General features: G+C 47.4%; 1 long non-coding RNA gene across 1 annotated transcript; it reads right to left on the bottom strand.

Annotated features, from left to right (window-relative positions):
• Positions 1 to 27,909: 27,909 nt before the first annotated feature.
• LOC139035997 (uncharacterized) lies at positions 27,910 to 69,511 on the bottom strand. The gene is made up of 3 exons (XR_011488672.1): positions 69,319 to 69,511; positions 58,343 to 58,425; positions 27,910 to 31,247 (listed from the first exon to the last, which is right to left on the bottom strand). It is a non-coding gene; the product is annotated as an uncharacterized lncRNA (long non-coding RNA).
• Positions 69,512 to 72,089: the final 2,578 nt, after the last annotated feature.

Here is a 72,089-nt window from a genome sequence, read left to right as displayed (position 1 = left end):
ATTTGTAAAATGGGTCTGGATTAAAAGAGAAAGTGAAATGAAAGTAAAATCATTCATCAGTCCAAACTAGGCATCAGGCAGGCAGTGAAGATGGAGCCGGATGGAGCCGGATGGAGCAGCCTCTGTGAGGACTGGTCACAGGCGCTGGCAGACACCCCGAATCCAAGCTCACCCCTAAAGTCAAGTTGCAAACAGCAGGCTCTGCACAGCTGCACCCCCTCTGAGGCCACATGGGGAAGAAGTTTAGCAAATGTTGCTCAAGGTCAGTTCTGGCCCCAGCCCCTCCAGGATCCCAGGTCCTCGATTTGAGAACACTTTTCCTCTGTGAGGGGACTGTTCTCAGGATACTAAATGTCAGCGAAGGGACCACAGGACGGGACTCAGGCCACAACCAAGAGAATCTAGAACTGCAGAGCAGGCAAAGGGATCAACCGCCACCCAGACACTGGCAGGCAGATCAAGAGCGAATGAAGGAGTAACTGATCTGATCTCGATCAGGCGTCTAATCAATCACAGTGTCTTCCACTCAAAACAGAGCTGCAATCCTATGACTTCAGAGCCATAAATAAACAAGTCCCATTTGGTAATTATTTGTAAATGTAACCAGTGACTGGGAGGACAGCGCTGTCTCAAGCTTGAGTCTAAAATCTTCAGGTTTTCTTTTTTTTTTTTTTTAATATAGACTAAGATTCACACATCTAAACAAGGGTTTTTCCCTTCTGAAATCTCCCCTCTCGCCAGCCTTGGCTCCAAACGGGCTCCCTCTCCTGCTCAAGCCGGCTTCAGACTCTTCCTCTGGAACTTAGTTGGAATCCATTTACAAGTCCCAAGGCATGCAGGTCACACCACGTTTTTTAAATTCACACACACAAAAATATTATTCAAGTCAGCACCCAACTTTGGGGTGGGGGGTGTGGGGGGTGCGAGGCTATTTGGCTGTTTACCAAAAACAACAGTGCCCCTCTGGCTCTGAGTTTGTGAGAAAGAAGGGGAGTTTTACCCACCACTCTGAAAATGCAGCGTGATTTATCAGCATGAGCAGACCCTTCCACACTGTGCTTAAAAATACACAGCCAACTCCTTTAAATTCACCCATGCCGTCACCACCCGTCTCCTTAAAGCCCCAGTTCAAACGCCTGCTCTGGAATTTTACAGGTCAAAAGCCTTACACCAGCAGTCAAAGCATATCCCTGGCTCCAGAGCCTTCTGATAAAAACGCTTTGAGTCCAATCCCCTTGGGTTTAAAGAGGAGATTTTTAGCTGGAAACCTCCTGACCTCAAATAATGATCTCGAGTGTCTTAGTCTCCCTGCGGTTCCAATATTCATTCACTCCATTTGGGCGACAGGAGGTGGCTTCTCCATTGGAAACCTCAGCTACTTGCCGGAGCTGGGCCCGGATTTCTGCTGCACTGTGTTCAGGAGTATGACGCACTCAGGTTCCCTGTAAAGCAAAAACAGTTCTCCAGTGCGGTGACAAAACAGCCTGTGACCGACGGTCAGCCTGCTTAGGAGGGAAATGTTTCCTTAACCCCATTTTCCTTGACTGTTATTCCAAAGGGGGACTTGCTTTGAAAATCAGCACTCAGGTCCGGCCCCACCCCACCAGCCACCATCTGACACATACACACATATGTTGTGCTCCCAACTGCAAAACAATTTCTCCCCAAAATACAACATAGTTTCTTCTATCGAAAATTAAAGACACAGAGATGTTTCAACATCTATGAAATCCAATGATCTGCTGATTTTGGCATGAAAGTGAAAACAAAAAAACTTTGAATATTTACTTTTTTCAAGGGACAAACATTCTTTTGACTTTTAGCATAAAGCAAGCCTTTTTTGGGTCTTCCCAGGAAGCACTAGTGGCAAAGAACCTACCTGCCAATGCAGGAGGTGAAAGACGTGCAGGTTCAATTGCTTGGTCAGGAAGATCCCCTGGAGAAGGAAATGGCAGCCCACTCCAGTATTCTTGCCTGGCAAATCCCATGGGCAAAGGAGCCTGGTGGGTCCCATTACGTGAAGTCGCAAAGATTCAGACACGACTGTAGCGACTTCGCACCCAGAGCGTTTTTTATCATGATGGGGAAAAAAATCTAGAAGGAGGTTTTTACGAACAAATATACATCAGTGGATCAAACTTTCAGCTACATCCCTCTGTATGCTGGATATAAAGCACAGATCACATGTTCAATAAACATCCGAGAGGAAGAGAGGGGGTCAAATGAAAGGGAAAGAGAAAGACAAGGATCCTGCTTTTTAGAACCTCAAGCTTATATTTAATCCCTTTGAAAGCGCGTTTAACTTTACTTGCTGCCATTAGAAGCTAGGCCGTGTTTGAACCTCAATTTTCTTCCAACCTTTATTTCAGTACAAATAAAGGTGCAAATATAGAACTGTGTGTAATAAAGGTCTTCATAACACCAAGAGAGAAAATTAAAACAATTATGAAAGTCATTTTTCATAGTGGTCAATGATGTACAGCTCCAATTAACTGCTGTCCTTGTAAGAGGGGGCATTTGTAACTTACCCTTTATTTTCATTTTGTCATATATGAAAACTTTTACAGTTTATGTAAGTAAGGAAACAGAAACAAAACTGAGAAGCTCTGTCCTGAGATAGCCTTTCCTTACGGGTGATCATAGAGAGGAAATTACTCTGTGGGTGCAGAGGAGGCTGTCTGCCCTCATTCCCTGGAATTCTGGGCCTGGGAGGTGACTCGCCCACGGTGATTTCAGGCGGCTTTCCTGGCCCACAAAAGGGCCAAGGGTTGTCGAACTTCAGCAAGCATAGGATGACTCCAGGGGTGGCTGTCAAAATACGGACACCAGAAATGAAGGCGTCAGGCCCCAGATCGCCTGTGCAAGAGGACCTCAGACTTGCAGGTGAGCAATGACACAGAGTCTGACCGTGGAGGAGGCGCCAGTGAGCTCAGACAATGTGTGAGATGATAAAGGGGGCCTTTGATGAGGCGAGGTCACCTGAGCTGGAACCAGAAGGGCTGGTGAGAGCCTGTGTGTCCCTGACCAAGAGCTTGCACAGAAGCCTGGGCAGGCCTGACCTTTCCCCGCAGACCCCCCCAGGGACTGACATCCACAAGCCAGTGCCCGGCCCGCCTCGGCCACCTGGGCCCCAAGGCACCTAAATGCCACCTTCTCTCAGGCTCTGCTTCACCCTCTGCAGGGATAAGACTCTAAGAATCTCCTCTGGCCTCCGAGAGCCACCCCAAAAGCATCTCTGATGAACCTGCTCACAAGATGCATCCAGAAACAGAAAGTATAAATCTGTTCTAGAAATGCTGGCTTGGTCAAAAAGTTTGCTTGGGTTTTTCCATGAGATGGTATAGAAAACCCAAACGAACTTTTGGTCAATGCAATACTTGTCCTATGAACCAACATGCAGCCTGAGCTTGAGTTTTTCAGCGCGGCTCTGACCAAAGCATATCTGAACAGGGATGGAGAAGGCGGCATTGATCCTATGCTTCAGGTTTGTTGTGGTTCAGTCACTGAGTGGGGTCCCGCTCTTTGTAAACCTGTGGACTACAGCACACCAGGCTCTGCCATCCTCCACCATCTCCCAGAGTTCGCTCAAACTCGTGTCCATTGAGTCAGTGATGCCATCCAACCATCTCATCCTAGAGGTCCACATCTTTCCTCACCTAGACAAAGGAAAAATACATTCCTTTCTACCTCTGTTTGTTGGGATCCTGCTCTGTGCTAATTCCAAGGACTGGACTTTGTCAGCAAAGAAAATAAACAAGAAAGACAAATGTCTCTGTTTTCTTGAGCTTATATTTTAGTAGATACGTCTGTCAAATCTGTAAAGGTTTGTTATTGTTGATGTCTGAGTCTTTGAGACTCCATGGACTGCAGCGCACCAAGCTTCCCTGTCCTCCACTATCTCCGGGAGCTTGCTCAGACTCATGTCCATTGAATCAATGATGCCATCCAACCATCTCATCCTCTGTCACCCCTTTCTCCTCCTGCTCTCAATATTTGCCAGCATCAGGGTCTCTTCTAATGATTCGGCTCTTCACATCAGGTGGCCAAAGGATTGGAGCTTCAGCTTCAGCATCAATCCTTCCAATTAATATTCAGGGTTGATTTCCTTTAGAATTGACTGGTTTGATCTCTTTGCTGTCCAGGAGACTTTCAAGAGTCTTCTCCAGCACCACAGTTGGAAAGCATCAGTTCTTTGGTGCTCAGCCTTCTTTACGGTCCTGTAAAATTTCATAGGTATCAGTTGGTTGTCCGACATGAGTTTGAGCAAACTCCAGGACATAGCGAAGGATGGCAGAGACTGTGCGGATCACAACAAACTGTGGAAAATTCTTAAAGAGATGGGAATACCAGACCACCTGACCTGCTTCCTGAGAAACCTGTATGCAGATCAAGAAGCGACTGTTAGAACTGGACATGGAACAACAGACTGGTTTCAAATCAGGAAAGCCTGCATACTGTCACCCTGCTTATTTAACTTATATGCAGATTACCTCATGTGAAGTGCCAGGTTGGATGAAGCACAAGCTGGAATCAGGATTGCCGGGAGAAACATCAATAACCTCAGATACTCAGATGACACCACCCTTATGGCAGAAAACAAAGAAGAACTAAACAGTCTTTTAATGAAAGTGAAAGAGGAGCCTGAAAAAGTTGGCTTAAAACTCAACATTCAGAAAACTAAGATCATAGCATTTGGTCCCATCATTTCATGAAAATAGATGGGGAAACAATGGAAACAGTGAAAGACTTTATTTTGGGGGACTTCAAAGTCACTGCAGATGGTGATTGCAGCCATGAAATTAAAAGATGCTTGCTCCTTGAAAGAAAAGCTATGACCAACCTAGACACCATATTAAAAAGCAAAGACATGATTTTTCCAACAAAGGTCCGTCTAGTCAAACCTATGGCTCATATCCATACATGAGAGTTGGACTATAAAGAAAGCTGAGTGCCGAAGAATTGATGCTTTTGAACTGTGGTGTTAGAGAAGACTCTTAAGAGTCCCTTGGACTGCAAGGAGATCCAACCAGTCCATCCTAAAGGAGATCAGTCCTGGGTGTTCATTGGAAGGACTGGTGTTGAAGCTGAAACTCCAATCCTTTGGCCACCTGATGTGAAGAACTGACTCATTGGAAAAGCCCCTGGTGCTGGGAAAGATTGAAGGCAGGAGGAGAAGGGGATGGCAGAGGATGAGATGGCTGGATGGCATCACCGACTCAATGGACATGAGTTTGAGTAAACTCTGGGAGTTGGTGATGGACAGCGAGGCCTGGTGTGCTGCGGTTCATGGAGTCGCAAAGAGTCAAACACAACTGAGCGACTGAACTGAGTTGGCTGTCTGGATGAATTTAAATAACAGCACCATCGTTTATAGGTTTCTCTGAACCGAGCATGCTCATGCCTCACTAAGTTGGGTGCTGCAGATGTGAATGGCTATTTGTGCCCAAAATATTAACTGTATTTGTATCCTCTGACTCAGAAATTCAACTTCTGTTCCCCAGTTCTAAAGAACACCCCTAAGTACAGAAGGAGTTTTCCACAAAAAGATGTGCACTATCTTTTTAGGATCTATCTTAGCTAGATAAATAGATAGGTGTTATCTATATTAAAAAAGCATTGAAAATAATTTGTATAAATAAGAAATGAGGAGGGAATAGTGCATTAGAGAAATTGCATATCCATAAACCCATGTAGAGAGTCTGATAAAGCATTTACAATACAAAATAAAGTAGCAGGATACAAAACTGCATACTTAGAATACAGTCATATGCGTATAAAAGAAAATTTTATTTAGGAAAAGAGTTGAAAAAACTAACACCAAATGTTAACAGTCGTTAAACTACATGAGGGACTGTGAGTGATTTCCTTTTCTTCTTTCTACTTTTCCATAGTTTTACATTTTTCTAAAATGAGCAAATGCTTTCAGATGGGAGAATTCAGTAAATCAGAAAGTGGGAGGAGGTGGTATGTGCAGAAAAGGAGAAAAAAGTTTTGGAAGGAGAAAGATGACTGCGTGTGTTCTGCAAATACTCGAGGGATCTCTGAAGTATTCGCTGGAAACTTCATGAAGATGCAGGGCAAACCAGTCTCTCCGGGGATGTCACCGCAGGATGCTGTCAATGTGCTGCTTCTCTTGTAGAAGCGTAAGTACAACGAGGTGGTGTGGCGGAAGGCCCTGTTAGAACCAACCGTAATACTCCCCTTATCATCAAAATGTTATACAGATTTGACATGCGGCCCCTCCTGGAGCCCTGATGACCACAGCCCCCTGGCTCAGCCAGGGAGTGTTAACCCAAGTTTGCGTGCCTTACACACAGTGAGGCCAAAGACACTGAAACGCCGGGGTCTGGAGCAGAGAAAGGCTTGCTGCAGGGCCATGCAAGGAGAAGCGTAACTCATGCCCTGAAAAGCCCAAGCTCCCAAGGGGTTTCAGCAAAGCATCTTTAAAAGCCAGGTGAGGAAAGGAGGGAGGTCACAAGGTACCTGATCAGACTGTGCAGAGTTCTCTGATTGGCTGATGGTGAGGCAGCAGGGTGACATCACAGAGGTGAACATTACCAGTCCTCAGGCTCCAGGACGTCTGGGGCTTTGCGCTCTTCTTAAGAGGTCAGCATCTTCTATTTGTGGCAGAGAAGGAGGTTTTATATATTTGCAGGACAACTCAGAAAATTTTCAACAAATGTCGTTATCTAGGTACTTCGGAGAGGAGCTGAAGCCAAGGGTGTGGGGAGGCCTGTCCTGGGAAGGCCCCATCTGGTCCAGCTTGGTTACAGGAGTTCCTTCCACACCAGGTCCAAGCTGCCAATGACGGAACTGAGTTTGGTTCAAGCAAAACAGGATTTGTTGAGAATTATGTTTTATTAGGTGTGAATTTTTAGGACTTCAAGCCCAGGAGGCAGCAACCGAACTAGTTCTGAGAGAACCCTCCTGAGGAGGTAATGGGAAGGGCCAGGTTGGATAGAAGCTTGCCACAGAGGGCAGGGAGTCTGCACATCAGAAGATCATTGTGAATTAAAGAAATCCAGATATCTCAAGTTAAGGAAGTTAGTGCATTTCTATGAATGGGAAGATACAAGAATCTGGGCTCCCTGAGATCACTCCTTTCATATGTGTCTCGGTTATCTGGAGCCAGTACCCTGCGCTTTTCACACCCTGAGATCCTCAGGGCTCGTAGTAGGGAGCGACTGCAGCCCAGTGTCCGCCTGACCGCAGCTTCTCCTTCCTGGGTGCACTTGGGGCTCAGAAGTACACATTTGGGGGTGGAATCATGGGTGGCTGTGACACCCTTGTTTCCTGATACACAAGGAACACTCCATTTCTCTCATTCCACAACCAGCAAACGGAGAAGGGGGGCTTATGTTCTAAAGGCACCTTCTCCCTGAGAAAGGGAAACTTTTTATGACAAAAGGTCAAAGTGCTAGAGGAAACCCACTGGCTAAAACTGCCCACCCTGGCCAGGCACCAAAGCAACCTTGCGTGTGAGTTGTTTTATGACAGGAGGTCCTGGAAAGGGACATGGAACTAACAAGCCACCACGAGCCGGAAGAATTGGGGAAAGGTCAAAAGGAGACGCCACATGTCCTACCACGGCCCAGGATCCTCCTCGCTGGCATCCTTCTTGGCCGAGCAATGCGGGCACCACCAGTAAGGACGGAGTCAGAGTGACTGTCAGGGACAACCCAGAAAGGGACCGCATCACCGTGAAACCCGAGATGGCGAGCCTCGTGGCAGAGCAGTCCGCCTGGGCTCCCTTACCCCACCGCTCCTGCCCGGGCGCCCCTCCCCAATAAAGTCTCTTGCTTTGCCAGCACCTGTGTCTCCTCGGACAATTCATTTCCGAGTGTTAGACAAGAGCCCAGTCTTGGGCCCTGGAAGGGGTGCTCTTCCCTGCAACAAAATGGGTGGAGTCTGACATCATCTCAATTCTTGGAAGAAGCAGACCTGTGCCGAGTCGCTCAGGCGTGTCTGACTCTTTCCGACCCCGTGGACTGTAGCCTGCCAGGATCCTCTGTCTGTGGGATTCTCCAGGCAATAATACTGGAATGGGTTGCCATTTCCTCCTCCAGGGGTTTCTCCCCAATGCAGAGATCAAACCTGAGTCTCCCACATTGCAGGCAGATTCTTTACTCTCAGGGCCGCCAGGGAAGCTCCAGGGAAAAGGCAGAGAGTTTCAGGAAATAGAGTCCTTCTTTTTGTCCTTGGAGGGGCGTGGTACCCACAGTGAGAAGGTCTTAGCCTTATAACGTATTATAAAGGATGTAAAGAGAAAGGGCTTCCCAGACGGCACTAGCGGTAAAGAACCCGTCTGTCAGTGCAGAAGACATTACGGATGCAGGTTTGATCCCTGAGTGGGGAAGATCCCCTCGACCAGGACATGGCATCCCACTCTACTATTTTTGCTTGGAGAATCCCATAGACAGAGGAGCCTGGCCGGCTACTGTCCATAGGGTCACAAAGAGTCTGACACGACTGAAGCAACTTAGCAAGCATGCACAAAGAGAAAAAAAGAGGAAATCTAGCCACCTTAGAATTAGCTGGTTCAGTCTGGTTTTTCCTGTGTTGCAGCCCATTGATAAAGCACGACCATGCTCTTTGGTTGATGTGCAGGTTTAAAGACAGTTTCTGCACCTGGTATTTGGGCTGCCGAGCTTGCGTGACAAAAAGAGAGAATCTTTCAAACATTTCCATTCTTCCAGGCCCCTAGAATATGACAGTGATGATTACTGAGGCTTTCAACACCTCCTTTTTTAAAATTTATTTTATTGAAGTATAGTTGACTTACAATATTATGTTAATTTCTGCTGTACAGAAAAGCGATTCAACTACACAGCAACATACATTCTTTTTCATATTCTTTTCCATTATGGTTTATCACAGGATATGCAACATAGTTCCCTGTGCTATACAACATGTGTGTGTGTGCTCACTTGTGTCTGACTCTTTGCAACCCCATGGACTGTAGCCCATCAGGCTCCTCTGTATATGAAATTTTCCAAGCAAGAATGTTGGAGTGGGGTGCCATTTCCTGCTCCAGGGGATCTTCCCGACCCAAGGATTGAACCTGTGTCTCTTGCGTCTCCTGCAGTAGCAGGTGGATTCTTGACCGGTGTACCACCTGGGAAGCGTGCTCTAAGATAGGTCCTTATTATGCAACGTCTCTTAACTTCTTAACCCTCAGGTTCAAAGGCTTTCTTGCACAGTTTCCTCTCTTATCAGCACCTAGCCATCTCCCGAATCTGAGTCTCTGGCTCCATCTCTACCTTTACGACACCTCTGCCTCCCTCCACTCCACTGACTGATCATGCCCAGCCCAGTGTTACCTATAACCTCCTGTGGCCCTCGACCATCACACACTAGGGGAACTGAATCCCTAAGTGCCTGTGTCATCAACAGGCTGTGAGCCTTGGGAGCACTGGGAACACCCCTCACTCATCCGAGAAAGATTGTTGAAGAAACAGATGGGTACATTTTTAAAAATCAAGGAGTGGTTCTCTTTCCATTACTTCAAATCTTGGTTGCTAGTGCTTGGTGGCCCTTCTTGAATGCTTAAATTCACAAACACATTGAACAAATCAATGAATGAGACTTATAATTGAGTAAAACAAACTTTGCAACATGATATTCGTGTGCCTTCTCCAGTCAACAAACTAGGCATCCAGCTGAACATCCCTCCAAGATTCCTGTCCCTGGATTAGCAGAGATTTGATCTTAAAAGAAACTGACAGTGGCACTATCATTTCTGGAAGTTGTTCTCTTGAGAGATTTCCTTTAATAAAACTTTAAACAAAGTTGTGTGAGCACAGGTAACATCTTCAGGGATCATGGTAAGATGAACTGAACATCACTGTTGATCTGGAAAGAAAGGAATCAACAATGCAAAATTCATTTTTATTCAGAAAATCCAAAATGAAATTTTGTGGTCATTTCCCCAAAATAGAGCACACTCTCTGGACAACTTGGTTTAGTCAATGTCACAATTACTGGCCTGGTCTGCTTTATATGAACTAAATCCTTAATCCATTCTTAAGAGAAAGACCACATCCCTGCTTAACATTCACCTTTGAAATGTCTTAAGCAGGTAAACTTTCCCATGACCCAAACTGTAAAATATTTCAGTGTACAACAAATCATATCACGGATCACAGTGTGATTCCAGGGGTCATTCTGAATAAACCTCTGGTGCAAATATTTAATTAAATTTTGCAAAAAAACTCTTCTTCCTTTTTCAGAGTCCTTAGTGGGTAAAATGTATCATGATTTTCCCGTTAATTTCCTCCAAGTCATTGACTATTGGCTACCATTCAAAGGGCAATAGTTTTCACATCAGGCTATATTTAAAGACATCTTTCCAAATGGGAAAAGGAGTACGTCAAGGCTGTATATTGTCACCCTGCTTATTTAACTTATATGCAGAGTACATCATGAGAAACGCTGGGCTGGAAGAAGCACAAGCTGGAATCAAGATTGCCGGGAGAAATATCAATTACCTCAGATATGCAGATGACACCACCCTTATGGCAGAGAGTGAAGAGGAACTAAAAAGCCTCTTGATGAAAGTGAAAGAGGAGAGTGAAAAAGTTGGCTTAAAGCTTAATATTCAGAAAACTAAGATCATGACATCTAGTCCCATCACCTCACGGGAAATAGATGGGGAGACAGTGGTAACAGTGTCAGACTTTATTTTTGGGGGGCTCCAAAGTCACTGCAGATGGTGATTGCAGCCATGAAATTAAAAGACGCTTGCTCCTTGAAAGAAAAGCTATGACCAACCTAGATAGCATATTAAAAAGCAAAGACATGACTTTGCCAACAAAGGTCCATCTAGTCAAGGCTATGGTTTTTCCAGTGGTCATGTATGGATGTGAGAGTTGGACTGTGAAGAAAGCTGAGCACCGAAAAATTGATGCTTTTGAACTGTAGTGTTGGAGAAGACTCTTGAGAGTCCCTTGGACTGCAAGGAGATCCAACCAGTCCATCCTGAAGGAAATCAGTCCTGGGTGTTCATTGGAAGGACTGATGCTGAAGCTGAAACTCCAATACTTTGGCCACCTGATGCGAAGAGTTGACTCGTTGGAAAAGACCCTGATGCTGTGAGGGATTGGGGGCAGGAGGAAAAGGGGACGGCAGAGGATGAGATGGCTGGATGGCATCACCGACTCGATGTGCATGAGTTTGAGTAAACTCTAGGAGTTGGTGATAAACAAGGAGGCCTGACGTGCTGCGATTCATGGGGTCGCAAAGAGTCAGACACAACTGAGTGACTGAACTGAACTGAACTGAAAGACATCTTTTTTAATATTTATTTTTTTACTTATTTATTTGGCTCCTCTGGGTCTAGTTGCAGCATGTGTGATATTCAAGGTGTGGCACGCGGGATCTAGCTCCCTGAACAGGGATTGAACCCCAGTCCCTGGCACAGGGAACACAGAGTCTTAACCACTGGACCACCAGGGAAGCCCCCGGGCTATGTTTAAACAAAGGATTAAAGAAAACCCAGCCCTTGCTTTTCAGTATTTTACTGAAACGCACACATTTTAAGTCCCGATCCTGCTCTCAGATCAGTGAGGCTGGAGTGTGATGCACGGCTCACTGGAGATGACTAAAGAAAGCAAGACTAAATCCGGCCATCCCGACAGCCCCTCTTTAATGAGCTCGAGCTAATACATCACTTAACACAGGTTCCTTAATTCTCCTGGCCTCTGAGCATGGGAATGTCTATTATTCCCTTTTAGCGCAGGAGAGCCGAAGCCTCCGGCTGTTAAATAACCTCCCTCTGACTCTAGAGCCTACGCTCTACTGCACACAGCAAGGCCGGGAACACGTCCCTCCCAGCCTTGCAGGGGCCGGAAGTTACATTCCTACCATCAGAAGAGGCTCTGGGATGAGAATAAATCACCCCCTTCAAGTGCAATTGAAAGAGATACAACTCCTTTCCCTCCAGGAGTGGGCTCTAAGCCTCATTTGTTGTTGCTGCTGTTGTTTAGTTGCTAAATTGCGTCTGCCTCTTCGTGACCCCATGGACTGTAGCCCTCCCCGCTGCCCTGTCCACGGGATTTCCCAGGCAAGAAGGCCAGAATGGGGTGCCGTTTCCTCCTCCAGGGGCTCCTCTCAACCCAGGGCTTGAACCCGCATCTCATGCAGGTTCTTTACCACTGAGCCCGGGACTTGGGATAAAGGCACTTTCCCCTTCTCTCCGCCGTTCCCTCCCCCCATCCCCCACACACACATGTCACCAGTCTCTCCTTTCTCGTAAGGGCGCCGACTTGCCAAACTTCTGGTACCCGATCACTTGCATACGTCTCGTGTTTATCTGTCCCAGTGGTGGTCCGTGTAGCTCTGCCGTGTTCCTGAACATCTGGACTCATCTCATCTCTGCTAATGACTCAGTGGTCTGCAGAAAGGCCTGCTGAGTGCAGACGTGCCAGCCACCAGGCGTAATGGGACGCAGAGGAGCTGAATCCATGGGATCTCCACCCAGGGCACCGAGGGCTGGAGCGGGCAGGTGCCAGGTGAGAGGGTGAGGGGCATTCTGGGCTCTGGAGAAAGACCCAGGCTGGTCCCCTTGGCAGGTGGGAGGCAGGAGCCCAGACCACAGAGACCTGCTGCCAAAGCCCCCTTCCGCCTGGGTTGCCGCTGACCCCCGTGGTGGGGGGTGGACGGAGACCTCCCCCAGGGGGACGCAGCTGAGACACTCAGTGTGGGCAGCGAGACAGCCCAGCAGGAAGGGGCTCCTGTGCCCCAGCCCCCCTTATCTCCCACCCAAAGGGTCTCCTCCTCCGTGCAGAGCCCAGACACATGCTCCCCTTGGCATTCTCCCACTTCCCAGAGCAAATGATCGCAGTCAGCTTTCTCACCAAGTCCCCCTTTACCCCTGGCTATGAAATCTTATTATCTTTCATAATGTTATTTATATTACTTACAAGATATACTCAATCACTTATATATAAATGTATTAATATTATTTAATATTATTATCCTATAACATTAAGACAGCATTATCCTTCCAGGTCATAGAAAGTAGGGTCACATTTAAAAAAAAAAAAGGCATGTATACTGCTAAAAATGGGACTCACTTCTAATGAGGTGCCTGCAACACAACAGCCCTGAAAGGCAGCAGGGGGAGACCCAGCACCGCCCTGGGACCCCGAGTCACTGCACAAAGTCAAGCATCCTCAGCGTGCGGCCCAGGGGCCACCTGCATCGCCATCTCTGGGGAAGCTGCTTCCAGTACAAGGTCCCCAGTGCACAGACGGCTTCCTGGACCAGAAGCTACAGGATACAGGGGCAGAGGCGGGCAGGGGGGCGGGCAGGGGGGCGGGCGGGTGGGCGGGCAGGGGCAGAAACTACATTTTGAGTGAGCTCCCAGGTGATTCTGAAATAGGCAGCAGTTTGTGACCCCTACATCCGTAACCATCATCCAGGACTGACCCCGCACACAAGACGGGTGGGCTCGGGGGCTACTCACAAGCCGGAAGCAGGGGTCGGGGGGTGGGGCTGGATCTCCTCACCGCTCTGGACCCAGTCTGCAGGCTCTCTCCCCCGCCTGTCTTGGCAGCTCTGACTTCCAACCCTCTCCACCCGTGGTCCCCTTCACCAGTCCCTCTGTCTTCAACCCCAGGGCCCCACCCGCCACAGCACCCTCCCTGGGGTCCGGGCGAGCCTCCTGACTCATGTTGCAGGGCCCTGTGGTGCTCATGCTGGGAAAGATTGCAGGCGGGAGGAGAAGGGGACGACAGAGGATGAGAGGGTTGGATGGCATCACCGACTCGATGGACATGAGTTTGTGCAAGCTCCGGGAGTTGGTGATGGACAGGGAGGCCTGGCGTGCTGCAGTCAATGGGGTTGCAGAGAGTTGGACACGACTGAGTGACTGAACTAAACTCTGCTCTCATGTCACCTGTCCCCTGACTGAACTGCTGTTGAGCCTATCTGCCTGCTCCCTACTTGCCCGGTAAGAACCTGGAAAAATCTAAAACAGCCCTCACCTTTACATCTCCACCTCTGATGTGGGTGTTTGACACGCAAGTCCTCCAGATTTGATAAAAGCAGCTTATCTTTCCAGAAACAAGCCTTGAGTGAAACACAGGAAACGTGAGAGGTGACAGAATCCAGGCCAGACCTGCTGCAAACATCAGCTCCACTGCTGCTCCCCACGGACATGTGGGTAAACAGCCAAGCCTCCCTGAGCCTCAGTTTCCTCATCTGTAATATGGGGATGAGGGCTGCCTTGTAGGTGGCTTCCAGGATTCAGTGGAGAAAAATTGTAAGGTACAGTAGCCTATGAAGGGTCCTTGGTGAAAGTCAGCTGGTAGTTAGAAGAGGGGGAGAGAAAAAATGATGACGGAAAACCAAAACCTACTTCTCTTGGGACTCAAGCATTTTGTTTTCAAATACAAGGCTTGCAAATGTATAGGACAGTGACTGAGCCCTGGAAATACCATCATTTGTAGGATTGGGAAGCATAGTCTGACTTTCTGATCATATATGAAAAAATGAACCAAAAATTACAAAGTGTACTGCTAACTGGCCCAGTTTCACTTTTTTCCTCCAATGAAGAATTTTGGTATTTAAAGCTACTTTTGGAAAGAACCAACTTTACTACAGATGTTTCTTGTCATTTAAAAATTAAGGACTGTGTCATTTAATGGGATATAACCTGTAAAAATACTGAACCACCATACTGGACACCTCAAACTAATATAATATGCTTCAATAAAAAATGGATAAGTAAAGAAATTTTTTAAAAATAAGTGTAAAAATTAAGGTCTTCAAGAAAAACTGCAAAGACAATATCTTGCCCAGTAAATTCAAAGCTGTCAGGACTGGAAGTGAATTCTGATAGAACTGGGCTTATTCATCCAACCACCACTGGAGAGCTGGGCAGTGTGGACACCAGGGTTCCAGAGTCATCCAGGGCCAGGATGTGGGGATGGGGCGGCAGGGAGGATAGAGCAGAGAGATCACGGTGTGATCAGAAGCAAGCTTGGCGCGGTCAGAGGTTCGGGGGTGCTCAGAGGAAGGGTAGCCGGCTCAGTCCAGGAGGATCCTGGGAGCTTCTCAGGGGACAGGAAGCTGCTCTGACCACCACTAACGTCCCCAGGATGTGCCCACCAGGCAAGGATGGAGAAGATGCCCACTGACACCAGAGGTTGGAGGCCAGGGCATGGTCAGCAGGATAGGGGACGGGGGAGTCAAGAAGGAACGATCTGGCCAGGGTCATTCTGTACGTTATCCGAGGACTCTAGGGCACCAGGGACATGCGTGGGGTCAGGAACGTGGGCAGGAGGCAGGGAGGCTGGTGCGGGTGGGGACAAAGGGGAAGGAGGTGCAGAGGAACTGCTGAGGCTTTTCTTTTTATTTATTTTAATTGGATGCTAATTACTTTACAATATTGTGGTGGTTTTGCCACACATTCACATCAGCCATGGGTGTACATGTGTCCCCCACCCTGAACCCCCCTCCCACCCCCCCACCCCATCCCATCCTTCAGGGTTGTCCCAGGGCCCTGGCCCTGAGCACCCTGGCTCATGCATCGAACCTGGACTGGCGATCTATTTCACATATGGTAATATACATGTTTCAATGCTATTCTCTCAAATCATCTTGCCCTTGCCTTCTCCCACAGAGTCCAAAAGTCTGTGGCTGAGGCTTTTTGACTGCAGAACAGGAAAAGGAAAGGAGTCGAGGCGGGCATCTGAGTGCACAGCAGCATTTACTAGGAGCTGGGGGCAGGGGTCTTAAGGCCCTTGCGCCATCCTTGTCGTGGCTTGTCTCCGGGGTGAGGTGTCGTGGACGGGATACCTGTGTCCCTGCTTCTCAGGTTCATATACTGAGGTGCTAGCCCCCAGTTCCGTGGTGAATGGGATTGGGCCCCCCGTACACAAGACCTCAGATTTCCCTTGTGGCTCAGCTGATAGGGAATCTGCCTGCAATGGGGGAGACCTGGGTTCCACCCCTGGGGTGGTAAGATCCCCTGGAGGAGGGAAAGGCTACCCACTCCAGTATTCTGGCCTGGAGAATTCCATGGACTGTATAGTCCATGGGGTTGCAACGAGTCGGGACACGACTGAGCGACTTTCACTTTCACTTTCAAACAAGACCCCAGTTTGCTCAGCCTTTCCCCAGTGGAGGGCACAGCACGGTTGTCTACGAACCAAGAAGGGGCCCTCGCAGACCCCAGCTCTGCCGGAGCCGGGATCTTGGACGTCCCACCTCCAGAACTGAGAGAAACAACATCCCGTTGCCCGAGTCACTCTGTGTGTGACGTGTTCCTGCAGCAGCCCCACCTCCCAGGGACACTGCAAAATCAACAACCCCCCAACTTCCCCTGCAGCACACCTTTCTCCCAACCCGTAAGCCACAGCCTGGTCCAGGCCCCCGCGTCCCCAGTTCCCTCCCCAGCAAGGGCGTGAGGAGCTCAGAGCCCGCGGGGCCCTCCGCTACCCCAACAACACATTTCTACTAAGCTCCTTCTCAGTCCACGGGGTCACAAAGAGTGGGCAGGGCTGAAGCGACTCAGCACGCAAGCACAAGCTCTTCCTTGGGGACTGACATGCCCCCTATTTCCTTAACTCAACAGGTCAAAACGTCAGAAGCTTTCTGTTCAACCACAAAGAAACCAACAGAGAAAGGGACTGTCCTGAACAGTCTGAGGAAGTTTATCAGCACTTGGTACTAGGCAGAGAGAGAAGGGACGGACCAGGGCCAAGAAAGCAGCCCAGGGGAGGCCAGGAGCTTGGGGTATCCTGGCGCCCCTCCAGACACTCTGGGGAGGACCCAGAGCGGCTGCCTACATCAGGAAGACCAAAGCTGCGTCTGGAGCACCCCACTTTTAACCCACCAGCAGAAGTGGGCGCTCAGCCCCCATAACTCAGGACTCCCTCCCCTGGATGTGAACCAGGCCATTCTCAGCTGCACGGAACACAGTCCATAGGAGACAGATGCCCTTGGCCCGCCTCCCACCGGCCCCAGCACCTGCCGTCCACCGCGAGCAGCGCTGAAACAGTACAACCAAGCACCTCCTGAAATGTCCCTCCACATCTCTTTATGGTAAAAAGAAAAAAGAAAAAATTTGATTTTTTTTCCATGAGCTACCCTTTTGGCCTGAACAGGAAGGTTAAAAATAATAATAATAAGGTTTAACAATTTGGAGGACTTTCTGGCTTGGAAAGTAGAGGCTACATCTGTAAGCCTGATTTCAACATCATAATCTCCTTATATCAGGGTACTGACTGCATATAAAGACGTACAGCCAGGTAACCAAGCTCTCAGCATCAGTTAAATTTTTTCCCTCCTTTCAGATTGCCAAAATAGACAAAATTCTAAAGTGTGGGCTCACAGACTTTCTCCATTTGAATTTTGAACGAGTCAAACAGAAGACATTTAAGATGCCACTCTTGCATCTTAGCAAACCATAGGGTAAGCTATGGCCACTGAGACACACAAGTAGAGTCTCTGTCTTCACTTCCCCATTCTATCCTCTGTGTGTGTGTGTGTGGTGTGTGTGTGTTAGTCACTGAGTTATGTCTGACTCTTTGCAACCCCATGGACTGCAGCCTGCCATGCTTCTCTGTCCATGGAATTCTCCAGGAGACAAGAATACTGGAATGGGTAGTCATTTCCACCTCCAGAGGATCTTCCCCACCCAGAGATTGAACCCAAGTCTGCCCCACTGCAAGCAGATTCTTTAGCGTCTGAGCCCCCAGGGGAGCCCATTCTACACTATACCCGTGTGTAAATCATACACAATGCATGTATTTATACACGTAAATACACCATACACTGAAATAAACACACAAGAGAAATGCCAGATGTAGATACAGACATATAGGTACAGACATGACATAGACCTACACACCATTTTAACAAAGTAACTGGCAAATTAATTGCTAGATAACTGGCTATGACCGATTCAGACAGGTAAATTGCTGTCTTATTTTAGCCTTTCCCACCTATTTTAATGCACACATTTGCAGAGCCACGCAAATAAGCCAATCCATCTTTTATTACCCATCGCCACAAATTCTTAATTCCTAATTCCCTCTTAAACGCCCCCGGTGACTTGGCAGTGACAGCAATTTGTTTAAGATAGATATTTACTGCCGGGTCCCGTGGCCAGGCCCACATGTCAGGAGGCAGAAAGCAAAGAATCATACTTCCTTAGATTGCTTGTGAAGGAGGGCGGACGTGATGAATGATGCATGTATGCGTGCAAGGCACCGGCCGGGCCTGAGCCGAGGCCGCTGATGAATGGCAAGTCCAGCGTCCGGGGCCGATGCTGGCTGACTGCTGTGGGGTCGCCCAGCGCCTGGTTGCCCTGGCAGGGTGGCCTGTACCCCCAGACAGTGACATGAAGACGACACCGCCTACTTCCTCTCAGTGAACCCGAATGGGCATGATTGATTCCAGCAGGCTGGCCAGAGGACATGGTCTCCCGGGGTTCACCTCCCTAACCCATGCAATCCTAGCACGTTTCTTAAAGATCTGCTTTAACGATCCTTGTGGGGCGGGGGCGGGCGGAGGAAGGGCTTCCCTGGTGGCTCAGCTGGTAAGGAATCCTCCTGCAATGCAGGAGACCTGGGTTCAGTCCCTGGGTGGCGAAGATCTCCTGGAGGAGGAAATGGCAACCCACTCCAGTCCTCTTGCAGTGGGGATGGGGGAGGAATTGGCCCAAGTGCACTTGGCTTAAAGGGCCCTTTGCCTCCAGAGTAGACAGAGGAGCAAGATGCTGGGTTTCCTGGAAACAAGGGCCAAATTCATTTTACACGTCTGCTTCCCCAAGTTCAATCAAATGCTCTGGCCTTCCAGGCACACCCCCCCGCATGCCTGCAGGGACCCCGCAACCGCCCAGCCAAGAGTCCTCAAGTCAGCAGATGACTTTTTTCAACATAACGATACCAAACTGAACCTTCTTGTAGAAACCCAAAGCCGTAATAGTCCACGGAGGCTGTCATGACTTTAAACTAGAGATTTATAAATCAGCCTTCATGGAGGGTGTACCTTTTGAGTACCTTTTTTAAAGCCAAACACAGTGCATTTTATGAGCGATGCCCCACGGGGCAAGAATTCCTGGACAAAGACGTGCATCTAAAATTGTTACTACCTATTACCGTCATTTCGCTGCTTCTTCCTAAAACCACACGACCTCCTTGGTCACACAAAATAAGATGGTAGGAAAGTAGTATAAATATCGCAGGACTAGGATATTTTTGACTTGTGAGTAATTTTTAATAGGACACCCTGTACAGATAGACATGAATCCATAATGAACGAGACCGGGGGGAAATGAGCAGGGTTTTCTGGCTTCCCTATAAGCTTACCCATGGGCGCCCCTCCCCAGGAAACCTCTGCCCACGAGCGGCCCAGGCCGTCAATGAAAGGTGATCAGCTCCTAAGGCTGTGTCTTCCCGCCTCTCTGGGCGCTCCGGCCCTCTGAGAGGGCGCATCACCTGCTCCCTGCCTGTCTCCTGTCTTCTATTCTTCATTACCCAACAGATGACCTATCTGATAGGCGTCCCCCTCCTGCAGATTCCCGCTGCCAGCCTTCAGTGAGAATAAAGCCGGCAACCCTTTTTATCTTCATTCTGCCTCCGTTCCCATCCTCTGTTTTTTTTTTTTTTTCTAAAGATCGTTTGCCAGCATCACTTGCTCAGTGGTACCCAGTGGAACAAGCAGTGTCTTCTGAACTGACAATTCTGACTTTTTGCTGCTTGTGATTTTTCTAAAGCATGACAACCACTTGCACGAAGACACGGTAAACCTTTTCAGATAAGGAAGTCGGTGAAAAGAAAGGCCTTTCAAGAAACAGAAGTAGTTACTGCAGGAGCTGAACAAAACAAGTCTCTTATGTATTAATTTAATTTGGCCGTGACTTTCAGGTGGCGAGAGAAATTAGGATCACTGCCTCCATGAGGGTGTGTGTGGTGTATAGGTGTTTTTAAAAGAGCATTTCATTTGGACAGACGTTAAGAAAATTCTTAACAACTTAAAAGCATAAGGTTTTATGAGTTTTGTATTTATACACATGCCATATTGTAATTTGTTTATATTCATTGGAGATTGGCCTAATTAGAAAGACAAACAGGAGTTTCTTTTCACTATAGCTCTCAATACTATAAACAGACCAAATCTGATCAAATCCGAATGTTGTTGCTTTCATAAAAGCACCAAGAAAAGAGATTATCTGTTGAGTCTGGAATTTAATACAGTGATTCATCTAAGTTAAATAAAACTTTTCACCTGACATCTTCTACTAATTAAGCGTAATATTATTCCCAGAGAAATGGCAGAATACATAGTGAGTGATTTCCGAGTTATATCAGTACAGTATTATGTCAGAGTAATACCAGAATTTTCCTGATATTGTTAGAGGAATAGTTCATTGCCTGCAAGAGTCCATCTCAACAGATTCTCTGAATTTTCCAAAATTTAAATCAGACCAGCTTATGAACACCAGCATCTGTTTTTCTTTGTGTGCCAGAAATAACTCCTGAGTTAATTGGACTTATTGAACATGTATTCTAGAGGACAGTGAAATCGTTGAAGACTTTTATTCCTAATTTCTTAAAAGCGCACATATTTTCTGCCCACTTTAATGCAGATTTACAGGTAAGTAGTTATTTTGCCAAATTATAAGGGTAGTAACCCTGTATTGAGCATTTGCGATACATCAGGTGTGGCTTTTGATGCCAGTCCTGTGCTTTGCTGTTGTTGTTTAGTCACTCAGTCGTGGCCAACTCTCTGCGACCCCGTGGGCTGTAGCCCACCAGGCTCCTCTGTCCACGGGACTTCCCAGGCAAGCATATAGGAGTGGGCTGCCATTTCCTTCTCCAGGGGATCTTCCCAGCCCAGGGATTGCACTCCCATCTTCTGCACTGCAGGCCATTCTTTCCCATGAACCAAGGACCTGATGAAGTAGGTCCAGTTATGCACAGCTGGCAGAGAAGGAGCCCGGGGCTCAGAGGACCTGTGAACTTGCTCAGAGTCCCACGGCCAGGAAGCGACAGCGCAGCCTGGCGCCCGGATGCAGCTACTCCAAGGCCAAGGCTCTGGACTCCTCTCACAGGCCGCCACTCACGAGAAGATGCAAGTGGTTACCAGGTAACAGAAGAAAGGCTGTTCCCCTCCACAAATGCCACCTCCCCCACGAAGCCCTCCAGATACCCCCCAACAGAACTGGTTTGTACCTGTGCTAGATTGCTGATCATGTGGTGCTGGGCCATACAATTTTGTGTGTGCCTCATCTCCCCTAACTCACTGGGGACAGGAAGTATGTCTCACCGTTCCTTACATCTAGTATCTAACAGTCAAATTGTGTTCAGCTGGTTTAATCAAGTCAATCTGCTTGTATCTGACAATGTTCCCTTAATCTCTCAGGCACATGCTTAGCTGCTAAGTCACGTCTGACCCTTCTGTGACCCCCTGGACTGTAGCCCACCAGCTTCCTCTGTCCATGGGATTCTCCAGGCAAGAATACTGGAGTGGGTATTTCCTTCTCTAGAGGATCTTCCTGACCCAGGGGATCAAATCTGGGTATCCTGCATTGCAGGTGAATGCTTCACCATCTGACCCACCAAGGAAGTCCTCCCTTAACCTCTAGTCTTCCTGTGACCTGTATTCATTAAAAACAAAAACAAACTTAAAAAAAAAAACAACCACTAAAAGATGTCCAAGGTATATTGTTAAAGCAAAAACACAGGTTACAAGATACTATGTATAATAGAATAAACTCATTTTATTTTGCTTACACACGTACACACACTCTCTTCTAAATACCCAGGAGAAAAGTCCAGAATTATATACACCAAAATAGTCCTAGAGATCAAACTAAGTTTGGATTTAATTCTTTATTTTTTCATAATCTGTATTTTCTCATTTTTTTCTACAATGAACATGCATTTCTACCATTTAAAAAAGTGTGGAGGATATATATAGTCAGATGTATTTCCTGAAATCTCTGGACATTCCAGCTGGAAGAACCCCAGCCAAGAGTTCAAATCCTCAGGTGGGAAATGAAGAGTCAGCGCTTCCTTCCACGTGGACTGAAAATCCAATCACTTCTTCTGTACACTCCCCTTCCTCCCAGCCTTTGGGACCCCTTGGTTCGTTGAACAAGTGGAGACCAGAACCCTCCTCTCCCTCCAAGAAGGACCGCCCTGAAGGATCCCAGTCCTGCCAGCCTCCTTGGAGCCAGGAGATGTTCCCCACAGCTACAGAAGCAGGGTCTGGGGGCCAAGGTGTATTACTGGGAGGGTGCTGGCTGGGGAGGGTTGTAGGGAGCTATGAGGGCATCACTGCCCCCAGCAGGGAAAGACAGGGAGCCAAGGAGGAGACAGCGATCGCAAAGCACACTCCTGGTGTTAGAAATTCAGGGAGACCAAGTCAGCAAAGACAGGCCAGTGACTGCCCAGAAGTGCCTGGGAGTGAACTTCTTAACTCATCGGTGGAGGCTCCGCAGTCACTTTGAGCCCTGGAGCAGAGCAACATGTGCAACCAGGCCTGTGGGGATGCCTCTCCTGGATTCAGTTCCAGCCTGTCTGCCCATCAGCTGGCAACACTTGGAGCCAAATCCCAGCCTGGCGTCCGGAGAGGACAGGAGCAGGCATGGACTCAGCATCCCCATGCTCGGCCCACGGAAATACAAGATCGTCCCAGACTGCCCTCCAGGGATGTGAAGGACACCGGACTCACAGAGAGAGTGCGGCCCTGGAATCGTAACCACTCCCCAGAGATACAGCCTAACCAACCTGCATCTCCAGTCAGTACCAGCATGCAGCGTTCACGTGAGCATTCACAGAACAGCAAGAACCTGCTCATCTCAGGGGCAGGGGCCTGTGGGAACTCTCTGTACCTGCCACTCAAGGTTCAGTTACATTCAGTCGCTGAGTCGTGTCTGACTCCTTGTGACCCCATGGACTACAGCATGCCAGGCTTCCCTGTCCTTCACCAACCCCCGGAGCTTACTCAAATTCATGTCCATTGACTCGGTGATGCCATCCAACCATCTCATCCTCTGTCGTCTCCTTCTCCTCCTGCCTTCAGTCTTTCCCAGTGTCAGGATCTTTTCCATTGAGTCAGTTCTTTGCATCAGGTGGCCAAAGGATTCAAGTTTCAGCTTCAGCATCAGTTCTTCCAAAGAATACTCAGAATTGATTTCCTTTAGGATGGGCTGGTGGGATCTCCTTGCAGTCCAAGGGACTCTCAGGAGTCTTCTCCAACACCACAGTTCAAAAGCATCAATTCTTCAGCACTCAGCTTTCTTTATGGTCCAGCTCTCACATCCATACGTGACCACTGGGAAAACCAGAGCCTTGACTAGACGGACCTTTGTGGGCAAAGTCCTGGCTGGGCTGGGTGACGGTCCAGTGGGCTCATGCAGGTAAGGCCCTTAGAACAACACCTGCATGGAAGCCCTTAATAACTTAACCATTAAAGGTGAGCTTTTATATCATGTTGCTTAATTCTACGGTTAACTGATTTAATTCTGATTTTTTGGCTCATACGGGAGAGCTGCGCGAGCACAGAAAATGGCTCTGATCATAGCACTGTGTGTGCGTCTCAGTCGTGTCCAACTCGTTGCAACCCCATGGTCTGCAGCCCACCAGGCTCCTCTGTCCATGAGACTTCCCAGGCAAGAATGCTGGAGTGGGCTGCTGTGCCCTCCTCTCTGATGATGTCAGTATTACTCTGACATAAGACTGTACTGATATCACTTGGAAATCACTGTGCAATGCGTTGCTGTGCCTTCCTGACTCAGGGATAGAACCTGCATCTCCTGCCTTGCAGGCGAGTTCTTTACCGCTGACCCACCAGGGAAGCCCAATAGGAGTAACTTAATTCTGGAAACAAGTGATCAAATGACAAGTTGGTGTTGCTAGCCAATCAATTGATCAGGACTTTGCTGAATCCAAGGTTTCCAGAGCAAGAAGGTGCCGGGTCACTCCTGAGGGCCCCACTGGGGATGTGAGGGCGACGTCATCTCCATGGCAACCGGGCTGGGTGAGCCTACCTCCGTGCCCTCCTCATGAAGCTTTTCTTCTTTTAACTTTCCTTTTTGTGTCTGGCTCAACCCTCAGATCAATTTAAAGGTTGTTGCACATGCCTCCACCCCGACTTTTATTTTCCAAGGTTGTAAACCAACTTCCATTGTTGACAAGAAGCCCCAGGTCACATCTGATCCATAAACCTCCCCCCCGGGCCGCAGGCATCGGTGCTGCTGTTTCAAATAAGCCACGGCCTCCCCAGCAACAGCCCAAGTTAGCGTGAGTGTGGCTCTTCATCCAGGAGTGACAAGCAGGCCTTCCGTTACTTTCCCAAGACCCTTCCCAGCAACTCAAGGAATGAAAGTAATTAGAGCCCTGGCCCCTGACCCCTGCTGATCTTGGTAGCACTGCCTTCTTAGGAGACAGGAGAACAAAGGGTGAAACCAGAGGCTCCCTAGGGTATCGAGTCTGAAATGAGAAACTCCCGGTAGCTTCAGCAGTGAGCAGGAGGAGGAATCAAAAGACCCTCCAAAATGCCCCTCCAGCCTCCTCATCTCCAGCCGGTCCTCCCTGCAGCTCTGGGGACCGTCCACCAGGTTCCCCGGCCACCCTCAGCCCCCAGAGCCCTCCCGGGCAGACCACAAGTCCTTTAAGTGTTGCCTTGTTCATTTCTGTGGCCCCCCCACCAGGGAGAAGAGGGTCAAGGCTGTACTTCATCAGTCCAGTAACATCTGACGGTCCCCAGGATCTGGCAGTTCTTATACTGGGTGTATTATTTTTTGTTTGTTTGTTTCCACAAGTGGCTCAGACTGTAAAGCATCTGCCTGCCAATGCAGGAGACACAGGTTTGATCCCTGGGTCAGGAAGATCCCCTGGAGGAGGGCATGGCAACCCACTTCAGTATTCTTGCCTGGAGAATCCCCGTGGACAGAAGAGCCTGGCAGGCTATGGTCCCTAGGGTTGCAAAGAATCGGGCACAACTGAATCGGCTTAGCACACAAGCATGCAGGTGACCGTGAACTAGACCCACACAGCTCAGTCGTGGGATGTTGTGCCTGCACACTTCCTGGAAGCCTTACCTTCCCTGCCTCTGGTGGGATGTTCAAATGGTGGCCCCCAATAAACCATGTGTCCAACATTCCTCTCACTTTGGAGTCTCCTCCCACATGGACTCTGGGCTTGGTCGTGTAAATTGTTCTAGCTGGGTGGGATCTAAGCAACATCAATAGAAGCAAAGGTTTGCTAAGTACCTCACAATGGGACCTTTCACGAACTTCCTGGGAGCCCTGAACTGCAATGCAGAGGTTCAGCTTATCTGCTGGGGAGACAGCAGAGAAAGACCACATGAAGAGTCACATGGAAAAAATACGCTCAACCCCCTATATGGAGAACAAGGGGGCTCCAGCCAGGCCCGGGGTCCCAGGTGGGCCTGCAGGTGGTCCTGCAGGTGGTCCTGCTTCCAGCTATGCTCTCACTGTGTCTGCAGGAAGGACCCAGCGTGAGAGCTGCCCAAGAACCAGCCAGTGGAACTCAGTCAACAAAGAGAACAGGAGGAATAACGAAAAGGAGGGCTTCCCTCGTAGCTCAGTCGGTACAGAATCTGCCTGCAATGCAGGAGACCTGGGTTCAATTCCTGGGTCGGGAAGATCCTCTGGAGGAGGGCATGGCAACCCACTCCAGTATTCTTGCCTGGAGAATCCCATGGACAGAGGAGCCTGGTGGGCTGTAGTCCATGGGGTCACAAGAGTCAGACACAGCTTAGCCATTAAACCAACAATGAAAGGGTTGTTGTAGGCCATTTAGTTCTGGGGTGGTGTGTTTATAGGTAACTAAAATAGCCGATTGTCACTCAATTTCATTCACAATTCAAGGAGCACTTGAACTCCTAATATGTGTATTCTACACTTCCTGTGATAATGGATTACGCAAACGAGGGCATAGACCTCTCCTTCAAGGAGCCTGCAGCCCAGCTGAACCCTCCCAGGCCTGCTTCCTTCCAAAAGACATTATTTTGAGCGCCTGTTATGTGTGACTGCAAAGGTCTCTTGCCTACATTCACCTTGGCTTCCACTTGACCAGCTGTTTTCCATTCACACTTAACCTCCAGGGCTGGAATCAGCTGCTCCTCTCAGAATGAATGTGTCCCAAGTGCTCCCCGAAGACCCAGATCTGGAAACTCTCAGGGAAGATGATGGCAGCTTGGGGAGCATCAACTCACTTAGGAGAAATGGCTCCATCTGCTGCAGGTGGTAGAGACAAATCTCCCCCAAATCTTCTAGGTCAGAAAGGGAAGTGTTCCTGCTTCATATTCAGAGATCCATCAGTTCTCTCAGGTTATTGAAATGTTATTATAGTACAACACATATTTGTATCCTGTACAAAGAATTCTAAAAATTCAACAATTACAAAACAAACAACCCAGTCAAAATAAGAACCAAAGATCTGACCAGACACCTCACCAAAGAAGATATACAGATTGCAAAAAAGTTTATTTTAAAATGCTCATTATATCATTCAGTTCAGTTCAGTTGTGTCAAACTCTTTGAGACCCCATGAACCGCAGCATGCCAGGCCTCCATGTCCATCACCAATTTCCAGAGTTTACTCAAACTCATGTCCATCGAGTTGGTGATGCCATCCAGCCATCTCATCCTCTGCCGTCCCCTTCTCCTCCTGCCCCCAATCCCTCCCAGCATCACGGTCTTTTCCAATGAGTCAACTCTTCGCATCAGGTGACCAAGGTATTGGAGTTTCAGCTTCAGCATCAGTCCTTCCAATGAACACCCAGGACTTCTCTCCTTCAGGATGTTCTGGTTGGATCTCTTCGCAGTCCAAGGGATTCTCAAGAGTCTTCTCCAACACCACAGTGCAAAAGCATGAATTTTTTGGTGCTCAGCTTTCTTCACATTCCAACTCTCACATCCATACATGACCACTGGAAAAACCATAGCCTTGACTAGATGGACCTTTGTTGGCAAAGTAATGTCTCTGCTTTTTAATATGCTATCTAGGTTGGTCATAACTTTCCTTCCAAGTAGTAAGCATCTTTTAATTTCATGGCTGCAGTCTCCATCTGCAGTGATTTTGGAGCCCCCAAAAATTAAGTCTGACACTGTCCATTGTTTACCCATCTATTTCCCATGAAGTAATGGGACCAGATGCCATGACCTTAGTTTTCTGAATGTTGAGCTTTAAGCCAACTTTTTCGCTCTCCTCTTTCACTTTCATCATTATATCACTAGGGAGCTGCAAATTAAAACAAGAATTAGATATCACCAAGCACCTGTAGAATGGCTAAAACCCAAAGCATTGACAACAGCAAGTGCTGGTGAGGATGTGAAGACCCAGGAACCCTCCCTCGTGGCTGCTGAGGCAGCACGGCGCAGCTTTATTACAGAGTGCACGCAGGCTTGCCACAGACGCCAGCAGTTGTGTTCTTTGGTACTGACTCCCAAAAGCTGAAACCTGAGGTCCCACCCAAGCATGAATGTTTATAGCAGCTTTATTCATAATTACCGAAAACTGGAAGCAACCCGTTGTCCGTAGGTGAGTGGATAAACTGTGGTCCACCCAGACAGTGAATCTTACCCAGTGATACGAAGGAATGAGCTATCAAGCCAGCAAAAGACATGGGTACCTTAAAATCGTAATACTAAGTGACAAAAGCTAGTCTGAGAAGGCTACTATATAATCACAATGATTTGGAAATTGGGAGGCGCTTTATAAATCCAACTATTCTTTTAAAGTTGAGACATGGATTAGTTATTATTGAACTCAACAATCATAATTGTTTTCCATGGGAAAGTTAACGCCACATATCTGACGACCCAAGTACCCCCTGTGATAGTTTCTATGTGATATTAGCATCCAAACAGCTAGATGGAATGTCAAGAAGAAGGCCCAAATAAAATAATTTTTTTCCTTTGCATTGAATAAAAAAAGAAAGCACATTTATTGAGCCCCCACTAAATGTGACATCAAAGATTTTTCTTATCTGCATTAGAAATTGATAACAAATGAGATAATACATTGATTTGAAAAGATTTGCCCTCCTTTTAATCAGTATTTTTCATAAAATAAAAATTTACTAGCCAATACATAAAAATAACATTTATAAAATCTACAGCATGTTTATTTGGGCCACAGTGTTGGATTACAAGTATTTGACATTCTGGAAAAGGCAAATCTATAGAGACAGTAGAAAGATCAGTGGTTTCCAAGGCCTAGGGGAGAGAGGAATGAATGAATAGGTAAAGTGCAGGGCATTTTTCAGATGGAGAAATTACTCTCTACGATCCTTTAATGGTGGATATAAGATGGTTTGCATTTGTGAAAACCCACAGAACCATGCAAACCAAAAAGTGAATCCTAATGTCAACAGTAGACTTTAGTAAATAAAAACAAATCAATTTTGCTTCATCAGTTTTAACACTTGTAACACCAATGCAAGGTGTTGAAAATGGGGGAAACCATGGCAGGGATAGTGAATATTAATTACATGGGAACAGCAACTTTCTGAGTGACTTTTCTGTAAACTGAGACTTCTTTGTACAAATAGCATATTAATTTTAAAAACATACAAAACATTTCTGAAATAAATTTCATAAGAAATAACTACATTCAGAGAAATTCCCATTCCTGTTTTGAAGACAATATTGTTAAATCTTGGTTAGTGCAAATTGTCCTGAGTTTTGAAGTCAAAAAGTGTGAGTCCTCAACTTTGTTCTTTTTCTCCTGAAAAAAAAAAGGGCGATTCCCCACCTGCCCCTGGCTGACTGGGTGGTAGCCCAGGGCCATCCCCACCTGCCCTGGGTGACTGGGCACTCCCCTCCTACTCACAGACACGGCACAGAGGGAGCTAGGGGACCGCTTTCCCCGACAGCTCCTCCATCCTTCCCTGAGTCACCAACGTCCCCGCGGCACTTCGTTGCTGTCTTGAAGAGCTCACAAGTGGCTCCTTCTGGAGCCCGTGGCGAGCAGCCTGGGCAGAGGCCACAGCGCTGGCATCGGCTGCTGGAAGCGGGTGGCAGGCTTGTGTCTGCGCCTCGCTAAGTGCCCACTGGCCTGGGATCTGAGAACTGTGCTCGGGGCTGCCTTTGATCTGGCCTGCCTGCTGCCAAGTCTCAATTAGACAGCCTGTAATACAGCTGGCTCTGGCACAAGCGCTGAGGTAAATAAATCAGGCGGTGGTCTCAAAGAGGAGTGAGTCCCTGACCTGAGGAACCACCACCCTTAGCCTGGGGTCCTCAGCGCCGAGCGCATCATGCCGCTGCACTCTGGAATGAAGTCTGCTCCAAACGAGTTTAGGGTCTGGCTTCCCTGCACTTAGACACTGTCTGACAAATGCAAATTGGCCAAACAAAACGGAGGTGCTGGCTTTCCCAGGCCGTCGTCAGAACGAACACCCGCCACTGCGCCTCCAGCATTCCAGGGACGAAGGGGGCGTCTTGGCTGCGGAAGCAGTGAGAAGAGCTCTTCCTCTTGGAAGCACTTGCTCATGCCAGCTCCTGCGCTCAGCACTGTCCATTCAGAGAATTTGCGGGATTGCGTTCATTAGGAATGTGATTCATTTTTAATTCTGCAGTCAGACAGAGGCTCGGGGCAGGGCGCTCTGCTTTCTTGCCTGTAACTCAGATGGTTGACACCAGTGCCAGCTTAACCTCGGGGCACCATCCTAAAATCTTTCATGCAGGTGGTTCATCGAAAAGAGGAGGTGATGTAAGATGCTCCAGGGTAAGGTAACTGGGCAAAAATTCTATTGCTTTTGCTTAAAAAAAAAAATAGGAAGACTGTTTGAACCTACTTAGCCTACTTGAAAGGCATGTTAGCCTAGCTACCTTTTCTCCGCTTCTGCGGCTGTGTGATATCTGTTTCACATGCATTTCTAAGATATACAAGGAAAAGGAGGGGCCAGGGGACCAGGAGCCCGAGGCTGGATGTGAAGGTAACTGGGCTTAAGAGGAACTTGGCAGTGTGGCATTTTAGCGTGATCCTGTCTCCAGGGCAACCCCTGAGGATGCACGGGGTAGGAAACAGGACCACAGAGAAGCGAGGGCTATGGTGTGGGGCGTGGAAACGTCCAGCAATGTCTCGGGGAAACATCCGGGTCTCACAGTGTAGTGGGAGGGTTGACTACATCTGTTTGTAAAGACAGCCAGCCGCCTGAGTGGGGAATAGTGAGCCACTGCCAGAAGGTCTGCTGTGAAGGTGAGGCGGGGGTGCATTACATTCTGGAGCATCTTACACCACCTCCTCTTTTCGATGAACCACTTGAACGAAAGATTTTAGGATGGTGCCCAGAGGTTAAGCTGGCACTGGTATCAACCATCTGAGCTAGCAGAAGACTTGCTTCAAGGCACATCTCCACCCTCCCATCTCAGGCTTTGCCATGGACCCCCTTCCCAACTGTAAATGCCCTTGGAAAACAAAGAGGAGGTGGCTGAGGGAATGAATGAGAAAGGCAGAAGGAAAGACCTTTTTTAGCACATAGGGCTTGGGCCACATCTCAGAGGATATCAATTCACTCTAAGGTGTAGGATCAATGGGAGAGACCCAGACAATACAAATTCCAGCTCCAGCGCTCCCAGATCTCACACAGTTGCTGTTCAGTCGCTCAGTCATGTCCGACTCTTTGAGACCCCATAGACTGCAGCACGCCAGGCTTCTCTGTCCTTCACCATCTCCTGGAGCTTGCTCAAACTCATGTCCATTGAGTCAGTGATGCCATCCAACCATTTCATCTTCTGCCACCCCCTTCTCCTTTTGCCTTCAATCTTTCCCAGCATCAGGTCCTTTTCCGATGAGTCAGCTCTTCTCATCAGGTGGCCAAAGTAATGGAGTTTCCCATCTAATTAGATAGCCCTTCTTTATATCTGTAATGGTTCAGTTCAACCTGTAGGAGGTTATCACTCTCACATACTGCTAAAGAAATTATAAATTGTTACTGTCTTTTTTAAAATAAGCACAAATGTTTGGAGTAGGATATTATGCACCCATTAAAATTTGATGGACAAAAGGAAATGCTCCCATGTGACATCAGATGAACCAAATGGACATCACATCTCATGCATGTAAACTTCTGTGCTAACAGCTGGCCCCATGCAGCCTGCAGTCCAGTCCATATCGCTGCCTGCTCTGGTAAAGCTGTATGTGACACAATCAGGCTCGCTCACCTGGATGCCATCTGCGGCCACTTTCACGCTGAAACGGTGGAGCTGTTGTTGTCACAGAGATCTGCAAAACCCGAAATGCATTCCATCTGGCCGGCTATCCAAAAAAAAAAAAAAAAAGAGTTAATAGACACCGACTCTACATAAATACAAAGAAAAAGACTGGGAAGGACCCCAGGCTGTTGACTGTGGTTTGAGTGTGAAGCACCCTGATAACACACACAGGTTTTAAGTTATGTGAAGTGGGCAGTCAGTGAGTACAGGTACTTGTAGACTACGTAGGAAATTTGAATGTTTGAAGCTGGAAGAGGGGTTGATGACATCAAGTTCTAAGTGGTGACCCTGCATCAGGTCTGAAAAGAGACCTTGGCTGGGGGTTGGTCATTGAAGATTTCCATGAATGTCTATATGGTCAGGATGAGAAAGTGAGGAAAAATATGGGCCATATTATAGGCCATAAATATGGGCCGTTGGATACACGGAGTTTGTGGAAAACTTAAAAAACGTAAGGGTTTTCCTGGCAGTTCGTTGGCCAAAATTCCAACACTCCCAATGCAGGGGGCCCGTCTGATCCTTGGTCACAGGACTAGATCCTACACGCCGCAACTAAGACCTGGCATAGTCAGATAAATAAATACAAGTGAATAAATAAACAAAATGACTAAATAAATAAATAATGGAATCCCAAGAAGAAATGCGTTAAACTGACGTCTGTATCAGGAGGCCGGAAGCCAGGCAGTGGCTAAAGGATTTGACAGCTCGGGGGTGGTTCATGCTGTGGGTGCCCCCACCGTGAAACCTGCAGAAATGATTATAAAGCGTGAAATCTCCTTTAAAGTTAAAAATGAGTCTTCCACGTAAATTCACTTATGCCCTGTCACATCTCAGATTCCCTGGCAATCTCTCCCTTTTCTTTCATTTTCTTTAAAACATCACCTTGTAAGCCTGTATTTCTTGATAAATAAACCAAACATCATTTACTTTGCTTGCCAAAACTGAGTCTTTCTCAGATGTTAAGGACGAAACCACCCCTAAACAACTGGCCTGTTCAGAAAAGGAAGCTATTAGATAAGGACATAGTGTGAATTTTTTTCCGGATGTGAAAATATACACTTTAATTTCACAAGTTAGTAATTAGTATCGGAGGATAAAGTCATAATCCAAAACAATAAGCTTTATTACCAAAATAGAGATGAAACACAATTAAAATGAACAATATTACTAGCCATAATTGCTAATCAATTAGCTGAGAAGCTATATTACTATAATCTTCCCAGTCCTCAATTTGCCCTTCCTATATTTTTTTCACTTTTTATAACAGAAGATGGAGGCTGGCTGAAAGAATGCATCTGCAGTGCTCTTTCTGAGCCACAGCTTGGGATCCAGCCAGCTAATCCTGTCCCCTGAGAGCCTCCACCCACTAGACGCCTGGCCCCCGCGTCCCTGGCTGAGGAGCTCAAGGTCCATTCCAGCCATCACTTTTCAGCTGCACTTGGTCAGTCAGGTGCTAAGTCACTTCAGTCGTGTCCAGCTCTTTGCAACCCTATAGACTAGCACGCTAGCCTCCTCTGTCCATGGGATTCTCCCAGCAGAATACTGGAGTGGGTTGCCGTGCCCTCCACCAGGGGAATCTTCCGAACCCAGCAATTGAACCTGCACCTCTTATATCTCCTGCATTTGTGGGTGGGTTCTTTATCACTAGCGCCCACCTGGGAAGCCCAAGAATGCTGGAGTGGGTAGCCATTCCCATCTCCAGGGGATTTTCCCGACCCTGGGATGGAACCCAGGTCTCCTGCATGGCAGGCAGATTCTTTACCATCTGAGCCCAGGGTTGATCGTGCTCACTACCAAACACATAGGGTAGCATCTACCCCCCCAGCTGCCGTCTGTTGCCCCTTCCTGCTCAGAACCACCCCAAGGTGAACGAACCACGGCCAAGAAGCCCGTGCTGAGCCCCACCAAACCAGGGCGCGTGAGGAATCAAGCTCGACCCTCAGGATTCAGCCTTCATCTCTGGACACGAACTGTAAGGACTATCCACCTGGAGCCCAGTTTCCCAAGAATCCAGTTCACACCAGGACAGTTTTGCCCATTACATGTCTCTCCATTTCTGGATAATGTCAGCCCTTCGCAGGAAGAAGGTGCTGAAGCTCAAACTTGGTGGCTTTCCTGAGCTTTTTACAGTCGTGTGGCTGGAGATAATTTCTGCCAGTGATGCCGTGTCCCGATGCAGCAAAGAGATGGCGCTCTGGACAATTAGAGGCAGCCTCAAGGCTCCTGCCCACAGGGGCCCGACTGTCCTGGAATTTGGCCACCCTTGGAGGAGAAAGATCCCGGCTCCGGAAGGAACCTTGGGGGCCAGGGGTTTGGCTGCTGATGGCCTCGGGGAGCCCAGCCAGCCAGTCAGGGGAGGTCAGGCTGTGGGCAAGGACAGAAGTGGACAGAACAGCCCACCAGTCCCCTGACCCCTGTCCGTCCTGCTCCAGCTCTGGCAGAAACGCTCTCAGGTGTGTGCTGATTGGCTCGCAGCTGCAGCTGTGAGGCGTGGGTCCTCTGTCCCGGCAGACGTGGGCGATCCTCGGGGTCAAGCCCAGGCCCCGAGGCTTGGAAAAACCGATCAGGGCACTGACGCTGCCCGCCCTGGGCTGGGAGTCAACAGCCTTCCGCTCTGGCTTTGCCGGCTCGCTCACCGCATTTGGGAGCAGGTTTTGGACAAGGTGTCCACGCAGGGAAGCTGCTCCCGTGGCCCGCATTGCATCTCCACCTCCCCTCCACCCTTCCACCGCTCAGAACCAGGGGCTCCCCTGCTCCTGAGGCTGCAGGGGCCACAACTGCCGTCCCCCAGCCTCCTGTTCCTTCCCATCCTGAATTTGGGCTAGGTGGAGGAGCGGAACCTCTTGCAACAACCTCCACCCTGACCTGGGCCCACATAGAAACCAAAGGTCAGGAAAGGCTGGAGAGGGCAGATGGCAAGGAAAGCTGAGGGGCTCAACACAACTCAGGTTGAGAAATCTTGACCACTGGCCATTCTTTTTGGTTGAAGGAAAAAGGCAAAAAGAAAAACTGGTAATCTGATCTCAATCTAACCAGAAAACTCTCTCCGTGTTGCAGTCTTCCCTGCTCTCAGCATGGAGGAAATCTGTACCGATTGACCCTGGACGCCGATCAGGAACGTGGGGACCAACACTGATGCTGTGAGCTCATCAGCTCAGTGCAGATGGCTTTGCAAAAGCAGCTGATCTGAAGCCCTGAAGCACAGGACTCTGGTTTTGCTGGGATGTTACATTAGTGTGACACTGACTGCTTACCAATCTCCTTAAAGAGAAGGAAGAACAGCTCTTCTCAGGACAAACAGAGATGTCCCTGGTGGCTCAGATGGGTAAAGAATCTGCCTGCAATGCAGGAAACTCGGATTTGATCTCTAGGTCGGGAAGATCTCCTGGAGGAGGAAATGGCAACCCACTCCAGTAGTCTTGTCTGGAGAATCCCATGGACAGAGGAGCCGGGTAGGCTCATGGGGTCGCAAAGAATAGGACATGACTAAAGCAATTTAGCACACACACACACACACATGAGAACTCTGAAGGCCAGGGAAGGCAGGCTGGACCTAGGTGGATGGAAGGAAGAATGGCCGTATCTTTTCAGCACTCCACTAAGTCTCTCAGGAGTCTCGATGCCTGAGATGAAGGTCTCTTCTGCTGGACTTTTGGGAAAGAAGCAAAAATGAGAAGAGTGGGAGCCGCAGAATGCAGGGCATGACCCTGAGCTTGGCAAGTCCTAAGCCGACCTTGACCTCGATAACCGCCAGGACAGTGACCTCACTGCCCAGGCTCCCATGGACCAGGGGCTCCAGCCACAGTCTCCTGGGAGCCCCAGGACACATCCTGCAGAACCAGGTGAAGGAAGGAGCAAGGAGAGGAGGAGAGGGAAGAGGGTTTCAAACTTTGCTCATAGATATTCCTGCGGCGGTGTTTAATACGGCTCCTTTGTTTGTTCCGACAATGGATCTTATCTTGGGTGAGGGCTGTGTTCAGGTCTATTATTACCCGATATAAAAGGCTCTCAGGCTTTCTTCCCCCTTGTTCGGCGGCACCGGAGTGCCAGAGCAAATTTAATCGAAGAACCAGCTCCGGGGAGAGCCTTCGGAGACTCTCCCCTTTCTCCTAATGCCGTTATCTCCCCTTCCTTGTGTTGGGGAGGCATAAAAATCACAAAAAAGTCATTCTGAGGATATTCTCCCTGATAATTATTGTCAGACTTGGAGATAAGTCCTCTACGTGATGTAACGTGTGTTCACCGGGCCCCCTGAATGCAAATCTTGCCTCAGCCCCGCCAGACAATGGTCGCCCGACATCAACTGGGGCCTCTGCGCTTTGCCACAGACAAGAGAACGCTTTGATTTTTTGTGTTTCGATAAGGCCCAATCTGGGGGCCTTTATCTCCACTGTTATATTTAAAGATGACATTCTAGCCCTGCCGCCTTGCCTTTTGTTTCGACCCTGATTATCCCAAATGTTGTTGTTTAGTCAAACTCACCAGCTTAATGAAAGGCCTGCTCCCAATTTAAGGAAAATTATTTAAATGCAGAGTATCCTATACACTGTGGCTTCAAAAAGAACTAGGTGGTTAATCAAAAGTTAATTGTATAATTCTCATGCAGATTAGGGCCTCCGCAAATGAATCCCAGGTTGTGATTATTAAAAAAAAAAAAAAGAAAAGGAGAGTGCAGAGCAATGCACAGAGGCCTCCAGTCTGGTAAACAATCAGCCCTGGTTTAATTTGTGGTAAACAAAGTGATGATACACTAGGGGTCTCCACAGGAGAAAAAAAGGTGAAAATAAATTAAAGCACAACATACAGATATCATCTTTTTGTTTGAGGCCATCTTTCAAAAACATAAGCTAAATGAATAAAAAGCAACCCATTAATATTTACCGGAAACCGAGAACTCTACAAAGACCGGCAGGTCCGTAATTACACTGCAGTGTTAGGAGGGGCCCAGGGTAGCAGACAGACGTCCTCCGCCACCACTGTGATGACCATGGCCGCACCCTCCCTTTGGGAAGCGAGACAGCGGCCTCTTCCCCACCATCCGGAGACCCACCCCTGACTACCTGGCTTTGTCTTCCCGCTCCGGCTGGGGCAGGTTTGCCACGGATGACCTACATCCCATCAGAAAGGCTCCCAGGAGAGCAGGGGGTGTTTACCAGTGGGCTAATAGCCTGCAGGAATGCAGTTTCTGATCCAGAAAAATTAGACAATGGACGTGGTCATCTTCACTTCATCCCCAACAACCAGCTTCTCCCTTCTCGGGAGTGGTACGCCCCAGGCCTAGTCTCACTGGGAGAACGCCAGCCTTGTCTTGCTTCTCCCGGAGGAGATCACAGTCCAGGGAGAACCCGGCAGTTCCCACGCCTCTTCTGTGTTTTCAGAGGAATGGAACCAGTTTCAATGACCGCAGCCCTTGGGACTGCGAGGCCTGGCAACCTCTGTTCAGTCATCACCTCGGCGGCAAGAGTCCCAGAGTCACCCTGGGGTCCTTGCAGGGTCCAGTGGGACCACCGCCCTCCAGGCGATGCTGAGCGCTCAGGACGTGGCATCCTGCTCCTTCCCTCCGGGGCTCAGATACTGCAGGGGGTGATGACAGAGTCCTGGGCAGGCTGGAGGCATTATTTGTCAGGATAAGTGGTGGAATCAGCTGAGACAGCACTCTTGACATGCAGTGTTAATTCATAAGTTTCCCCACATCCAAGTTCTGGGCTGAATCTTAAAGACTAATGTAAGTCTTCCTTGACCAAGTGCTGAGACATCTCGAGCCTCAGCAGCAAAACACAGGATCTTTCCCGGCAGCGGGCTCCTTTTTGTTGTTGTTTAGTCGCTAAGTCACGTCTGACTCTTTGAGACTGCAGCACGCCAGGCCTCCCCGTCCATCACCAACTCCCGGAGTTTACCCAAACTCATGTCCACTGAGTCAGTGATGCCATCCAACCATCTCATCCTCTGTTGTCCCCTTCTCCTCCTGCCTTCAATCTTTCACAGCGTCAGGATCTTTTCCAATGAGTCAGCTCGTTGCATCAGATGGCTGGAGTATTGGAGCTTCAGCATCAGTCCTTCTGTGAATATTCAGGGTTGATTTCCCCTTGTGCCTTTACGTTTTTACTGCTTGTATCAGTTTCCCGGGGTTGCTGGAGAAAAGACCACGCTCTTGTTGGCTTAAAACAGCAGACTGTTATGGTCTTGAGGCTCTGGTGGCCAGAAGGCTGAAATCAAGGAGGCTCTGGGGGTGTGGGGGCAAGCTTCCTGCCTCTTGCAGCTCCTGGAGGCTCCAGGCTGCATCCTTCAGTCCCTGCATCTCTGTGTCTTCTTTTAAGGTCACCCGCCATCAGACTAGGGGCCCACACTTCTCCAGCATGACCTCATCGCAACTGATTAAATTGGCAAAGGAGGCCACATTCTGGGCTACCTGTTCATGCTGTTCACCGGCTTCATGGAAAGCCGGGCGTGCTGCAGTCCATGACGTCACAAAGAGTCAGACGTGACTTAGCAACTGAACAACCTGAGGAACAAATCCGAGGCTCCTGGGGGTTAGTACTGCCGCAGACCTTCGGGGGGAAGAGACCCAGTTCAGCTCGCAGCAGAGCTGCAGATGGAAGCGCCCTCCTGCACCCCTGACCTGGTGAGTGTCCTGCGCCCCGTTTAATTACATGCTCCATCTCTCCCTGCAAATGAGGGCCCCAAAAGAACGCCCTCCAAGGCCCCAGATGGAACCGCCCTGGACTGGAGGGAGCTGGGAGATATGAAGCAATCCTGTCACGATGCGGGTCTTCAGGGGCAGCTTCGTCACCCTGTTTGCAATTACTTCCAGGCCCGATCAGGCCCCGACACCCCCTGGCCGGGAGTTCACCCGCCGACCCTCTAAAGAGCGGCTGGCCCTCCAGGTGGCCGTTAGTGCACCATCTAGTGGTCCATCCTGGAACTGCGCCTCTTTACTGAGACGTTTGAATTAACGCCCCCGTATCAGTTCTGCCCGGGGGGGCCACCTCTCATAATGGGAAAATATAACCCCTGAGCTGACTTTTCAAAGCAGCTACCCTGTTCCTTTCAGGCAAGACTACGCAGCTGTTAGTTCATGCAGAGCCAATCACTGTGTCTTAATAACAGACACAGAAGAGTCCTGAATCATAAAATGGGTCTGGGGAAGCAAGTCACCAGGCAGAGCCCCAGTTTTTCCCCCCAGGACTTTCACCCAGACTCCATCACACCTCTGCGACTGCCCCATATATCTTAATAAATCTCACATTAGAGAGAAAGCTTTGAAACCAAATTGTCCAGTAATGCGCATTTTCCAATCAAAACACATGGGACTTTTAAAATATTTACCACCCACAAATAAAATATGCTGCCTGTCTGATGCTTTTTATCACCCCTACACACTGCATATGTATTGACACTGAACATCGATGTTGATGTGTAAATAATAATATGAGGTACAGAAACCTGCGGCTTCCAGCAAGATCTAATCACACCAGCTCGGGTCCCAGGCAAAGACACACCCCTCAGGGCCGTTCTGAAGATGAGATGTTATCACCTCGTCATGGCTCTTGCCCTAGACAGGTGTCACCTGCCTTCCAGCCCATGAGGGACGCCTGGGAACGGGGCTAAGGAGCCATGAGCACCTGGAGGGGCCCACTGCCCCGCGGCCCTGGGACAGGGGCAGGCAGAGGCGGGTAGGGGTGGGCAGACGACCATAGGCTGCAAACGTAGCAGCGCTGGGCTGCACCGAGCCTCCTCCCCAAGCCTGTCCTGGACGCTCGAAGCCAGCCCGGGGTCATCGGGGTGAGTGGGGGTGGAGAAGGAAAGCGGGAAGAACTCAGTGCTCTCCTGAGGCCACGGGGGCAGGGAGCTGGCTCCTCCATCCCCGGGCTCTCGCTCCAAGGAGGGGCGCCAGGCTGCCTGTGGCACAGCCGAGCAGGCGGGGCTTTTCAGGAGAAGCGGCGCCCTCAGGGCCCCGGCCTCACCAGCTGGGGTCCGGGGAGCTGCGGGCTTCAGTGAAGGACCCCCGTCATACCTACGGGCTGAACCGCCAAGAAGGGCTCAGGGTAACACAGCCCCGGGGGCCAGGGGGTGAATGGGAGTTAACTCTCCACCGCAGTACATCCTGGGGTGGTTTCCCTGCTCTCTTGAAACAGAACAGGGACCCAGCTACAGGAGGGGTGTGGGACACAATAATTTTAGGAAATCGCAAGGTATTGGGTTAGCCAAAAAGTTTGTTCAGTTTTAAGTTAAAAAAAAAAAAAAGACCTATTTTTCATTTTCACCAAGAACTTCATGTTGTTCAGTCGCTCAGTTGGGTCTGACTCTGCCAGCCCATGGACTGCAGCACGCCAGGCTTCCCTGTCCTTCACCATCTCCCGGAGTTTGGGTCGGTGATGCTGTCCAACCATCTCATCCTTACTGAAAGACACATTCACTGACTAAAACTTTTTGGCTAACCCGAGTGTAACGTCTCTATAAATGTGATAGAGGAGGGCGTGGCAACCCACTCCAGTGTTCTTGCCTGGAGAATCCCATGGACAGAGGAGCCTGGGGTCTGCAGTCTGTGGGGTCGCAAGAGTCAGACACGACTGTCGTGCCTTAGCACGCACGCATACATGTGATACGATCTTACTCCTTCGGTCAAAGCATGGACATCATCTTCTAAAGTGCCCATGGCGGAGCAGCGCAGAGGCCCTCAGTGGAACAGAAGACGGAGCCCACCCCAGGCAGGGAGGCCTCAGGAGGGGAGGCAGTCAGAGGTCCCCCACAGCCACCTCAGGGAGCTCCCAGAACGGCGCGAGGGGAAACGGGAGGCCCCAGGGCAGGAGGAAGCCAGAGAAACACACCCTCTGTCCTCCGACACTCTGCCAACACAGCAGTGGCCCAGTGCACCCCCCACCAAGGAGAAAAGGGAGGCGCGGGAGGTGCCCACCCTCCCCCAGAAGAGAAGAACTGAGGCTCACTCCCGGAGCTCGAGCTGGGGGCCCAGCTTTGCTCCCCAAGGCGCTAAGGTGTCTGGAAAGGACACAGAGACTCTGGCTTCTCCGCACCTGCGGGCCAGCGCTGAGCATCCTTACGCTGTGCCCGGGAAAGGGGACGCGTAAAAGGTGATTTTTCTCTAGAAGAGAAAGAACAAAGATTCATGCAGCCCTTGTGGGTCCACACCCAGCGCCCAGCGCCCCATGCTCACAGGCCGCCTGGGCCCCAAGTCCAGTGGAAACCATCCGCTGGTCAGTGCCACAGCCGGGCTGCAGGGGAGGCTGCGGCGCGCCCTCTGGTGGTCATCCCTGGAGCCACATGCACCGCGTGCCCTGGACCAGACTTCATTCACAGCCATCAGTCAGAAGGAACAAGGGCAGGAGGAATCGATTTGTAAACACCTCCGTGACTGCTAGAGAAACCGATAAACCCAGAGTACAATCAAGCTTCCTATTGCTGCGCACTAACTCAGGAAGGAAAACAACTTCACTTCCGCCTTTTTTTTTCCCCCAACAGTCCAGCTTCCTGGTTGCATATATTTTCAGGGATTCAAAAAGCAGTTGATGTTTTCTCCAGCGGAAGTCCCAGGAAGGAGCGCGGAGACCAGACCAGCCAGTTCAGGCAGCTTTGGAGATGATTAAGTGTCTTGAAGAAATGAGCCTGTCTCCTCACCACTCACTCACCCCAAGTATTTATGGGACAATTATGTTTGAGGGAAGGTTCTGGAACCTGGCAGCCCCCTGCTTCCATCCTGCTTGCTCATCCTGCTGCCTTGGAGCCTTGGGCAAAACACCTCATTTCTCTCTGAAAAACCTTCCATCTGCAGAAGGTGACCCCACAGGAGCAGTGGGAGACAGCAGTGAGAGAATATGTGAAAGGGACTTTTCAAAGCACGTTTAGATGCCTTAGAACTTGAGAACTTTTATTTAGTGTACTTTTAGGTTTTACAGGAAAGTCATACAGATAGAAAAGGATACTCATCACGCAGTTTCCCCCACTGTTGACATATAACACACGTGTGGCACACTGGCCCAGATGATGAGCCTGTACTGATGGTGGTTCAGATGGTAAAGGCTCTGCCTGCAGTGTGGGGCACCCAGGTTCAATCCTTGGGTGGGGAAGATCCCCTGCAGAAGGGAATGGCTACCCACTCCAGGAATCTTGTCTGGAAGATTCCATGGACAGAGGAGCCTGGTGGCCTGCAGTCCAGTGGGTCGCAAAGCGCTGGACACGACTGAGCAGCTCAGACTCTCAGTCTCACTTGTCGTCGCTACAGTAGCATTAACTGGAATCCGTACCCTCTCTGGGGCTTCCCTGGTGGCTCAGTGGTGAAGAATCCGTCTGCCCATGCAGGGTGTCCCTGGTCCTCCCAGGTTCGATCCCTGGGTCAGGAAGATCCCCTGGAGAAGGAAATGGCAACCCGTTCCGGTATTCTTGTCTGAATAACCCCTCGGACAGAGGAGCCTGACAGGCTATACAGTCTGTGGTGTCGCAAAAAATCAGACATGACTTAGTAACTAAAAAACAACCCCAATACCCTCTTCAGGCTTCCTTGGGTTTCCCTGAAAGTCCTTGTCTGTCCCCGGACCGCGTGTTACATTCGGTCATCCCGTCTCCTTGGTGCCCCTAGACCGTGACAGCGTCTCAACAGTCCTTGTTCGGGGGACAGTCTGGAGAAGCACCAGGCGTTTATCTTGTGCTGGGAGGAGCCGTTTGCTGGGAGGAGGGACCAAGCAGCAGAGGAATCCTCAAACCAGAAACTCAGCCTTCCTGGGGAGGTGGCAGGGTCTCCGGGGCCGGCCGAGGCTCTGCACCCTGGAGGTAGGTGCCGGCAGCATTAGGAGGGGTGGCTTTCTTCCTGTCCCTGGGGAGCACGTGATAGAAAACCCAGGGACCCCTCTTTTAACCGACCCACACCCCTTTGTAGACGATGCAGCTGGAGGAATTCTCATGTGTCAGGTGCAGATCAGGAAGTACGCAACACACTCTACTGGTGACGCCGCAGGGAAGCAGCCATGCTGGTACACGGACGGTGCGAACGCAAATCAGCAAAACCCTGTGGCCGGGCAATGAGGGACCAGCTAAAAGACCACCATGCGCGTTCACCTTTTGCTTCAGCAATCCAGCTGCCAGAACCCAGCCTCAAGATCCACCTCCAGCAACATGAAATAGACACACACAAGGTTATGGATGGCAGTGCCCCATTGCAAAATACGGGAAACAGCCTAATGACTGCATTCAAGAGGCTGTGTGAACTGCGGCCAGTCCGTTTGGAGGATGTGAAAACAAGAAGGGAGATCCTCATGAACCACTAGCGATGTTCAAGACGTGGAAAAGGGAGGTGTAAACAGAAAAGGTGTATACACCATCGTAGGGAAAGGAGGACAATAGAGCATACCTGTATATCCCTCATTTGTGCAAACAGGAACACAGGAACGACGAGCTGAAAACCGGCAAGGCTGATGCTCAAAAGGAAAAGGCAGAAAAATTGAGGGGGTGGGGACAGGCGGAGAAAGGGGCGGGGGACACCCCTCTGAGGATAATATTTACATGGTTCTGGCTTTTAGAGACATGCTAATTCACATACTCAAAAAAAATTTAATTAAATAAAGAGAAAAACCCCCAGATGGAATACAAACAGAAACAGATGAACCGAAATGTATTTTGGATGCCAGCACACTGAAGAAAGACAGAAGAACCAGCTCAAGGGACTTTTGAACTTGTCACTCCGTGTCTACACTTAGCACCGCAGGCTATAGATAAAACAAACAAACAAAAAAAAACTGTTAAAAAAAAAAAAGGATAGCACGCCAATTATCTGATTTGTTCACAGTGGTATGAGATAGCAATTCTAAAATTATGGGGCTTTTTTCCTTTTTTTCTTCGGATGCATCTCATGGCAAGGAGACCTTCCCCAACCAGGGATCGGACCCAAGCCCCCTGCAGTGGAAGCACAGAGTCTTAATTACTGGACCACCAGGAAAGCCCAATTCTAAAATTATTTCATGGATATTGTCATATTGAGTAAAAAGTAAACATATTGTGTGTAATGAGAACCAGGGTTTTCACTGTTGAAACAGAGAGCTACAAAAGTGCAAGGGAGGAAGATTAGAATGAACCTCATGCTGCTGGATTAGATTTGGAGGTCAGGATGGATGGATGGATGGATGGATGGATGGATGGATCATAGGTAGATGGATGATTAATAGAAATGCACATACATACATATGTTTTCTACCTCTGTCTGCTCATAAGAGGGTTTGAAAGAAAATAGTTGCCATTGGCACCCCCAGAACCCAAATCCTGGTTTCTGAATACCTTTCTCCAATAAAAGGAACCAGAGCCTCTTGGAGAAATGCCTGGTTTACAGATGGGTGCAGGGAAAAGACAGGATGAACCTACACTACCATGTTGTGCCAAAATCAAGGAAGTGGAACATGTCCAGAGGACATAAGAGCCAGCTCCCCACAGCCAGATTTAGAGCAATTTCAGCATCAAAATAGTGATAGTAATGGGTTATTAGCCATAGACCAAAATAAGAGCCTATGGATCCATCCAGATATAGATTAAATTAAAAATAATAAATAGGAGAAAGGAAAAGTTTTTTCTATTGGTAGAATTCTAGCTAAACATAGAAGGAAGGATGGGATTTCTAAAAATTACCATTGGGCAACCTACGTCATCATAATTGTTTCAAGCAAGAAGCGTCAGTGGGTGCTAAACCTAGTGACGATGTCATGATCACGGGATAATCATGGGGCTTCCAAGAACCATTCCCAAGATACCTAATAATTACAAAGGGGAAGGTAGTAACAATACAGGAAAGAAACCCAACCAGGGGAGAGTTCATGTGGCCAGAAATGGGCACAGAGATACCGTTCTCCTCCTGGTAGGATGATGCCCTGAGGGCTGCCTCACTTTCTGGCTTCTGGTATCTTGTTAAAAGTGCACAGCCTGGATTTAGTCACAGGAGACATCAGACAAACTCAGAAAGAGGGATAGGCAATAAAGTAGCTGTCCTGCACTCCCCAAAACTGTCAAGGTCATAAAAGGTAGAGAAACCCAAGATGACGCTGAAGGTTAGATAGTGTAAGGAGACAGGACAACTCAGCAGTTGGAATGGGGCTTTCAGGGGAATGGGGAGGGAGAATTTGCTAGAAAGGACATTAGCAGGACCACCCATGAGACCCGAACAAGGCCTGTGGGTTAGTTAATGCTGCATGGGTTCTGGCTTCCTTTTGTTGATCATTGTTCTACGGTTTCAAAATGAATGTTCTTGTTTTTATAAAGCACATGCTGATATATTTAGAGATATTTCAGTTCAGTTCAGTTGCTCAGTCATGTCTGACTCTTTGCGAGTCATGAACTGCATCATGCCAGGCCTCCCTGTCCATCACCAACTCCCAGAGCTTACTCAAACTCATGTCCATCAAGTTGATGATACCATCCAAACATTTCATCCTCTGTCGTCCCCTTCTTCTGCCCTCAATCTTTCCCAGCATCAGGGGCTTTTCCAATGAGTCAGTTCTTTGCATCAGATGGCCAAAGTATTAGAGCTCCAGCTTCAGCATCAGTCCTTCCAATGAATATTCAGGACTGATTACCTTTAGAATGGACTGGCTGGATCTCCTTGCAGTCCAAGGGACTCTCAAGAGTCTTCTCCAACACCACAGTTGAACACCAAAGAGTGGAGAGGAGAGTAAGGCAACTGTGATAAATGTTAACATTGGAGATTCTGGGTAAAGGGGGTCCTTGTGTTCTTCTTGCAACTTTTCTATGAGTGTAAAATTATTCCCAAAAGAAAACTTTTTCAAATGCAAGTAAGTATTGGGCTTCCCAGGTGCTCAGCGGTAAAGAATCCACCTGCCCATCCGGGAGACATAGGTTCAACCCCTGGTCCAGGAAGATCCCACAGGCCATGTGGCAACTAAGCCCACAACACAGCTATTGATCGAGCGCTGGAGCCCTGGAGCCTCTGCGCTGAGCCCATGTGCCTGGAGTCCGTGCTCCATAACAAGAGAAGCCGCCACAAGGAAAAGCCGTGCACCCCAGCGAGTGAGCAGCCCCCACGCACCACAGCTAGAGAAAATCTCAGAGCATCAGAGACTCAGCACAGCCAAAAATAAGTAAACAAATAAAATTATTTTCTTTAAAATAAAACAAATAAAATGCAAGTACCTCTGTAAATGGCAATAACCAGCCCCTGGGAACTCACCCCATGTAGGAGGTGAACTCCAGGCAAACCCCCTGAAAATAAGCTGGTCCTTCTGAGAGATGCTCTTGGGTAGGGGAGTCATAAGAGTCTCAGCCCGCTGGAAAGACTCTTTCCACAATTCCTGGGTAGAATCTTCTAGAACACCCAGAGAAGGCCTGGTATTCCTGCTCTGTAACCTCCCCAGGCCCTGCTCATGATGAAGGTAGTTGAGTTGGACCCTGGTCACGCTGCGAGCTTTCTACCTCAGCGTCTAAAGAGGAAGGAAGCCCCGTGAGAGTGGAGCTGCCCACATACTGGAGAGAGGTGATGCTGACCTCAGGTTTCTAGGCAGAACCAGTCCGTGGCTCCCCTCCCCAGGGTAGGGTCCGGTCCTCGGCGCTGTTGACATTAGGCGGGGATGAATGCTTTCGGCGAGGCCATCCTGTGCGTTGTAGGGTGTCGACCAGCAGCTCCGCCTCTACCCTCTAGATGCAGGTAACTCGTGACCACCACCCCCATCATGACCACCCAGAATGCCTCCGGATGTGGCCGGCTGATCCCTGAGGGTCAAACTCTGCCCTCGGTGCAAACGACTGTTGTAGAGCTGTCGATTCAGCAGTGTTATATGGAGTCCAAGTGCATTTTCCCTTTGAAAGTGTTTCCTACGTACGCCAAGGCATCCGATGCTCTGGCATCGGTGATTATGGGCCATGCCCACCAGCATAACTGAACCCTCAGCCCAAGTCTAGGAGGTAAATACTGGATAGCAGCTCCGTTCACACAGCGGCTCAGGGAGGTTTCGAGACCACACTGAACGTCTATCAGCATTCTTCCAGCCCCTGAGTATGTGGCCTTGTGCTTGTTCAATAAATAATGGAATCAGCTTATTTCCAGCCAGCTCTCACAGGGTACAGTCATCCCGGAATGGCTCAGAATTCCAGTTTACATTCTCTCCAGGTTATGTCCCCTAAGATGACCAACTTATTCCAGTCTGAGCCCTGAAAGTCCTTGGTCCCAGGCAAACCAGGAGGGCTGGTGGTCATCCCACTTAGCTGTAAGGTCAATCCCACACACCCCCCCATCAACACAGCCAGGGTGGGAGCCCGGACAGCTGGAACAGTGAGGGTGATAAGCAGGCATCGCTATTTCTGTCACTATTTTTTTTAATTCAAACATAGCTGACGTGCAATAATGTACAAGTTACAGGTGTGTCACACAGCGATCCACACTTTTTTTAAGTCATGCTCTACAGTTCTTATCATATACTGGCTGTATTCCCCACGTTATACAATGTGTGGGGCGTCCCAGGTGGCACTAGTGGTAAAGAACCCAGCTGCCAATGCAGGAGACACAGAGATGCAGCTTCGATTCCCCTGGAGAAGGCATGGCAACCCACTCCAGTATTCTTGCCTGGAGAATCCCGTGGACAGAGGAGACTAAAGTCCATAGAGTCACAAAGAGGCAGACACTGCTGAAGTTATTTTACACCTAACAATTTGTACCTCTTAATCCCCTAACCCTAAATTGCCCATCCTCACTTTCCTCTCCCCACTGGTAACCACACTAATTTGTTCTGTACATCTGTGGGCCTGCTTCTTTCTTACTACATTCACTAGTGTTGTATTCTTTAGATTCCATGCGTAAGTGGTATTATGCAGTATTTATCTTTCTTTACCTGACTTATTTCAAGTACCATAAGGCCCTCCAGGCTCATCTATGTTGCTGCAAATGGCAAAAATTTTACCTTTCTAACGGCTGTGTAGTATTCCATTGTATGTATATACCACATTTTTAAAGGGCAGGGTCATTTAGGACAAAAAGTTAGTCTGACAGAGACAAGCCCAGTCCTGGCCTTCAGGGTAGGGAGGAGGGCCCAGGGGTCATCTAGGAAGGGGAGCTGCCGGCCTGTCCCCACGCCAGGGCCTCCAGGCAGCCAGAGCAGCGGGGCTCTGGGGGAGGAGGGTGCTTGCCGCCAGGGGTTCAGCAGAGAGACACAAGCCGGCTTCCTTTCTCCCTGCGAGCTCGGGTTTAGCTATCGGCAGCTCCCAGGCTGGCTTTCCAGCCCAGAGACCCCCTTCCCTGAAGAGGATTCCAGCTGTGAGTTCATGAGCTCTAATCCCGGCCACCAACCCAAACTGTGGCCCTGGAGATGAGAGAGATTGGTGGGCTGGGCCTCGGCGTTTCCAAACCCCCCAGGCACCACCCTCACTTCTGAGAGACAATCTGCTGCCTCGGACTGGCTTTAAAGGAGGGTGACCTGCTCCTGGCACCCCTCCCACGGCTGTTCTGTGGGCCTGCTCTTTTTTCTTTCACTGGAATTAATTTCAATGTTGTGTTAGTTTCAGATCTCAGCAAAGTGATTCAGTTATATATACATACATATGTACATGCATATACATACTGTTTTTCAGATTCTTCTACCTTATGGATTCTTAGAAGATACTGATTATAATTCCCTGTGCTATATGGCAAATCCTTTTTGTTTACCTATTGTATATATAGTAGTGTGCATATATTAATCCCAAACTCCTAATCTATCCCTCCCCACTTCCCCTTTGGAAACCATAAGTTTGTTTTCTATCTATGAGTCTGCTTCTGTTTTGTAAATGAGTTCACTTGTATCACTCTTTTAGATTCTACATATCAGTGACATCATATGGTATCTGTCTTTCTCTTTCTGCCTTACTTCATTTAGTATAAAAACCGCGAAGTCCATCCACAGTGCTGCAAATGGCATGTCATCCTTTTCCATGGCTGAATGAAACAAGTGTCCGTGGCTCAGTCGCGTCCGACTCTTCTCTTTGCAACCCCATGGACTGTAGCCCGCCAGGTTCCTCTGTCCATGGGATTCTCCAGGCAAGAAGACTGGAGTGGGTAGCCATTCCCTTTTCCAGAGGACCTTCCTGACCCAGGGACTGAACCCAGGTCTCTTGCACTGCAGGCTTCTATCCTGTCTGAGGCACTAGGGATGCCACAGAACTAAAAATGAACGGCTACAAAACTTACAACCTTCCTTTGTTTTACCTCGCTCTTAGCAGCAGCTAACAACCCCATTGCAGCTTCCAGTTCATCTTTCTTTGCTCATCAAGGATTTCTGATTCACTTTGACAAATTTAATTGACAAATGCTGTTATAAATATCAAATTACTCTTCATGTAATTGTCTGCTTTATAATGACTAAATGTCACCATTAAATTCTAAATCCACTTTGTTTATTAAAAAAAATTTATGCAACAGGGAATTCCAAGAAACAATTCAACTTGTCTTTGTTCAGAAGTGAGAGAATCAAAAACTAGAAATCATCATGTTTTCCTTCCACGCCTCTGGTGCTGTCTGAGATGCTTCCACAAGCACTCCAACGACGCTAATATATTAGTATTATTAAATCCATGGTGGTGGCTTAGTCACTAAGTCATGTCCAAGTCTAGCAACCCCAAGCCACCGGGCTCCTCTGCCCATGGGGTTTCCCAGGCAAGAATACTGGAGTGAGTAGCCATTCCCTTCTCCAGCGGATCTTCCTGACCCAGGGATTGAATCCAGGTCTCCTGCACTGCAGGCAGATTCTTTCCCAACTGAGCCACTGGGGAAGTGGCTGCCCACTTTGGTAAATGTGTATATTAGTCACTCAGTCGTGTCCGACTCTTTGCGACTCCACAGACTGTAGCCCACCAGGCTTTTCCGTCCATGGGATTCTCCAGGCCAGAATACTGGAGAGGATTGCCGTTCCCTTCTCCAGAGGACCTTCCCGACCCAGGGATCGAACCCTGGTCTCCAGCATTGCAGGCAGATTGTTTACCATCTGAAAAGTGTTACTTGGTAAATAATCCATACCAATAAACTCCAAAGTTTCTCAGGCCTCCCCTAGCCCTGCACAGGTACCCACCCGGCGTCCTCTCTCTACCCCTCAAAGCTCTGGGACGCTGGTGGCTGCACCAGCCCATTTTGCAGACAGAAAAAGCCTCGACTAACTTGCTGGAGATCACACAGCTGGAGCAGGAGCCAGGATCCACACTTGGCTGCCGGCCTCAGAGAACCTCCCTCCCTGCTCTGCCCAGCCAGCCGCGGACATCCATCTCATGTGGAAGAGATTGGATTTGATGTAGGAGATTGTTGAAATTAGCCACACTCCTTTCCTTTTCAAGTCAAGTCAAGTCGCTCAGACGTGTCCGACTCTTTGCAACCCCATGGACTGTAGCCTACCAGGCTCCTCCATCCTTGGGATTTTCCAGGCAAGAGTACTGGAGTGGGTTGCCATTTCCTTCTCCAGGGTATCTTCCCAACCCAGGGATCAAACCCGAGTGCCCTGAATTACAAGCAGACGCTTTACCATCTGAGCCACCAGGAAAGCCACCTTTCTCTTTAATCTCCAGAAAAAAATCTTTATTTAGGGCTTCCCTGGTAGCTCAGTTGGTAAAGAATCCACCTGCAATGCAGAAGACCCCGGTTCAATTCCTGGGTCAGGAAGATCTGCTGGATAGGTTACCCACTCCGGTATACTGGGGCTTCCCTTGTGGCTAAGCTGGTAAAGAATCCACCTGCAATGCAGAAGACCCCGGTTCAGTTCCTGGGTCAGGAAGATCTGCTGGATAGGTTACCCACTCCAGTGTACTGGGGCCTCCCTTGTGGCTAAGCTGGTAAAGAAGCCACCTGCAATGCAGGAGACCTGGGTTCGACCTTTATTTATGATGGGCTTTGTATGAAGTCGCTTCAGTCGTGTCCGACTCTTTGCAACCCTATGGACTGTAGCCCGCCAGGCTCCTCTGTCCACGGAATTCTCCAGACAAGAATACTGGAGTGGGTAGCCATTCCCTTCTCCAGGGGGGTCTTCCTGGCCCAGGGATCAAACCCAGGTCTCTTGCACTGCAGGCAGATTCTTTACTGTCTGAGTCACCGGGGAAGCCCCACCCATGCATGGGGCAACATTAATTCAAACCCATTTCCAGCGGCTGGAAAAGAGAAAGATGGACATTGATCCTCCAAGTTGTCTCATCTAGAAGAGGAGAAGATAGGAAACCCATTCTAACAGCGTGTGTTTCCATGGGTGTAAAGAAAGAAAAAGGAACACAACCCAAGTAGGTGGCAAGGAGAGCAAAATAGAAGTCCTGCTCATCAGTGGAGAGGAAGAGAAAAAAGACAGAATTCAAGAAATAATGTTGAGAAACTGTTAGAAAAAAATACATATATCCTAAGGCAGACTGTGTAAAACTTGTCTGACAAAAAATCTGAAGCTTTTATTATGCACGTCCCACTGCCTGCCCTGCCCTGGTCCCATCCCTTGGACCTGCCCCACCTGTCAAGCAAGAAGGGACTGATGGAGCCAAAGATGGACGTGTGACACGGAGCCAGTCCAGCCGTTGGCTGTCCCCTGGGCAGCCGGACTCCAGGAAGAGCTAGGCTAGTCGCATCCCATCTCTAAAGACACAGGGAGCTTTGAGCGTGCTCTAGCTGAAAGGTCATAGTGTGGGGACATGGCCTGGCCACCATGTTGGGTCACCAGCAGGGTGAGAAGGCAGACAGAGCCGCCTGGGACAGGAGGATGGGGCATCATCAGGAGACCACCGAGCCGGTGACGCCAGAGGGCTACGAGACAGAAGAGAAGTCAGTGGGTTCCGACGCTTGGCTCCCAGCCCCGGGTCAAAGGAGGCCCGGGTGCCCCTCTCCCCCTTCTCCTTTGGCGACACTGCCTCCTTGCAGCAGACTCCAAGCTCACCTGTCCTAACTCAAGCCGATGCTGTCACGTGCAATCAAAAGTCTTAATTAGAACAAATCATTTTTTTAAAAAGTCAAAAATGGAAAGCCCCACAAAAGAAAAATGGACAAAAGACATGAACAAGCCGTTCATAAAAGAACACAGCCAACCAATGAATGCATGAAACCATGTCCACCCTCGCTTGTAACCCAGGAAATGTGGCAGATTTGGAAGCTCATAATAACTGAAACTTGGATCTAACCAGCCCATCCTAAAGAAGATCAGTCCTGAGTGTTCATTGGAAGGACTGATGCTGAAGCTGAAACTCCAGTACTCTGGCCACCTCATGCGAAGAGTTGACTCACTGGAAAAGACCCTGAAGCTGGGAGGGATTAGGGGCAAGAGGAAAAGGGGACGACAGAAGATGAGATGGCTGGATGGCATCACCGACTTGATGGACATGAGTTAGAGTAAACTCTGGGAGTTGGTGGTGGACAGGGAGGCCTGGCGTGCTGCGATTCATGGGGTCGAAAAGAGTCGGACACGACTGAGTGACTGAACTAACTAATAACTGAAAAAGCATCATTCATTTGCGGTGGAAATACAATTGACTATCCCTTTTTAAAGGGCAATAAGCAATCACCAGCATCTTCAAATTCTTCATATCCTTTGAGCCACCGAATTGCCTTCTGAGAATTTATTCAAAGGGAATTCTAAATCAACTCAAAATTGATTCGATTCATGAGCCAATCCCAGGCCAAGGAAACACAAAGATGTAAATACTGAATAAGGATGATTATTGTATTGTTGCTTGTGAGAGCAAAGATTCAGAAACAACATAAATGTTCAGCAATAGGGAATTGGGAAGATCAATTATGGATGGTTAGATAGAGGGGGGGCTAATATGAACCATTAAAATAACGTTTGACAAAAGCATTAAATGGACTGAACAAAGATGTTATTTTTTAAGCTAAAGATATATATGTTGTTCAGTCTCTCAGTCATGTCCTACTCTTTGCAACCCCATGGACTGCAGCACACCAGGCTCCTCTGTCCTCCACTATCTCCTGCAGTTTGCTCAGATTCATGTCCACTAAGTCACTGATGCTGTCTAACGATCTCATCCTCTGCCGTCCCCTTCTCCTTTTGCCTTCAATCTTTCCCAGCATTGGGGTCTTTCCCAATGAGTCAGCTCTTTGCATCAGGTGGCTAAAGGATTGGAGCTACAGCATCAGTCCTTCCAATGAAAATTCAGGGTTGATTTCCTTTAAGATTGACTGGGTTGATCTCTTTGCTGTCCAAGGGACTCTCAAGCATCTTCTCTAGTACCACAATTTGAAAGCATCATATATCACTTACCAAAATAGAAAATTCCCAAGGGGAGACAGGCTGGATGAGCTCAGTTTTGGACTTGCCGAGACAGTCGAGTGGACGGGACTGGAGTTGAGGACACACAGCTCAGAGACGTTGAGCATCACCAGCTCACCACTGGTTGTAGAAGCCACGGAGCAGGTGAGATCATCCAGGGGATCAGAGAGCAGAGCGAATGGAACCCCAGACAACAGCACCATGCAAAGTCTCAAGTGACAGGAAGAAACTCCAGAGAGTTGAGAGGAAATGGACAAGGAGAGAAAAAGGCAAGAGGGTAGTGTTCCAGAAGGCAAAGCCAAGGGGAGATTCTGGGGGAAATGAGTGGGGATTGAAGAACCAGGTTGGGGGAGCTTGGGAATGAACAGGGTACCATGTAGTGATGCTTGTGTTGGAGCTGGGTACCAGCCATCAGACCTCATGCTGCCCAGCCTGATCATCCTGACAGACGGGGGACAAGTACATCAATCTCAGCATTTTCCCTGTCACACAGTTGGGATGTTTAGTTGTTTTGTTGGGTTTTCTTGCTTATATCTCCCCCAACCAATAAGGTTTATCCCAACTATCCTAATATATACACTAGCCCCGCCCCCTCCATCCTGGTGCTCTTGACCTGGCTGGACTCAACTTTTCCTTCTTCCTATAAAACCATCGCCTTCTAACACGTCCTCCAGCTGTCTTATCACAGTCATTCATCTGAGCACTGTGCTGGCTACAGGAGGAAATCATCCTTTGACCATTTTGTTTACAGACGTATTCTAAGCACTTAGTACAAGGCTGGTACCTAGTGGATATACAATAAACATTTGTTGCAAAAATAGTTCTAATGGAAGTAAAGCCCACAGAGTCAGGACTCTTAAGGATTGGTTGGGAGGAGGGCCCATTACCTTTAAACTTCTCATTAGAAAAACTCTTTGAAAAAGCTGTAAGGACCATTTCTATATCCCCTTAGCAGATACTGCTGAGAACAAACGTCTGTCTTACAGGCTGTTGCTGCCTGTCCTCTGTCCAGAAGACACTTGGCTTTGAGGTGTGCATGTCTGTGAAGCCCTCGTGGGGACAAGGTGGAGAGTCCCCCCGACAGCACCCACCGTGTCACCGCTGTAAGGGGGGAACAGGGCTGAGAACTGCACTCAGCTCGGCTCAGCAGTCCTGACACCAGCATGGTGTAGACAGATCACCCATCGCCCTCCACCGCACTCCCATTATCTCTCGAGATTGAAACCAGTTCTCTGAATTTTTTTTAATAGAACACAAAAACTGTTCTTTATCAAGATATAGCCAGGCAGCCATGTGCTTTTTATAAAAACTGATTACAGAGACCAGATGAAAGAAGTTGATGAGGTCAAAATGCATTTCAAACTCCCTCTGTTTTCCAGGATGGGGAAATGTTTTCTATTATATTCATTAAAAGTTCACCACCACCTGATAAAAATCTTGAGAAAGGGCATGCGTGTTGCTAAATTAACTCTAAAAGGGGACAACTTGAAGTAAAATAAATCTGAGTTAAACACGAGCTCGGGTTACCTGCCCCAGACTCCCAGAAAGGGGTGGTTCTAAGGGAAAGCTGGAAAGGAGCTCATCTAGCCAGCAAGAGGAGTACCCTACGGACTAGCGGGGCCTGGAGGTCTTTCCACAATTATAATAATTGTAACACGTTCATTCCGTGTACTATTTTACAAGCCGTAATGGCCTTCCACGTTGTCTTATTAATTGTAAAGCCCTCAGAGATTTTTAAGCCCTGAATGGTCTATTTTCATCATTCTATGTTAGTCACTCACTTATCCATTCAACAAACACCAGCTCAGGTTTAGGCCTCTGCTCCACAATAGACAGACAAAAACAGTCATGGAACGCTGTCTATTGTGGACCGAGGAGCACAGATCATTAAGCAAAACCCGAAAATATAAAGTAAAACCATCCAGGACGTCCACTGGAGGTAGCAACTGCTAACATTTGGGCAAAGATGCCTTCCAATTACAGAAGGTAAAGGGATGGTTACAAAATTCAATACTCTGCATCACATGATGGTTCTATTTTTCCACAGACTCTGTTTCATCAAACATTCGTCTGCAAGATCCTGTCCAATGGCTAGATTTCTGAAACCTGGGTTCGATCCCTGGGTTGGGAAGATCCCCTGGAGAAGGGAAAGGCTACCCACTCCAGTGTTTTGGCCTGGAGAATCCCATGATGTATAATGTAGTCCATGGGATTGCAAAGAGTCGGACATGGGTGAGTGACTTTCACGTTCACCTTCACGTTCACGTTCACACCTGAAACGGTTCTGTCCCTCAGTCTGTTAAGGAATGTGTCTTTTCAGACTATCACAGTCTTGAACCCTTTGATAGGATCTGGAGACTCTGAGAGCAGAAAAGCCTGAGGACTTCACAGACTTTTCAGGAAGGACAGGAATTAACTATCCCAGCTGACAACAAAAAGAGAAAAAAGATTCATTCCTGTAGAAAGTCATGTGGAATGTCCCAGAGGCATGACAGAGTGTTGGAGAAAAATCTCTGGTAGAGGTTTTGGGGAGGATTTTGACCTAGAGTTGAGTAGGTGGGGAAGATAGTCAAGGCAGAGAAAAGTAAGAAATTCTAGGAGATAGAGTATTGTTTCTGTCCTCTTCTACTTCTCTCTCTTTCTGGAAACCCTAGACAGTTCCACGCCTCCAGACTCCTGAGCCTTTTCTGCTTCTGTCTCCTCAAGCTGAAATGCCCCCCACCCCCATCTATACATGTCAGACTCCAGTGTTTCCCACCCTGCAACGCCCTGAGCCCCCTCTGACCTTTGTCCTAGGGCACCCAATCACAAATCAAAATAACCCACATAATTTCCATCCGGAAGAAACAAGTCAACCCAAGCAGAAACACATGAGAGAAAGTATGCAAAGTGCACCAAAAATAATGTATTAAGAAAACTAATGAATCCCCAGAGAGTGAATACAGAAATTTAAAGAATCACAAGCTTAAATACTCCTGGCCAAGATAAATGTTCTTTCATCATAACTCCAAGGGTTAATGAAAGAAACCACTTGCAGGAGCATTTCTGAGTCTACAACGGTTGCTCTCAAAGAGAAATTTCACCCAACACAGCTAAGACTTAAAACCCACTTATTTTCCTGCAGTAGAAAGAAACTTGGAAGAAAGATGAAGAAGTAACTCTTGGAAAAATTCCCCAAGAGATTCCAGCATGGCGCCTGCCATCCACAGAGAGAACGACGACTCCGCCATAGAAAAAAATGAGCTGTAAAAGCATGCTTAGTAATCCAGTAAGCTAGATCTGAGATCTTCCAATAGCTTAATGGTACAGAAGCACTTCCCTGCTACCTATCCGTCAGCTGAAAGGAAACTCAGAATGTCTTGCTGCCAAATGAGCTAGAAAGGAAACAACAAAGGAACAAATGCAATGCAGCTGTGCAAACAACGGAAGGCTGTTGTTCTTCAGTCCCTCAGTCACGTCTGACTCTGCAACGCCATGGACTGCAGCACGCCAGGCTTCCCTGTCCCTCCCCATCTCCCGGAGTTTGCCCAAACTCATGTCCACTGAGTCAGTGATGCCATCCAACCATCTCATCCTCTGTCGCCCCCTTCTCCTCCAGCCCTCCTCCTGCAGATTCTTTACTATCTGAGCCACCAAGGAAGCCCCACAGAATACTAGTAAGTCATAAAAATGGAAAGAAGGAATGGGTGTCATTAGAGATTATCAAACTAAGTGAAGTGAGTCAGAAAGGTAAATACTATATGATGTCATTCATATATGAACCTAAACTATGACATAAATGAACACACCCACAAGAGAAACAGACTCACAGACAGAAAACAGGCTTGTGGTCGCCAAACGGGAGGGAGTTGGGGGGAGTGGAGCGGGAATCTGGGGTTAGCAGATGTAAGCTTTTATGTATAGAACGGATGAGCAGCAAGGTCCCACTGCATAACACAGAGAACTATATTCAATATGCTTTGACAAATGATAACAGTAAAGAATATAATAAAATGATTTATGTATGTATAACTGAATCACTTTGCCATACAGAAGTAATTAATAAATTGTAAGTTGATTGTGAAAGTGAAAGTCGCTCAGTCGTGTCCAGCTCTTTGCAACCCCAAGGACTATACAGTCCATGGAATTCTCCAGACCAGAATACTGGCGTGGGTAGCTGTTCCCTTCTCCAGGGGATCTTCCCAGCCCAGGGGATGAACCCAGGTCTCCCACATTACAGGCGGATTCTTTACCAGCTGAGCCACAAGAGAACCCCCAAGTTAATTGTACTTCAATAAAAACTAAAAATAAAGTGGATATCAGACTTTTAGCTGAAAAAATTAAAATTAGAAAATTGTAAAAGAAGGAAATTCTGGCACAGGCTACAGCATAGATGAACCTTGAAAACATCACGCTAGGTAACATAAGCTAACATAAAAGAACAAATGTTTTATGATTTCGCCCATACGGAGTGCTTAGAGGAGACAGGTTCATACAGACAGAAAGCAGAATGGGGTGCCATGGGTGGGAGAGAGGAATGGAAGTTAGTGTTGGATGGGTGGAGGGTTTAAGTTGGGAGGATGAAAAAGCTATGGAGAGGGAGGGGTGGTGATGTTCGCACAAATGTGAATGTGCCACTAATGTCGCTTTAAAATGACTGAAATGGCAACGTTTACGCTATGTGTGTTTTACCTTGATAAGAAATTCACCTACTCCCACACACTGAGGGAGGAGGCATTGTTGGCTACTGCCAAATCTCCAGAGAACAAAGAACCTCAGTGTTCGAAGCGCTGAGGGTGGACGCGCCTCACAAGAATTGATGTGGAGCTTGAGAGAAGCCTTGGGTCAAGCAAGGAGGACGCAGAAAGAAAACCATCCAGGAGAGGGTGAGGTAAGAGCCCAGTGACCGCCTGCCACGCCAGTTCTTCTCAAAAGCATTCTTGAAATAAGAATTTTTGGGTAGTTTGGATTTTGTTTTTTCCAGAGAAATCCTCACAGACATGAGTCCTCTTGGGAGTCCTAACGGGTCTGACATGTTTTCTGACTGAAGCGTGGCACCGTACCAGTCACCTTGCAATGAGAGGTTCTGAACAATGAAGGGAAAAGCCAGACCGACACTCTGTGGACATCATTCTAAAATGTATTGGTCATTTATTCCATGACATAGCAAACAGAACCCATAGGTTATTACTCAACCTTTTCTTCAAAACTCGGGGTCACCATTGTGCCATAGAAATGTGAATACACAGTACAGGACATCTGACAGACTTGGACCCCTCTCTAGCCTAATCTGTAGGTGCATAGTTTGAGGGGTTTTTAATTTTAATTGTATGGGCTGGGGAAAAACAGCTTGTAATTTGCATTCTTGAAAATGATTTGACATTACCACTTACCCTCTTTATATAACACAAAAGGAGTGGATCTAAAGGAAATCTATAGCATGAAATGTTTGTATTGGAGAATTTAAAAGGGTCTCAGGTTATTAATTTAACCCTTAATTTTAAAATAAACTAAAAAAAATGATGAGCAAAATAAATCCAAACAAGCAGAGGAAGGGAATAATAAAATAAAAATACTAAAAATAAGAATATAAATAAGTAAAACTGTAAATAGGAAAAAGTCAAAGAAGCAAAAGGGTTTTTTTTTTAAGATCAATAGAAATGATAATTTTCAAACCTGATCCCAAAAGAGATAGAGAGAGAAGATTCAAATTATTAACACTGTGAATGAAAGAGAAGATATTACTATAGGCAGAGTTGGCAATATTGAAAAGATAATGAATGAAAACTAAGAATAATTCTATTCACAAAAACTCAACAATTTAAATGGAATGACTCAATTCACAAAAACTACAAACTGCCAAAATGTACCCAAGATGAAATAGAAAAGCTGAATAGTTCTATGAATTTAAATAATTTGAATTTTTGTCATTTAAAACTTTACTCACAAGAACTCTCCAAACACAGATGGTTTCACTGGTAATCTCGGTCAAACATTTAAAGAAGGAATAAAACCAATTCTGCAGAATCCCTGAAAATAGAAGACAAGAGAATGATCCTCGACACATTTTTATAAGGTCATCTGCCTCGAGAACTGAACCAAAGACAACACAAGAAAACAAAACTACAAACTAATATCCATTACAAACATAGAAGCAAACATCATCAACAAAATATCATCAAATCAAATCCAGCAAGATGTAAAACAAATAACATGCCAAGTGGAGTTTATCTTGGTTAGTCACTCAGATCATATAGTCATACAGTCAGTTAATCACTGTAGGCTCCTCTGTCCGTGGGATTCTCCAGGCAAGAACACTGGAGTGGGTTGCCACTCCCTTCTCCAGGGATCTTCCCGACCCAGGAATTGGACCCAGGTCTCCTGGACTGCAAGCAGACTCTTTACCATCTGAGCCAGCAGGGGAGCCCAGTTACTAACCAAGCATAGACAAGAGAAGTTACTAACGTACGCAGCATCCTGGATGACTCTTAAGGGCACTTTGCTGAGTGAAAGAAGCCGATCTCAAAAAGTCACCTACTGCTTGACTCCATCCACTTGCCTTTTAGAGAAGGACACAACTGATGCGATGGAGAACAGGTTCATGGTTTCCAGGATTGAGAGAGGAAGAGGTGAGACTTCTGGAATTGCAGGGAGCAGCTTCTGAGGTTAATGGAACTATTCTGAATCCTGAATGTGGTGGTAGTTACAGGAATCTGTACAATGTGTTAAAGTTCATAAGTGTATATACACAAAAAATCAATTTTATTGTAAGCTAATTTGGAAACGTTTTAATCAAAGCATAACAAGGATTTCTTTCTACAAAATGAATGGTCGGCTCAGCTCTTGAAACCATCTCTAGTTCAATTGCCTCCTGGCTCAAGCCATTCTTCCTTTCACTCATTTTCTGTGTCCTTTCTAACTTATTAAAATTCTGATATTATTTTATGTTAGCCTCCATAACTATCCTTGGCCAGCACCACTACCATTTAACAGCCTAGGTACAACAGTAATCTTACTTAATATTTTTGTCAAAATCTGCACTCTGACCAGCCTTCTAAATTAACTTGTTTAATAGTTTGCCCAAATGAAAATGTTTACATTTACGTATCCCACTATAAACAGGAGGCGCTGAGGACATAAATGCACCTCAGGTATCTGGTTGTTCAGATTCCTGACTTGCATCATTCTGGATACTTGCTTTCAGTTGTTATGTAACTGAGGTCTTGCTATATGCACTGATTTTTAAACCCAGGTATAATTCTCAGGACTTTGTAAAATGTGTATAATGAACATCCTTTCTTATGAAACCATTACTATCAAATGTTACATTCTAAAGATCTTTCTTACATCCATAATTTAAAAAAGTCAGTGGACCAACAGATACTCGGGTAAAGATACTCAGAGTACCTGTTTACCCATACACTAGATATTAACTAGCCTATAACACAGAGCAAGAGCCCAAATAGGTGCCTGAAATGGAGTGACAGTTGTTAAACCCCTGCTAAAACTTCCATTAACAGCCACATCTTCTTTTATTCCTTCTTTAAAACTTCAGCACAGATGTAACCCAAGAGGGCATTTTTTCTAATTTCACTGTCTGTTGGCAGCCTTCGCCACGAACACTCCGCACAAGTGTGCATTGTATATTCAAGGGCAATTAAGTTGCTAATAGTCAGCTATTTCCAAAGTCGCCTGCTGCAGACAATGATATATGATAGCGCACCCGATGCCAGAAATGGAACTGGAAAAAAGAAAGCTATGTTCTTCCTTAACTCTTGTTAATGAAATATCCCAGCGCACCTGAAATGAAAAGCGCTCCAGGTTGAACCTCACTGTACAGGAAGGCATTGCCATGTGAACTGGCTTATTACGCACACGGGAAAAGAGAAGAGGCCAATGTGTGTTTTTTTCCCGACTTAGTCGTACCAAATATTCTGCCTCTTGCCTTGCAAATTCCTTCTAAAACACTTAAGCCAGATAAGATGCTCTCCTACCCCAGATAGAAATGTTTTAGCTCATTAAGCCCTTTCTTCCAGAATACTAATTCTGGTCTTGACTGGTGCTTTATTACAGATAAGAGAATAATTCAAAATTAAAAGACGTGAAATGGAGCTCTTCTAAGCAATCACTTACACCATTTGAGGGGAAAAAAATAGGCTTATCAAACACAATTTTTAATAATAAAATGGACGCAAACATTTGCTCAAAGTTCCGATAGCCTGATTTCACCTCATTTCGGAACAGAGCTGAATATGTGATGCAAAGTAGCTGTGCAGATTCTCAGCGCTGCTCTCTTGGCAGCGAAGTTTTTCCAGAGTTCCCGGCTCTGGTCCGGGCTGGATGGCCCTCCTCCCGACTCTGGGGCGCCCCCTGCTGGCCCTCAAGTGCATCGCCCGGCTGTCTGACCCCACGTCCAGGGTGACAGAGACGTCCCTGCGGGACTTGGCTCAGATGCTTGAAGTCAGTACTGTTCAAGTGGAACTTTCTATTCCTTTCGGCTCTTAAGACTAATCTGCTGTGAACATGTGTCCTTAGACACGCATACGGCGTTCCAATGAGGACAGTGAGATAGACCAACAGAAGCAAAAACGCCACCCATGGCTGGCAAGGATGTGAAAGGTTACAACTTGTTTCCAGCGCCCCCTCTTCACTGCCCTCTGCCCCCCCATCCCGCCCCCGCAGCCTCCGCCTGTCTCCATCAAGCTCATTCCCTAAAGCCCTGGACATCGCATTCCATTCATACCGCAGGCAAAAGGGGTCCACTTTCAGGAAATCTGGCATTTTACACCAGCAGTGGAAATGTGGGACAAAAGCTTTTTTCCTACCAAGACATTTCCAGAAACTTCTCACTTATGGAGCGGGTCCTCCCGTGAGCCCACCTCCAGCAGCTGAACGGCATTGACTGGGGGGAGCCCTCTGTCTCTCCCAAAGCCAGCCCCTATCAACAGGGCAGACCACAAGGGACCAGCACTTGGCCTGCAGCAGAAACGTGGCCTGTGGAGCAGATTTCTTTTGTCCTCCGATATTATGCAAATAAGCAAATCAAATTAAGTACCTGAGATTTTTTTTTAATTAAGGGTTTTGATTAGACACGATCTGTTGTCGGCAGAAGAAGAAATTTGATTCCAAAACCCCAGATACCTCGGCTCTTCTGCAGTCTTCACTCGGAACAAATCTCCCAGAATTGCAGGGAGCTTGTCTTTTGATTTTCAGGTGGGCGGGCTCCTGGGACAAGAGGGAGAACTGGGCCTGGGGATGGCAGAGGGAGAAAGAGAAGCCGTGTGACTTATTTAAGAGTCGAACTCGGCTGCTCAGCTACTCTCAGATTTTACTGTGCAGCCCGGTAGAAAACAACAAGCCACAGCCCAGAGTCCTGCAGAAGAGGCTCCTGAACCGGAACTTGACCTTGGAAGCCCCTAAGCCTCGACTTAGACCAGAGGCCGGATCTCCTGGAACTGAAGAACGTGGTAGCTGGACGGTCTTGGAGACCACTGTGTGTGGCCCGTTCATCAGGACCCCCACGGGAAGGGGTTCACTCCTGTAGGAGCAGGCAAGCGGAGGCACCCTGGCCTCAGGGAGATTTGTAGGGAGGTCTTTGGGTTCTTCCACGAGGTAGCCAAGAGCATTCTTCCCAAAAACAAAAGCTGGCTTTCATCCTGAATGTGCAAGGCACCTTCCCTCATCACGGCATTTGATTTTCACAAAACTCTTTGAGGCAGGCACAGGACTCTTAAATTCATGCCCACTCTAGAGAGGAAGAAAGTGAGGTCTAAGTGGTAGGTATCAGGGTCAGGAAGTAAGAAGCTTGGATTTAAACCCAGTGCTGGAACTTGGCCTGGCACAGGTAGGTATGTGCTAAGTGTTGTTGAATGAGTGAGTGAGTGAATGAACATGATATGGGAGAGATTGAGGTTAAGAACACAGAGTTTGAGATAACAACTATGAAAGTAGATAATTCCAAGGTGAAATCCCATAACACAGGAGAAAGACAAGGAAAATCTGGGATCTAGGCATGGGTTTTGTCCAGCCAGACACATGACCTTAGACCAGTCACTGCTGCCTAGTCCTCTTTTCTTGCAGTAACTGGAGCTGTACGTTGGGCAGTCTTAGCTGGAACCTGGCATCCTAGATTTTGTCCAAGTAAGTCCCATGAAACCCTTCTCAGAAGGCCAGAGGGAGCTAAGCACGTATTACCGTTAATAAAAACGGCATCCCCAGGAAATGCCAAGTCAGAGCCAAGACAGTCCAGGGTCAGGTTGTCATTTGGAAGAAGACTTGGCTGATCAGGTGCAGAGCTCAGTTAAGTTCCCGCTGAGCTAGGAAGTGGTTTCCTCACCCTGTTTCCCCACCTCCACCCCCTGTAGTAGAATCTTGGACATCAAAGTGTCATTCAGAAAGGACATCCATTGACACCGCTTCATTCTTTACTTGATTGAAACATACAAATTCAAATGGCAAAGAATAATCATGGAAAGTATGAAAAGATGTTCAAGTTAATAATCAATTAAAGATAAAATAATGAGATACCATTTTTAACCACCAACCTGATAACTATCAAAAAAAACCAATAAAGCTCATACTGATTAGACTATAGGGACAACGAGATGCTTTTTATATGGTTAGTGGAAATACAAAATTGCACAGTCTCTTGAGATGGTAATTAGGCAACAACGGACAGAAGCCACTACTACATCAACGTCTTTGACCAAACAACTGGAGAGGAAGTGAAAGTGTTAGTCACTAAGTCATGTCCGACCCTTTGCGACCCCATGGACTGTAGCCCACCAGGCTCCTCTGTCCTTGGAATTCTCCAGGCAAGAATACTGGAGAGGGTTGCATGCCCTTCTTCAAGGGATCTTCCTGACCCAGAGATTGAACCTGGGTCTCCTTCACTGCAAGCAGATTCTTTATTGTCTGAGCCACCAGGGAAATCATAAAGAAATAATGGAGCCAGGACATCCATTTCAGTATTGTTTATAATATTCATAGTAAAAGGTAGAAACGAACTCAGTATTCAACAATAGGAGTACAGATAAATACATATAATAAAATATTATGACTTTTAAAGATATATATTATAGTTTATAACTATATATTATAATGTATATTACAGATATTAAATTATATATTATATTTTAATTTGTTTACACAAAAATAATACTAAATATTATTATACAAACAAAACACACTACCAAATAGCATGAATGGAAAGTTACCTAGACAGACAGTCTATAAATTCTATTAATTATAGCATTAACTGCTAACAGGCGTCCTCTCCAGGTGATATGATGCCAAGTGACTTTCACTTCTTCTTTACATTTTCAGTTTCTGATAATTTTAATAGTATGTGTCATTTTCATAACCACCAGATTATGCCATTTGCAGCAATGTGGATGGACCTAGAGATTACCATACTAAGTGAAGCAAGACAGAGAAAGACAAAAAGCATATGATCCCACTTGTATGTGGAGTCTAACAAATGATACAAAATGAGCTTACTTACAAAGTAGAAACAGACTTCAAACATAAATGTGTGGTTATGAAATGTGGGGGAGAAGGGATAAATTAGGAGTTTGGAATTAGCCTATGCACAATGCTATATACAAAACAGATGCATCAACAAGGACCTACTGTACCGCGCAAGGCGGCTGCTGCATGCTCAGTCGCGTCCTGCTCTTTGCAGCTCCATGGACTGTAGCCCATCAGGCCCCTCTGCCCACGGGATTTTTCATGCAAGAATACTGGAGTGGGGTGCCGTTTCCTCCTTGGGGATCTTCCTGACCCAGGGATCAAAACTGTGTTTCCTGTGTCTCCTGCATTGGCAGATGGATTCTTTACCAGTGAGCCACCTGGGAAACCCATAGCACTCAATATTCCATACTAACCAGTATGGGAGAAAAAATCTGAAAAATGCTGGTTATATGTATATGTATCACTGAATCACTTTTACGGTATACCTGAAACTAAACAGCATTGTAAGTCAGCTATACTCCAATATAAAACAAAAATTAAATTAAAAAGATAAATAATTTAAAAAGAGAAAAGACAAATGGCCATGTATAATTTTCATAACCACCAAATAATCAAACCAATGATACTGTTTTAAATGTTTTAGAAATTTTAATAGTGCAAGCATAGCTGCTATCTAGAAAGTGAATATATCCTGCTTTTAAATTACCAGAATTCATTTTTTTTTAACTAACAAAGGAATTTTTATTGTTATGGCAAAAAGGGAAAAGAAAGAGTAAGACAAAATATATAAATATTATATATTATATATATTCTATGAATGTTATATATATTAGAATGAAACAACAACACAAAGAGACATAGACGTAAGCTCTTCATAAATTGGAAATCCAAGATAAGATAATAGGAACAGCACATCTGACGGCCCCACAGCTGACCTGGTGGAGGATCTCATCCAGTGGCAGTAACTTGGGCTGTGTGTCCACTGTAGGAAAGTCAGAGCAATGGATCTCAGTACAGAGGATACAGACACAGAGCCAGGAACTTATGGAAATTCAGAAAAAGGAAAGAAAAAATTAATTTAGACCCTTAACTATTCTGCACCAAAATAAATTCCATAGGTGTCAAAGAGTGAAATATGAAAAGTGTATCCTTCAGTTATCAAAAGAAAACACAAATATTTGTACAGTCTTGGAGTGGAGAATGTCTTTTAAAATTATAATGCCATCTTATAAAAGATGGACAGATTTTGCTATAAAAAATTAAGAAATTAAGTTTTGATATAAGAAAACACACTTTAAGCAAAAATAAACAACAAAATATTAAAAATATAGTATATTACCAGTATATAAAAATATATATTCATAATATACCTGACAAACAATGGTTTTATGCTGAAAATATGAAAAGCTCCTGCATATCCATAGGAACAGGTATGAGTAAAAAATTACCAAATGGCCAATAAAGATGAAAAGAAAAAGTTGAAAAAATGCAAATGTGAATGATGAGATGACATTTTTAGCCACTCAGACTGATAGCAGGAAACAGGCTAAAGTCTATTTGATCACTGTTTTCAGAAAAACACATCTGAGTCCCAGTGCAGCTTTGTGACATGTGCTGCAGATTACAGAGAATCTCACGATGTTCATTTAAGCCCATCACTTACCTGCAGCAAGCATACCCCAGGTTCCTCTATGAAGTGGGGAGCAGAGCAGAGTTCCCACCAGGGTGCCACACATGAAAGTATTAGCTTCCTGCTGCTGCTGTAACAAGTTACCACAAACTTGGTGGCTCCCAGCAATGCAGGTTTGTCATCCTGCAGTTCTGAGGTCCGAGAAAATGGTCATGTATGGATGTGAGAGCTGGACCATAAAGAAGGCTGAGCGCCAAAGAATTGCTGATTTCCAACTTTGGGGCTGTAGAAGACTCTTGACAGTCTGTTGGACAACAAGGAGATCCAACCAGTCCATCCTAAAGGAAATCAGTCCTGAATATTCATTGGAAGGACTGATGCTGAAGCTGAAGCTCCAATACTTTGGCCACCTGATGCAAAGAGCCGAGTCATCAGAAAAGACCCTGATGCTAGGAAAGACTGAAGGCAGGAAAAGGGGGCAACAGAACATGAGATGGTTGGATGGCATCATCAACTCAATGGACATGAATCTGAGCAAACTTTGGGAGATGATAAAGGCAGGGGAAGCCTGGGGTGCTGCAGTCCATGGGGTCACAAAGACTCAGAATGACTTAGCAACTGCAGAACAGCAGCTTCTGAGGTCTGAAGTCCAGAAGCAGCCTCGCTGGGTTCCAATCTAAGGGAGACTCTGCTTCCCTGTCTTCTGCAGCCTCCAGGGAGGCTGCATTCCTTGGCCCCTCCTCCATCCTCAAAGCCAGCAGTGGAGCCTTGGGATAATCTTTCTGTCTCAGAATCATGGATGTAATCACCCCTGCAAAGTCCCTTTTATGATGTCAGGTGACATCCTCACGGTTTTTGAGGATTAGGATGTGGACATTCTGGAAGGGCGTTGTCCTGTCCAACATACTGAACCAAACAGTCCATGCATGAAAAGCATCCAACTCAGAGCTTGGCAAACAACACTCAGGGCACGCAAAAGGCATATTATCAAACTTCCCTGGTGGCCCGGCAGTTAAGACTCTGTGCTTCCAAGGCAGTAGGCTCAGGTTTGATCCATGCTGCATGATCTAGGCTCCCACATCCTGTGTGGCACTGCTAAAAACTCTTTCTCAATTTTTAGGTTGTATTATTATGAGTTATTGATAACCATAGAAATGTGTGATATCTGGATATGATATGGATATGAAATGTTTGATATCCATATGTATCTGGAGCTGATACGGATGGGGATAGAAGCACCCTTAAACACAACTGGAGGAGGAGAATAAATCAGAGGATCAATTAACATGAACACAGTTCTGAGCAGGCTCTGAGTCCTTGAACTGAGCCTACAGAAATTGCTGGACACATCAGCTCAGTGTAACATATATGACTATTCTTTGCAGCCCTGTTTATAATAGCAAAAAAATATTTATAAATACATCCTAGGATATCCATGTCCTGGAATATAGTACAGTCATCTGAAATTATTCTTATTTATTATTAGATGTCTAATAATAAAATGAGTTTGAGCAAACTCCAGGAGTCAGTGGAGGACAGGGAAGCCTGGCGTGCTGCAGTTCATGAGGTCACAAAAAGTAGGACACAACTCAGCAACTGAGCAACAACAACAATTATTAGACGTCTGATTCTTAACGTAAAAACTGTTCACTATACACTAATGAAAAGATGGATTTCAAAAGAGCGACAACTCCTTGGGTTCCGTTTTTATAAAACAGATACACACGCTACCATGTGTGTCTGTAAACAACAAGCTCGCGGCAACTGCATGCAGAGCATTCCCAGTGGATTCCAGGTGGCTCTGACCGTGATCTCCTGCTGAGGGCTCTGAATCGCCTTGCATGGTGGACAGGTACCCCTGGTTTTGCAGAAGATGGCTTTCCCTTCTCAGAAACCATCAGTAGCATCACAGAGGGAGAAACACCAGGGTCTGAGAGCCCAGAGGTTTACTAGCTTTGTACTCCTTCCATTTTCCTGCAACTTACTCTCTGCACATATGGAATATTTCTATATCAGAAGATAATATGAAAATTTAAAAGATCGAGATACAGCCCATTATTCCTCTAGGAATCTGACCACAGTTGACCTCTGGCTTCATGAGAGTAGAAGCCTCAGTACCCCCTCACCTGGCACAGGGCCGAGCAAAGCGGGCAGTCAGACACCCTGGCTTCTTTCCACCTACTCAAGGTCCTCTCACGCTCACATGCACACCTGGTGCCTCCTGGGCTAGCTCCCACCTCCCCTGCCAGCGCTCCATTTAAATGTTGCCTCTGATCCAGCAGACTGATCCTAGCTGTCACATGTCACCTCTGTTTTCAAGCCAGCAGTCAGTGTGGGTGATAAGAGATTATTCCCATGGGGAAACGCTAGGAAATGGTTTAAAATGGGAGTATTTCCCTGCTCGGGGGGCAAGGGAGCTGGGGTACTTGTACACCTCCTCCTGAAGTCCTTGGTCAATTCGGGACGAGGCATCACTTCCTCCATCATTTCCTCAGGCGTCACACTTCAAGTGTGCACACCTGCTGTAGCCGGTAGGCCTTCCCACAGGCGGGGGAGGAGGCAGGGAGAGAAGAGCCCCCAGATAGAGCTGGGTACCAGTAACCGCAAGGTGGGCACCCCAAAGGTCCAAGGGATGCACATGAGGCGCTGCTACAATAGCAGTGACAAATTCATCACGACATGGGGACCTGCGCAGGCGTGGCGAAATGCCAGTCGGCCTCCCTGGGAACCCCTGGTAGCTCCGTGGAAAAGAGTCTCAATGCAGTGCAGGAGGCCAGCTGCAATGCAGGAGACGCAGGTTTGATTCCCTGGGTCAAGAAGGTCCCCTGGAGCAGGGAACAGCTACCCACTCCAGTATGCTTGCCTGGAGAATCCCATGGACAGAGGAGCCTGGAGTGCTATAGTCCAAGAGGTCACGAGAGTGGGTCACCACTTAGCAATTAAACCACCAGCACGAGCTGCCCTCTCTAAGCTATGAACTATATAGGGGCTTTGCCTCACCATCCTACAGCTGTGTCTCCAAGGGCCTCACACTGATACACAAAGAGACATTCGACTCTTGTCAAGAATGAATGACTATCCACATAAGCTCTTGTCTAAACAGTACATCATACCAAGCAGACAAAATGCCAGAATTCACTACTCTATATACAATAGATAACCAAGGACTACTGTATAGCACACAGAACAACGCTCAATATCTTATAATAACCCACAGCAGAAAAGAATCTAATATATATATGGCTTAGGTTATAGCTATAATCTTCCTAGCTCAGTCAGTAAAAAATCTGCCTGCAATACACGAGACCTGGGTTCGATTCCTGGGTTGGGAAGATCCCCTCGAGAAGGAAATGGCAATCCATTCCAGTATTCTTGCCTGGAAAATCCCATGGACAGAGGAGCCTGGCGAGCTCCAGTCCATGGGATTGCAAGAGTCAGACAGGACTTAGCGACTAAACTACCACCACTATATATATATATATATATATATATATATATATATATCCAACTCAATGAACATGAGTTTGAGCAAACTCCAGGAGATAGTGAAGAACAGGGAAGCCTGGCATGTTGCAGTCCTTGGGGTCACAAAGAGTTGGACACGACTTAGCAACTGAACAGCAATAACACACACACATATATATAACATATCTATATATTATATATATAAATCACTTTTCTGTATACCTGAAACTAACACAGACTTGTAAATCAACTATATTTCAGTTTTTAAAATTTACTGCAGTAATTCAGAAAAGACTCAAAGTTATTGTTCAACTTGAATTATCACCCGTGACCCACTAAGACATCTCAATGCTTACCTTCTCATTAATGCTGCGGTTTTGTCCAACTCAGATGGCAAGTTTCATTCCTAGAGTTTAAAATACAGGAGGAGACTTGCCAATGAAGATTCCAAGATAATCCCACCCAGCAAGTGCTGGCCAACTACAGTCTGCAGGCCATGAGCTAAGAATAGATTTTACATTTTTAAATGATAGGGGGAGAAAGAGGAAGAAGAAGCTATTTCACCTCACCTAAAAATTGTGTGCAATTCAAACCGTAACGCCTGTTAATGAGTTTTGACTGGAACACAGCCTTGCCATTTGTGTGTGAAGTATGTATGGCTGCGGTGGGGCCATCTCAGCAAAGCGGAGTGGCTGGGACAGGAGCTACAGGAAAAACCTACACTACTTGGTTTTAAACCTCAACGAGCTTAAACTCTGGACCTTTACACCGGGCAGACGATGCAGCTCTGAGGTGCTGGGTACACACCCACTGGAGTTATTGTCGTTGTTCACTTGCTCAGTCGTGTCTGACTCTCTGCAACCCCATGGACTGCAGCACGCCAGGCCTCCCCATCCATCACCATCTCCCAGAGTTTGCTCAGACTCATGTCCATTGAGTCGGTGATGCCACCCAACCATCTCATCCTATCTCCCTGCCTTCAACCTTTCCCAGCATCAGACATCCCCTAGTGTGGGCACAGACACCCACACACTCTTCCTGGGCACATTTCAGCCCACCCACCAGTGACCTAAGCCCAGATCTTCAGCAGGACTTTCCCTCACCTGATTCCCCCAATGTGACCCCTCTCTCACGAGGCCACAATAGCAAAGCTGCCTGGTCCATTCCTCCTTCTCTCCCTGCATCCTTCCTGGATTTTGAGTGGTTCTCTGACCAGGAAGACATGCCTTTCTTTCTGATCAACTTGGTTCATCCAATTCTCTTTCAGTTAAGTGCATTTCTTCCTACAAAGGGGAAAAAAAAAAAAACCACACACACCACCAAACATGCCTGACCACACACAGAGCTCTTATGAGATATATTTCCCATGAATATTGCTTAATCTAATAATTTTCCCCGTCTTAATACCATCAATTTCCCTCCTGATCAGTGCTACCCATCAGGAAGTATCTTCAGGTAATTAACATTTTTACATTTTTAATTATGAAATCTTTCCTGAGCTGGCAGGGTGTCAGAGATTAGACGCATCCGGCATCGGGGGTGCTGGGATCCAAGGGTTCCTTCAGTCCCGGAAAATCAACACAGACCTGAACGGGGGTGATGGGCGGTGCCCGACACCTCCTTCTAAAATGGGGCTGGGCGTCAGCTCTGAAGGTGGAGCTCAGTGTGGGCCAGTGGTCAAGAAAGCAGTGCTTGGTGGCCAGCTTTGCTCTAAAACGGGTTCCAAAAGTGAATGTGGCTTCTGTTGGGGGGCGCTGGCCCTGGGACTTTAAGGGGACTGAGCGAACCAGCATCCTCCAGGTCCCCTCCAGCAGGGCTGCACACGGGCAGACGCCCCTCTGGCCACCTGGCCATGGTGACCACCCAGACCCCGATCTCGCCATTAAAGCCCCACTTCTAGCATGTTCCTCTCTTAGCTCTGCTTTTTCTTTCCATCACAGTCCTCTTTGTCCTGCATTTTACCTAAAACCTGTATTTAATACCCTTGCATGGATCAAGAAGTTCTGGTTGTTCCCAAGGTCATATACTCTTGTAGAAGAAGCGGGCCCACACTGAAGTGTCACAGAGGCGGGGGAATTAGGAGCCCCAGAAAAGCAGGGGCACCTCTTCAAGCACAGCCCTGCCTCCTGGAATCCTGTGTTTCCAGAGCAACCTGTCCGGACTTGCCTTCATCTCATCCCTCCTTGACTCAGGTCATCAAGGTTTTCCAACAGCTTTCCTCCACATCCTCGGGCTGGATATAATCCCCCTGTGGAGAAGGGAAGAAGGTGGGGGATGCTCTGAGGCCAGACTGGTTCATCCAAGACCAGATCCTGTGGATGGGGACCAGGTTCACCCCACACACTGCTGCCTTCTCCCCTCCCAGCAAAGACAGACTCCATCCCCCACATACAGGAAGGCCTCGGTCCAGACTCTTCTCCACCCCTCTTTTCTTCTACCAGCCAAATCACTCTGGTCCAAGACATACAAGTGCCTTCCGGTTTTCTCCTTTTTTGATTCCTACTATTCTGCTGGTCTCTCCAGGAGTGGAGATGTCTACTCTCTCTGACCCCACTTTCCAGGGATGAAGAAGCTGCTAAGGGCATTCATGGGACCAGTGCCTAAAAATGCCTGCTTAAGAGCAGCGGACAATGAAATGAGAACCACAGGCCAGTCGAAGGGAAAAGGGCTTTATTTAAGCTCTCATGAAATGGGATATTTTGCCCTAGTTTCAAAGATATACAGATTGATCTCCTGGTGAGATCTGGTTACATAGGCTAACAAGTTGGTAAGCTGACTTGATAATCTGATGAGAAAAAAATTTAAGTTGACTTTAGCCAGCCCTAAATACTCTCATCTGTTGAAAGGTAGAACTTGCCAGCCCGGGCTACATACAAATACCAGACAAGAACTGCACTGTGTAGCCACTTACTGAATCCATAGCGCAGAGAGTTTGAGGATCTCTGTAGGAAAAAAATAAAATAAAAAGCAGAACATGGAGTGTCCAGTAGGTTATACATAATACACTGACTGAATGAAATATAAGGCACTCCATCTTTATAAGTGTTTTATAAAAATGTTCTCCTAAGCGAAGTATGGACACCAAGGGGAGACAGGGGGATGGATGAATTGGGAGATTGGGGCTGAT

Source organism: Odocoileus virginianus, chromosome 7, assembly GCF_023699985.2.
Source record: "Odocoileus virginianus isolate 20LAN1187 ecotype Illinois chromosome 7, Ovbor_1.2, whole genome shotgun sequence".
Lineage (NCBI taxonomy): Eukaryota > Metazoa > Chordata > Mammalia > Artiodactyla > Cervidae > Odocoileus > Odocoileus virginianus.
This window is presented reverse-complemented; position numbering and strand designations above follow the sequence as displayed.